Source organism: Motacilla alba, chromosome 2 (assembly GCF_015832195.1).
Source record: "Motacilla alba alba isolate MOTALB_02 chromosome 2, Motacilla_alba_V1.0_pri, whole genome shotgun sequence".
NCBI lineage: Eukaryota > Metazoa > Chordata > Aves > Passeriformes > Motacillidae > Motacilla > Motacilla alba.
Window position 1 is genome coordinate 42,079,236 of NC_052017.1, and position 67,622 is coordinate 42,146,857.

General features: G+C 44.0%; 2 protein-coding genes across 15 annotated transcripts; both read left to right on the plus strand.

Moving 5' to 3' along the window:
* Window positions 1–22,614: 22,614 nt before the first annotated feature.
* Window positions 22,615–32,762, plus strand: GGCT (gamma-glutamylcyclotransferase). The gene is made up of 4 exons (XM_038129503.1): window positions 22,615–22,863; window positions 25,975–26,120; window positions 29,249–29,384; window positions 31,259–32,762. The coding sequence occupies exons 1-4, from the start codon at window positions 22,741–22,743 to the stop codon at window positions 31,406–31,408; spliced, it is 555 nt and encodes a 184-aa protein (XP_037985431.1). The 5' UTR covers window positions 22,615–22,740; the 3' UTR covers window positions 31,409–32,762.
* Window positions 32,763–33,311: 549 nt separating this feature from the next.
* NOD1 (nucleotide binding oligomerization domain containing 1) lies at window positions 33,312–58,709 on the plus strand. 14 transcript variants are annotated; one of them, XR_005255923.1, is made up of 13 exons: window positions 33,381–36,465; window positions 39,940–40,278; window positions 42,114–42,288; window positions 43,476–45,279; window positions 47,315–47,398; window positions 48,393–48,476; window positions 50,035–50,118; window positions 51,746–51,829; window positions 53,890–53,973; window positions 54,427–54,675; window positions 56,049–56,196; window positions 56,747–56,830; window positions 58,252–58,309. XR_005255923.1 is itself a non-coding variant. In XM_038128947.1 (13 exons), exons 3-13 carry the CDS (start codon window positions 40,063–40,065, stop codon window positions 58,322–58,324), a joined length of 2,856 nt encoding a protein of 951 aa, XP_037984875.1. In that variant the 5' UTR covers window positions 33,381–33,656; window positions 33,867–36,465; window positions 39,940–40,062; the 3' UTR covers window positions 58,325–58,709. The 14 variants fall into 14 exon arrangements, 10 of the variants coding, with proteins under 10 accessions (XP_037984877.1, XP_037984875.1, XP_037984873.1 ...); XR_005255921.1 differs by having other exon boundaries at window positions 54,592–54,675; XM_038128947.1 differs by lacking the exon at window positions 56,049–56,196 and having other exon boundaries at window positions 33,381–33,656; window positions 33,867–36,465; window positions 54,592–54,675; window positions 58,252–58,709.
* The last annotated feature ends 8,913 nt before the right edge of the window (window positions 58,710–67,622 follow it).

The following is a 67,622-nucleotide window of genomic DNA, read 5'->3' on the forward strand; positions in this document are numbered from 1 at the left end:
GCTGCCCTACAGTTTTCTATCATCACTGACAAACACCACCACCACACCCCCATAAAGACCCCCACAAAGTAAATTCATAGCCATGGCATGAGAAATTCAGTTTGTGTAGTGCTCATATACTCTCATACATTGCTCATGAGATATTCTCATTGTTTTGAGTAATGGCTGTATGCAGATATTGCCTTGTCTCTTTCAGCATTCCGCTGATGGCTTCTTTGAAATGCCTTAGACAGCCATTTGTTGGTTTATGCTTTTATTCCTTTACTGGAGTACTAAAGCTAATGATGCATCTCAGATTTAGTTTCTGAATCTTCTGCCTCATGCATATGACTCTATTCTGTAGTAACACTTTCCTGGTCCACATCATCTTGGGAGGCCTTGAAACAAATAAAAATTTCATTCTGAGGCTGGAGCAAAATATTTTCTGATTTATTTATTTCCCTTCCTGAGGGCTTATAGCTTTATACCCTTGCCTCTCTTGTCCTGAGAATCAAGAGCTGCTTCAATCAATCAAAACCCCTCAGGAACAGCCTTCATCACATGGTTTTGAGCCAGCACAAGTTGTAGGCACGTAATTAGGGCAGCAGATTGCTGGGGCAGCAGAAAAGACAGCCCCTTTGTCTATTTTGCTATGCCCGAGTTTTAGCAAGCCAAACGAGCTGCCGCGGCAGGAGAGGGTGCGTGCCAGCCCCGCTGTGCTGTGCTGTGCTGTGCTGCTGAAAGGATTGGTGCTTTCCAGGAGTAACAGTGGCTGCTCCCATCCCTTTCCTCCCTGCCCTTCAGCTGCATGCCAAACTCCTCCTGGTTTTTTAGCCATGCCTGTGAATTTATATGTTATGTCCCGACTTATATATCCCATTGTCATAAAACCTGACACAGGAATCTGACAAAGAAACACCATTCTCTTGCAAGAAATTCACTATTGGACATGATGACATGCACCACCTCCAGTGAATGGGGATAAATTTACAGAAACTACTCCTTAGGATTTAATCCTTCAAAAATTGCTGCGTGAAAAACTGCTCAACATGGAAGATTTCTGTGCAGTTGACAACTCTGAATGTTTCACTTTCCATGGCCCAGAAGTAATTGCTGACAAATTGCTGGTTCAGGAGAAGAGATTCACACCCTGTGTTTTCAAAAAGTATGAAGTAGTCCTTGTAGCAACATTTCTGTCACATTTTTGTGATTTGAATGGATCAAATCACCTGAATAATTCTAAAATTCCTACATTAAATCCTTTCCATTGCAGCTCCATACAGGTCAGGTTATCTCTTTGAGTGGATATGTGGATGAAAAAAGTTCTATTCCAGCTCTTTCCAAGTTCACCTGCCAGTACTGTTATTCACTTGTTGCTTTGTTTCCCTAACTCTGAGCTAATATAACAAGTTCTTTTTTTGCTTTCCATTCACCAACATTAAACTGCAGTTCTTTGGGACCCTTCACAGGCTCAGGAATGCAACTGTAGCCATTAAAGTCAGTTGTACAGAACAAGAAGCCTGTAGGAGAAAACAGGCAGCACACAGAAGAGTAGAACGATCCCTATAATAGTGATTCTAACAACCATTCCTAATTTGCAGACTCACCCTTGTGTAGTTCCTGCTCGAAAATAGCCTGCACTAAGCAGCTTGTTTACTCACTAACTGAACAAATACAGAGACATTTAATTGAATGCCTGGTGTGATTCCAACAGATTGAAAAGCTTTTCCTTATCCAGTATGGGGGAAGAGAACTTCTTGCTATATGCAGTGCAAGGCTGGGTTTGGTGGAGGGCATGAAGTGCACATTGATTGGGATGCTCCTACAGCCTTGACTGTGTTTCATTATCTTCATTCACTTTTGCAGCCACAAGTACAATATCATCTCTCGAGTTCATTCATGGTAGTAATAGTAAATAATGCACCTGACATGAAAAATGCATCCAGTTTTTTGGTATATCTGTGAATTTTCCTTTTTTTTTCATTCCTTTTGTCTCCATTCTGGTGCCCTGAGTGTTTATGACCTGCAGAAGGGCACATCCCATACCATTTTAGCATTGGCTGATGGCTTTGTGAACCTTCCAGGGAGTGCCTCAGGCAGGTTTATGCCTTGATTCAGCCCTGGGTGAAAGTCAGTGCCAGAAACAATCTAACATCTACACGACAGAGGTCCTGCCTGCAACTCCACTCTCTTATGGTGGTCCTGAGCAGCCAGCTCTGCCTGGCAGGATTTGTTGTGCATGCACAGTAAAGATAGACACGTTAAAGGCAGCTGCTGCATTGGCCAGCCCCTCATGAGAGTCCTGTCTCTGTCAAACACCGAAGTTACTTGCTTGGCCATATCAGTCCTATAAGCACAAAATAAGAAGGGTGATAATTTCATATGGATGCTTTGAAAGTTGATGTCAGTTTGCTCAGGTGTTTTTTTTCCTTTGCCTCCCCCAGTGAGGTTTCCTCATGGTATCCTGTCCCACAATCCTTCCTCCAAAGCCAAATGCACTGTTTGTACCCTCAGTATGGCAGTCATCCTGCAAAATCTTACCTGTCTTGCTTTGCTCCTCACTCAGGCTTCTTCAGCTCTTCCCACCGGTTTTGCTGTTCTGGTTTTCCTTCTCAAATGACTCACACATGTGAGACCTCTCTCCAAAGTATTCCTACCTACCAGTGGTAGCAGATTGCCTTAAATAAATTCAGAACCAAAAAAATTCCTCTCCTTAAAAAAGCATATGCATACACTGAGTAATCTGTGCCAACAGACCTTCTCTGATCTTCCCCTAGTCATGGTCTGTCCAGAGAGGTCTCTGAGGGAGGGATTGTCTCTGAAGTGGCAGAGGCAAGGTGCCAAGAACGGTGGAGCTCTCATTTGGCCAGCGTACAGGATAGAACTGTGACAAAATGCATTAATCACCCTAAACCTGAAACGGGGCTCCATGAAACCACACATGCTCTTAGTCCAGCTGACTTCGATTAAGATCCACGAGCACAAAAGCTGACCTCACTGGGGTTGCTTCGCATCAGTGTAAACAACTATCACCCACAGGAAAACAAATCACTTCTCTATGGTTTCCAATCTATTTCATTTGCCAAGAACAGATTAGCTTCATTTTGCACTCTATATACACAGCTTTTTACATAAACCTGTATGTGCAAGGTTTTAGCATGGGAGAGGCTGCCGGACAGGCATTTTCATTTTGACTTCTATCTGCTGAGCAAGGTTAGCTGTATTTTGGGAGTGTGTCTCTGCATGCTTGAATACTGTATTTTTCAGTTTGCTTTTCTTTCTTCACACAGTAATTTAACCCCACTTTCCAAGACTAATACAAAAGAACCAACAGATGTTCGAGATCAGACAGAAGGTGGATGTGCCTTCTTTTTCAGCATCAGTAGGAGCAGATGTTGATGAGAAGGCTGTTGAGACAGGGCTACCACAAGTGGATAATTCCTCTGAAATACCCTCTCAATTGCTGCCATCTCAGGCCTTAGAGACTCCTTGAGCCAGATGTTATATCTGGTCTAATAGCACCTCATGGACCTCTCTGCCTCTGAATGTATTTGATGGCTTTTTGAGCAAATGCTTGTGCAGCAGGTGAATCCACAAGGTGCCTGTCTGTTTCTTAAAGGTTCAAATGGAGCTTGAATGCCAGAAAAGACCCGGTTTAAACAGTTTGGCTCTCTCAGCAAGCTCTAGACTTGCACATGGAGAAACATGTCCAAAAATTAATTTTTTTAGATTATCTGAGACTTGCTTAATTCTTGTATAAATGTAGATGCTTAAGCAGTTTTATTACTGTTGGGGCTTTTTTAGGGTATATTTATGTTTGCCTACTGCTTATGATAGGGTTATTAGTTTTAGTGTAGAGATGAAAAATGAAAACATGAATTGCTGTAATATCACTGCTTTAAATTCTTAAGTCTGTTGGTGAAAGCCCAAGTAAGACTAGAAAAGTCTGTCCACTAATAATTTGATAATGAACTTTAAACCTCCCTCATGGATTATCTAAAGGAGCCTGGTCAGAGAACACCAGACTCCAACAGCATCACAGAAAATCTCAGTGTGTGTGTATGTGGCCTTTGCTGTGTGTGAAATGTCTTTTCATGGGGTGTATACAGCAGCAAAAAGAGCTTCATTGGAGCGTGATGGGCTACAGAGGCTTTTTGCTGGCTCCCTGCACAAGCTGGATTTCATCAGTACTAAACTGTCTCATAATGAGCTTGATTACATGGATCACTTTTGCAGCCATACCTGAGCTTCCTGTCCCAAACATGAATTTCAAACTTCCCATCTTTTTAGGAGTCTGACTGTCAGCATTCGCCCTGGGCCTGATCTGTGACCCACATGACACCTCCTGCACATGACGCCACATGACACCTCAGGTCCCTCTGACCCCTCCTTCATGTTTCTAGCAGACTTTAATTCACACAAGGTATAACTTTACGAGACTTTCGGACAATAAAACACATGAGAAAACCATGTGAATTAGGGGCTCTCAGGGTCAGAATTTAACAACCAACAAGAGTTAAAGTCTCAGCCTATACACTCCGAGAAACAAAAGACTCACATTTGCATTAAATTATATACATTTGCATGACTCTGCACAGACTTTTAGAACAACCTGATCGTATGAGGAAATTGCATCTGTTCCCGAACATAGTTACAAGAAAAATCTAGCAAGAGAACTGGACTGTTAGTGCCACCTCATCCTAGTAACAAACCAAAAAAATAAAGTGAAAGAAAGTTCAAACATTCAAGAAAACCCCCAATGTTTCCAGTCTGGTCTCCTTCAGAAAAGAGGCTTGCTGCTGTCACCCGGCAAGGGTGAAATATTCAGAAATATGACTCCTACTGCTGTCATGTATGCTCGCAGTGATCATCCACATTTATGCCACTGTTCACCACAGGTGACAGACTAGAGACTAAGGAACTGCTCAAATAAGAAGTGCTCTCCTGAATTGCCAGACTTTCAGTGAAATACATTGAGTCAGACTCAGAGGCAGCTTGCAGAAATGAGGCCGGTGGGAGCTCTCCATTGCTGACCCAATACGCATGTTTATTGAAGAAGCAAGTGGGAACAGAAGTAGCACAGCATGCCCAGGGCAAAGAAAAGCATATTTGTGCTCAGCACATCAGACAGATCACCAAATAATTGTTCTGTGAAGATCTAACCTCTGTACTGCTGCCAAGGGCATGGAAACATGGTATTATGAGAAGCAGCTCTCATTAAGCACCTCATATTTCTACAAGACGAAAATGACAGAAAATGCACAGCAAATGTGTGGCTCTCAGTTCTTTCAGCTGTTTTCACTCCACTTCCCAACACCTGTCTCATCTCTTTTACCTAGAGACATCCCAATACACTTTCCAAGTCACTAGCAATTTTGCCTCATTTAGATACGGGTACATGAAACAGAAAACCCAGACATGAAAGAATGAAATATTTTCTAAAACTTCTGTTAGAGTTGTTTACAGATACCCCTGTTTTCCAGAGCAAATGCAGTTGATTTCTAGGAACTGACAGCCCACTGACAAACTGGTCAGTTGAGACCATGGCAAATTCATTCTTTTAAAGTCGAATTCTCTATTGATTCAACTCTACTGATTTTATTGAATTCTGTAGTCATAAATTTTACAAAGCTAAACTTCACAGACAAAATTCCCCCATTCTTTGCAGATTTTTTTTCATACACAGAAGGTAACAGTGTGAACTAATTAGCCTATGCAAGAAATTAATATAACTCTTTTTCTTTACTGATAGTTGAAGTTGCTTCTGGATACATTCTCTCCCTAAGGCTGGAAATGAGACACAAAAGAAGAGTCTCATGTATTTGTCTTTTCACTCGTAATAAAAATTACATTGAGGTCTCTTTATAAAGTGAAAATTTCATTACTGACTACTGACTCTGCTTTCTGCAGAGACTTTTAAAATCCTCTTCACCTAAAAGTATTTTTAAAAATCAGTCTGCTGCTAGGTGGTGAAAATTTGTCAATAGGATTGGCATTCTTTCATCAAAATTTTCATTCCAAATCAAAAATATCCTTTACAGCAAAAACAACATTAAATCAGCCCACAGACACAACAATGGAAATGCAAGAAAGGCTTGAGCTCACCAGGAAAGACTGAAAGTGCTTTCCCAACCTGCCCCTCACAATGGTTAATTGCCTATTGGTCCCAACATTGTTGTGGGAAATGGAAAGTGTCCATGTCAGTCCTCACTGAAAGAGACAACTGGATCTGGGTGTCTCATGCCATGGAAGAGAGCTTTTAGCAGACATTATTTTTGGAAAAAAAAAAAAAGATAAAACACCTGCCACCTGCTTAGCTTCAAAGAGTGATTTTCCTTTGCCAGTTCCCAAAAAATACCTTGATACCCATTTGGGGGAAAGGAGGACAAGCTGCCCATCCTGAATGGAACAAGGTGGTTCTCAATGACACCAAGTTAGGCTCTTCCCTCCTGAAGACAAACAGGAACTAAGACTTACTCCTCTCTATTTTCCTCTCTGTTTTCTGTGGCTGCCATTTCTGAGGAGGATGCAGTGGAGCTGCCTCTTTGGAGGCACTTCTCTGTCTCCATGCACAATCTAGAGAGCCACAGGGATTAACTGATGGCTGTGCTCTCCATCAGGAGATAAATGTGTGGGAGATACCTATTTCCTCTGCTAGGTCTGGCCTTCTACCCTTAACCACCAACTGAGTAAGGACAGCAAAGGTTCAACCACAGTATCTTGTCTCTGGATACAGGCAGCAAGGAAATAGCTGTGGCAAAACCTCATTTCCTTCCCAGGGTTTGTGGCCAAGACTCTTGGGTTAGACTGGTTTTGTCAGCTAATCCCACCCTGAAAGGCAATATAACGTGGTCTGAGCAAAGAGGAAAAAACACTTATTTTAAAAAAAGTGAACAAGATTTTGTCTCCTAAAAAATGCAAGCATTTCTTCCCAGGCTCTCTTTATGAATGCATTAGCTTTGTATCTAGACCTTCAGTACGAGAGTACATGCAGCCAGGACAGAGCTGTGCCTCTGTGAACACCTAGGGGACCAGTTATTTTGTGGCCTTCATGATTCAGAAGAAGAGTTTTAAAATGGTAGCTCCAGCTTGCTTCGAATACAGGCAAGCTATCCACAACACTGCCTGCATGGTGATCTGCCAGGCTGGGGATGGAAATGGGGAGAGAAAAAAGGTTAATGCACTCAAGGGGGGAAGAACAAACACAGGTAGGATGGTGACCCAAGCTAAGAAACACAAAGATTTTGGTTTTTTCCAGGTAGTTTCCTTGCTGGTTTTAGAATGTTATTGAGACTGAGATGTTTGAGTCAGTTTCAAAAAACCAAATTTATTTATTTATTCCCGACAGGTGAAAGATCTGCCACGTCTTGCATTGAACCACCGGTGGGCTCTAATTCACCTGGTGAAACCTGCTCTCAGATGCACAAATACTGAGAAACTCATGAGACCATATTCACATACAAAAAGGCTCTCAGAATATTTTCCCACAGCTCTTGGAAGCTTCTGTTAACTTCATGCCAGTGGCACTTTAAAATATAAAACCAACCTCTTCTAGGAAGAAAGAGAAGATTTAAATCAGAGCAGGGCCTGTTATGCAATACAACATTGCATTAGCACAGAGACAACTACTTAAGGTTTGGCAGCTCGTGATTAATATCAAGCTTAGTCCACCTCCCAAGAAAGATATTTTCCAATTGATTTCGATGGGTTTTGGCTAAGGCCCACACTGCACATGCTGTGGATTGTTCCTGTCATCCAGGGCTCTCAGAAGTAGTAAACAAATAGGAATGAACCCAGAAGGGGAAGAAGGGTCACAGTTCTTCCCTTTTTTTGCATGGACCAATTCTATGGGACCAGGTAACTTCCTGATATCCTTTAATTTGGTGTCTTTTTTACAGTTTTGAGAGTAGCACTGTGACACATTTGAAACATCCATTCTCTCATGCCCAACTGGCTTAGTAACCATAATAACCTCGTTCCACTAAGGTGTAGTAAAAATATATAAAAGCTGCAATTTCTCTGATTACATACCCCTACTGTGAAAATAGCAAAAAGACCAAAGTCTTCTGTAGGGAAAAAAAAAAAAGAAAAGCAGCTAAATTTTAAATTTTCTGTATTGCTGCTGCTCACTGAAATTTCCTTCTGACAGCAGTTCAATGGTAACAAAATTGAGCAATATGCTCCACAGGAAAAGATAACAAAGAATCGATGTCTAAACAATTTCAGGATCATCTCTGAATTTGATGTCCCGCAGATTAGTTTATATCATAATTGTTCCTCAGTCCTATTTTAAGCATCTTAGAGAAGGACACTTTGTAACCCAGCTAAAATGCTTCCTTATCGACAGAAATCAGTATCCAACAAGGCAGCAATCACCTCTCCCAAATTTTGTTAATGCTCACTACGGGAGCACTCAAAATATTAATCCCAGGGAACCCACTGCAAAATTTAGCAAGTTTTAAATAATCCAGCATGGTAAAAGAAGCTTCTAACAATTCATTGAGAGAAAATAAGATTACTTCCTCCTGGGAAGAGCCTGGGAAAAGGAGATTGCTGGTCCTTCCTTCCTTCCTTCCTTCCTTCCTTCCTTCCTTCCTTCCTTCCTTCCTTCCTGCCTCCCTCCCTCCCACAGGTTAACTACACAGGTCCTTCACACAGTTCTCGGTGGCTGTGCCTGTTTGACTTGGTCTTGAGACAAGGCAACTCTGAACACCTCTTAGAAATATAAGGGAATAGTTCATATATTTCTCACACATATATGCACACATACACACATTTAAATATATATATAGATATGTGTCTATTCTTCACAGACATATATATATATATATATTTCTGTGTGCATCGGGTATCCTCACCTGTGCTTTTGGAGTAGGGCTCCTAGGACAGTAGTGTGTTTGATTCCATGCATGACACATAAATCTTCATTGTAGTGGCTGGACATATTGACACATTACCAGTACAGCTACAGACACCTTAAATGATGGCAAATACTGAGAAGCAGACACTGACAAGCTGAGTATTGCACACAGCTCTCTTGGATTGAATCATCATTGACTTGATTTCATCCTTCATTACACTCATTCTTCTTAACATTTTGCTAAAGTCCACTTTGCTTCTACTTACAACTTTCTGTTCCTTACGTTAGTGACCCTCATCAGCTGGTGGATTTTTTTAATTCAGAGCAGCTCCAGGTACCTCTGTTACCTCTGCAGATCTGCATTCCAACTTACCTTTATTCTCATGTCCCTGGAGTTCACTCAATGCACTCCTCTTGCCCAGCTATCCATAAGGATAGCTGGACCTACAACACCCTACTGCAGTTGTGTTCCTACCTTCCAGGACCTTGTATCCCATACAGCAAAACACAATGTGTTTAGCTATTTGGAAAAATTCTTCCTCTCTTTTCCTAATGCACCTGAGTGGGGGACCAGCTGACTGTCAGACAGTTTCCCAGTCTCAGCAAAAGCCAATACAGGAAAGAAAAATTAAGGCAAACTGGAAGAGAAGGATCTGGTCTGAGCCAAGCATAAAGAAGCTCACAACAGCTTGAAGAAGAATGGAAGAAATTATCTGCTTTGTTGATGTAACAGACCAAAAACTATTCATCTTGCATGGCCTTTGCACAGCAAAGTGTTCACAAGGGGAATGTTTCTCATCCCTCTCCCTCTCTAAACCAGAATGGATAGGGCATTCTCCTGCAAACATTGCAGGAATAAAAATGGTATTCTCCTGTCCTGATCAGCCAAGCACATTTTTATCTGTGGTGGCAGAAAAAATTAAGTGCTGGAAAAGGTACTGCATGAACTGCAACTTAGGGGACTTCATAATCACTCTTGTTTATTGCAGATTGTTTTAAAGGATCCAGTGGATCACTGGAATCACTGATGGAATGGGGAATAAAAGGAATGATTGTGTCACATGCTTGAGAGATAAAAGGTACATAGATTTACCTACTTGATGTTCCAGGACAGGCACTGAGAAATTTTGTACTGCCTAATTTAGAAACAGACAGACTCTGGTCTTTTTTTCTCAATTGCAAGGGTGATTAAATTCTGAGCTAATTAAACTGCATAGTAATTACCTTGCTTGTTTTAATGTGTCCTCTAAAAATGGTACCGTTGTATTTGTCGCACTGGTGAGTGCTTATAAAATGCTTCTCTTTTTTGCTGGTGCTGCTGTTCAGAGGGAACTCCTGGGGGTTCCAACACTTGCAGCCTTTGCTGCTCAGACCCATTTCTGCTGGGAGCCAGGTGACCCTGAGCAGCAGAGAAGCCTCAAGCAGCACTCGGGAATGGAGAAACTCCCAGAAAACCTGAAGAGAAGGAAGTTAGTGACCAAATAAAATTCTCCTGTTCAGTTGGTGAATCTGGAAACAGCAAGAGAAGAGTATTGTCTCCATGAGGAGGCAACTGTGCGTGTCCTGATGGAAGGTCATCCTGTGCCATTGGCTGCCTGGCCCATGCAGCTGCAGGGCTCATGTGGGGCTGTTTGGATGGCTCCACTGGCTGTCACACCCTGTGTCTGGAGCAGGGTGTCTGAGCAAGGAGAACCATGGCTTGTCCCTGTCCTCCTTCTTGCCATCTTTGACCCAGCTGATGACCACAGGGCTGGGAGGGCAGAGGGGAAGAATACCAGCCACTTCCAGTGGTCACCCCCTGTCTCCTCTCACAGGGAAGTGAGTAAGAGTGTTTTCACACTCTCCCCTGCTCATATCTTTGCTTGCATTTCCTCTGCAAGTCATCCCACACCAAACCAGCTCTTCCTCGGGCAACACCACCCTGCCTTCAGTGGGAGTTTGAGTGGAAATGGAGTAACAATCCACATTTGGGTTATAGTTGTGGGAAAACAACTTCATCCTCACAAGAGTTTGGTTATAACCACATTTTCATATTGACAAGCTATTTAAAGCATAAAAGAAAATGTCTCTCTTCTGCTCAGCTGTGGTATTTTAGGCTGTGTTCCAGCCAAGGAGTGCCTGATAAAGACTCTGTATTTTTCCATTAATTAAGATGCTTTAATTAACTGGGACAGCTAATTTGAATTAGCTCTAGGAATAGGTATAGCCCTCAAGAGAGATAAGAACAATGGCTGCAGTTAATTCACAATAGATGAGGGAAAGCTCTGCTTTAGGAGAGGCATTCAACCCTATATAGACCAAGGCATCACTAGATGCACAGCTGGTCATTTAAATGCACCAGTTTTTTGTTTGTTTTTGTTTGGGGGGGGGAGGGGTTGGTTGGGGTTTTTTTTTGTTTTGGTTGTTTGTTTTTTTTTACAGTCGGTGCTTTTTTGTCCTTTCAGGAGTTACACTCACTGGAGATTTTCCCCATGATGTGATCACAGCTAGGTTTATGCCTGGACAAAAGAGATACTTTTGACAACCCTATATTGCCTTCATAAGACACAAGAACTAGAAACAGCACCTGGGCTGGCACATTGCATTTCCCCAACCCTGAGGCATGAGCAGTTATTTCCATTACTGCCTTTCTTTCACCACACTGAGGGACCTCGTGTGAAAAACCAACACCCTCGTGGCACATACTGGGCTCCCCCAGCTTGCTAAAGCAGGGAGCGGGGGTGGAAGATGAGATCAGAAGCCTCTGATGGAGCAGGAGATCCAGGGCTAATTCCATAGATGATTCCTGATTCAGAATGGGCAAAGAGCCTTTCCAAAGAGGCAAGCTGGACTAGGCATACAGAAAACTATCAGAGGTATTTGCTTTCTTGCTTGCACAAGCACACTTCTTTTGGGAACAGAGGTGAGAGGGGAAAACAAAGTGGAAATTCTGATCAGCTATTGTGATTATTCAAGCAATAGCTTTGCATTTTAAACTCCCTGGCATGTTTATCACTGCAGGAAGAACTTGTTCTGCAGAACAGGTAGGACTGTCTGCAGGTGCAGACAAATCTATAGATGAATGTTCTCTACACTGAAACACACCAGTAGGCTGGCTGGTAGAAGGATTTTGATGCTAGATACTAAAAAGAAAGTGTTCAATCTAGAGTGAAATGTTCCAGCCATCCAAAAAACTGCCACAGCCAGGATAGAGTCCTTATCACTGGCACAGGTGTGCAGATAACAGTGGCTTCCAAGCCCGACACAAAAACACTTTTTTAGAAATAGCAGCAACTTATCCTCCTTGCACAAACAGCTGCAGTTGGACTTTGTTGAAAAGGCGACAGCACACTTGCTTTTTTCCCACCCTGACATAAATCCTTCACATCAGATATGATGCAGGATCTCAAGGCAATGACTTGAGACTATGGATTTCTTGAGACTATGATTCTTTTTTTCCTGACAAAATACCACTTGGAGCTCAAATACATCAACCCGTCCTAACAGAAGCTTAGGTTCTGCAGGACACACGTGTAAAACACAAGACAGCAGATTAAAATATTTTTAAATGTTTCTGCAGATCAGCTGATCCAGTTTTCTCCAGAGAGCACATCAGAACAAGAACACGAAAATATGCTTGCAAAAGTCTCCATGGGGATAACACCCTAGATTCAAATAAGGGCATTGCATTCCCCACTTTTCACCCTGTAACTTATTGTAAACTCCTATTAACCCTAAATGGGGTACCTCACTCACTACTGAAGGACCTAAAGAGCTGGCCAGCGTCAACATGAGACTGACAGTTTTCAACAGATTTTTCAGTTCATCATTTTCCCAGAAAACCTGGATTTGTTTGGATGTTTGTTTGCTGATGGGGGGTGGCATTTTTAGCTCTTTTGTTTAAAATAGTAATCTATTTTAAAAACCTGATTGCTACTAAATACACCAGGAAGGCTCCTTCAAGTAAACAATTAAACAATTACAATGGAAGATATTAAAATAAGGTTTCTGTGATATGATGGGATTGATTTAAGAGGGTTACAGGAAGCTGGAGCCTGCTGTTCTGTGACAAATGATTTCCCTGAGAAAATTCAGTAAGGGAAGCATAATCACATAATGGAATTGATCTTGAAATATCACTAGCTCCTGGGTTTGGAAATCAGCAGCCCCCAATGACCTTGTATTTAACATCTTTATTCATGAACTAGGAAGAGAAAAGGTAAACACATAAAGGATAAACCAGTAGACAAGAAGGGCAATGTCAGGCTTGTTTAGCCCATGGGGAGCTCAAATGGAAAGAGATCTGATTAGGGAAGTGAATTGGGATGTTACAGGCCACCTCAGAAAACAAGTCTAATGAGTCATTTAAGGGCAAGACAGAATGGAGACCTGCAGAAAGATAGAAGCAAGACAAGCAGAAGGCAAAACAGAACTTACTGAAGTGAACTGGGGTTACATCAGAAGTACACTTGGTGCCCATCTGACCCTAAGAGCTCCTGAAGCCCTTTGCTTCTCAAACACTGCTGCACTCAAACATCTGCCCTGATCACCAGAACAGAAAAATCAAGAGTGAAAGTGCAAACTGTGCTTTCCCACCCCCTTCATCTTGAAAAATGTTGTTGCTTATGACACACCATCACAGGCTGTCCCCTGAAGACACTGGTAACATCAGTGAGCCTTTGGGACAACTCTCATAGTGACAGGCAGGTCGGAAAATCTGCTTCTCTCCATAAAAACCAGTGTACTTGGGGCCCAAGAGACTGGCAGTGGCTGTGGCTCCAGGAGGGGTAGATTTCATTCAGGAGTGAACATGAGGACCAGGAAATGCTAGGACCCTGTTCCCTAGGACAGAGAAAACTGTGCCCACAAGATGAGCAAAACCAGGAAGTCTACATGGTGGAAACCTCAGGCTTGAAATCCATGGCCAAAGCTGAGGGGCAGCTCTTGCACTCCAAGCAACTTCAAAATCTTTGTTCAGTGCTAAATAAGAGGGTGTTCATCAGGATGTGGGCTGGAGGAAGCACCAACTTCTCCCATGTAAGGCAAAATGAGGAGATGTAAAAAGAGGCTGCAGCCTTCTCAAGCAGCAGCTTTTCAGCTTTCCATCTACACCCCTGCCTCCCTGTGCTAAAGCGCCGCTGACAAATGTAGACCAGGTTTAGCGGTACTCACGGTTTTCCAGCATCCTCCTTACTGGAGGATGGGGAGAAGCTGCTGTCCCAGCTACCTACAGCCGGTCGGAAAATCCAGAGACGGACACAATGAGTGATGGCTGCCCGATTTGGCTTTCCTGCCAACGGCAGCCAGCCTTACAGATTCCTCATATTCCCCGTGGAGCCAGAGTGGCACCTGGTGGTCACATCGGCCTCGCACTAGCCAGACGGATTTTTAATTACTATTTTTTTGAGTGCTTGGTATAGTGAAAATGACAGAGGAGCACTTGGTATAAAGCAGTAGTGATTAACTAGACCAGTGACAACCGCTGGCTGCAATTAGTCCTGAAACTCATTATTTTCCAACGTCCCTTGTCATTCAAGCAGTGCCAATTCACAACAGTTTTTGCAACACACCCACTGCACAAGCCTCCCTGCCCACTCATAATGCTCCCGTGAGTGGAAAGGAAGGAATGAAGACCTGTCCTAGCTTGCTGAAAACATATTTTTCTCCTTTTTTTTTTTTTTCTGGCTAAAAAAAAAAAAAAATCAGGGCTTTCTATGCAAGCAGAAATAAAATAAGTCTGTTTCAAATCAGCTACCAAATGCACATCCCTAGAGATGGTCAGGGCCACATGTGCCTTGGAAGAAAATATTGTTATTCTCCTTCTGTCTGTCATTGAGACATTCTGTGCCTCGGCAGGACATGACTTCTGTATATCCCTGCACTCTGCAATCCCTGTGAATAATAGATGTGCTCTGAGGCAGAACTTCTGCCAAGGCTGCTCCTGACATTGCTAACTTGTCTGGCAAGCTGAATTTTTGGTGCAGAAGAGATCTTTCTGGGAGATGAACAGAAAAACAAGCCCATACAAAGCACTGAACCTAAGACAACCTGTTTACATTGAATTCAGATCTTGTGGCTGAGTGATTTTTGTATGACTGAAGGCTGAGTGCTTCATTAGAAATCAGATTCTGATGGATTGTCTGTCTCTTTACTCTGACAAACAAACTCCTATTGGAAGTTTTTATGTAGCTGCGCCCCTCTCTCTCCTGGGCAGCATCTTTGCTGTCTGAGAGCAGCTTACTCAAACTGCTGCCTCTCCCTGCTTGAGACTTATTTTTTCCCCAGCTGCATCTTTCCTAGAATTCACAGGAACACATGGTCTCAGAGATCGGTACCTGTCTGCACACTTGGTAGGAGTTGCCCAATGTGTTCAGCAGTCACCAGGATGGGCAGTGAAGGATGCACACACTGGTGTGGGCACACAGTGTGACAGCATGAGCTGGACTTCCTTAGAAAAACAGACGACAAGGCCTGGGAGTGCATGAAACAAAATCCATCTCTCCATAGCTGTTGTTCTGCAAAGAAATTATAACAGCAAAGATGAGGCAATTATAAAGCAACTGCCACATCATGGAAGCTGCCAGGGCTGGCTTTTCTTTGTGCCAGGGTCACCTTCCCAAACACCATAGCTGCACTGAAAGAGGGATATCCACCTGTCTGGCACTGCTCCAGCACAGGCAGCAACCAGAGAAAAGGTGACTTTATGTGAACACTGCTATCCATTTCAAAGAAAAGTGGGACCTGCAGGTACAGCCTGAGGATGGTTTTTTTAACATGAAAGATGCTCAAGGTAACAGAAATGGTACATGATGTATCTCAGATGTATCCCAGAAGGTTTTTGTAGTGAAGAAAACAACAAAGTGCCAGCACCCTTCCCACCAGCAAGTTTTTTTCTCCTGTTCTAGTCCAGGGGTTGCATCCCTGATGCAAGGGCAGAGGCTGTAGAAGAAAGAGCAAAATTAGAGGAGAGAGGTGGTAGGCAAAGTGCTCCATCACTGGGGACAAGGGCTAAGAAGACAGTCATTAAAAGGCAACAATGTAGAAGTGCAAGATGAAAAGAAAAACAGCTTTGAGAGATGAAAGATTTACTCTTTCTTGTTTCTCCTTGAGATGTACCCGTAGATGGCAGAGGAGCATAGATACTCTTGCCCCACCATCTTCAGAGATACAGAGTTTCCTGCTCTCTTCCCCTCTTGGTTTTGCATTGTATCATCATCATTATCATTGAATCATAGAATGGTTTGGGGTGGACAAGACTGAAAAGATCCTCTAGTTCCAATCCCCTGCCATGAGCAGGGACACCTTCCTCTACACGAGGTTGCTCCAAGCCCCATCCAACTTGGCATTGAACAATCCCAAGGATGGGGCATCCACAGCTTCTCTAAGCGACCTGTTCCAGTGCTTCGCTACCCTGGCAGTAAAGAATTTCTTACAAATTTCTAATCTAAACCTAACTCTAACCCAAATCCCCCTCGTCCTGTCACTACATGCTCTTGGTTTAAAGTTTCTCTCCATCTTTTATATCAACTCTCCTCAGGTACTGGAAGACCACAATAAGGTCACCCCAGATTATTCTCATCTCCGGGCCGAACAATCCCAATTCTTTTAGTATTTCCTCATACAAGAGGTGCTCCATTCCTCTAATCATCTTGTTGGTCTTTCTCTGGACTTTCTCCAACAAGTGAGGAAGGGAGGAAAATACAGCCAATCCCCTAACCCCAATCAAGTTCTGTGCTACTGAGCTGGACCAGGTCTTGTCACTGGTTCAAAGATCTGTTTACACAGAGGAGCAGAGCAATGGCAAGCCACAGCGTGAGCTCAAACTGCTGTTGTCCCACCAATGCAATGCTCAGGGTCAACCTCTTTTCCTGACACACAGGGATTTTTCTGGTTTAGCTTATGTCATGCTAAAATGAGTTTAAAACAAATGAAAAAACAGTGCTGCCTTTATTCCACAACAAAAGCATCCAAACAGGCCACCAGCCCATCAGAAGGACTGAACTGGATTTACCGGTAATTGTTGCATTTCTGCCCAGAATCACTCACTGGGGATCTGTACTGTGTTTTGTGAGGTCTGTGAAGAACTAGGAGGAACAGTATAACCAGGGCCTTTTTTGACATCCACGTCACATGCTCCTGCAACTGTTCTAGCACTGCTCTTACAAACAGGGAAATACTACTGCCTTTCTCCATCCCAACATCTCATAGTTGCCCTCAGAGTTCGAGAAGTCCAGTGGTGCTGCTTCTGGGAAAGGGTGTGGCTATGAGACATTCCTGCATGGTGGCTGGAGCCATGTGATGTCTTCTGCAGGCTGAAGGTTTGCAGCACAGAAACGGTTACAGACATGGCTGTACAAAAGCAGAAGTATCAACTTTGTGTGAAATACACTGCAGGGTTCAACTGTAAAGCCATAGGGTTAATGCAGGACTGGAAAACACCATCTGGAACTGATTTTATTTGATAATTTTTCTGTGTTGGAAGAGAATAAAAGGAGAAAGAAACAAGAGTACCCTCAACCTGGAGAAGGTAAAAGGATGGGAATAAAGCAAGTGAACATTAACCTATAAATAATAGTAAGTATTAAAGATAATTAAAAAAAAAAACCAAAACCATAAGCACATTGTAAAAATAACACTAAATAGCAAAGCTGCCAAAAGACAGCAGGATACAGCCTTTTCATCTGCTGGTCTGAATTTGATAGTCAAAACTTTCATGGGAAAAAAGGCTCAAGTACTTGACAGACTTGAGAGAAAACCTGCTTGGTATTTGGTGAGAAACAAGTCCCTGCCAGAAGCAGATGGCAATGTGAACTGCTCCTCTGGAAGGAGCAATCACTTCTGTGGTGGGAGAAGATACTGCACCCTGAGACAACAGGCCACAGAAACATCACACTGACAAATCCTCTTGACATAGCAAACTAAGAGATTTCATTATCAAGAGATTGAGAAAATCTCCTGTAAACATTTGTGTTGTATCAGTAGAGAACTGCTACCATTGTGCTACAATGAGGGAAGTTAAACACTAGGTCCTAGGAAAAAAAGACAGATTTGGAATGTACTTCCACAAAGATGATCAGGGTCAGCCTCTTCTTCTGACACACAGGGATTTTTCTTGTTGTTCCCACTTTTAAGTTGTTCCCACTATACATTCATACACAAGATAAAAACACTGCATGCCAGGTACAGTCTCTGCAGTACAACACAGCATTTTTTTCTTTCAAACAAGATGTATTTGGCAAGATTTATTAACCAGTTGCAGAAGTCACACATGCAAGTACCTTTAGACCTCAGATGGCACTGACCACACGGTGACATCTTAGAACCACGCTGAGTGTGCAGCAGCCAAGGAGAGCTCAGGGCTGCCCCAGGATGGGCCCAAAACTCACATTGGCATCGAGCAGAACCAAAAAAAAAAAAAAAAAAAAAAGGTAGGTGGGTACATGCACAGACCCAGCCATTTCAATGGTTCCTCTCCTAAATGACTGCACTATTTGTGGAAACACGTGAGAACAGAATTGCAAGATGAATGATGGATATTCCTCCTGGTTGTCAGTGAGGCCAAGCCACAAGTGCCTTGGGTTAGTGGCTATTTTGTCAAGCAGGGAAGGGAAAGAGGCTGAGTTTCTGCAGGACAGCATGGTCCCCATATTGTAGGGAAGGAACAAGCACAGCAACATCATGACACCTTGTAAAATCATTTGCATTCATTTGCATGAACATGAAATCTCTGTAGACCCCCAGACCTTGCACACTATATTAAGAAGCTACCACCAGCTGTAACCATCTCGCAGCAAAAAGCTATCATTTTGATGAAATACTAATTGCAGAGCACATCCTACTAGGGCTCCTCAGAGAGGAGTGAAAAGCTGTGGGGAGGACTGCACACGCAGCTCATTTGCATCAGTTGTCCTTATTATTCCTCCAGGTTCTCTTTTCTTTCTTCAATATCAATTATAGCTCATGCTGTGACCACCATGGGGTGTAAAGGGAGGATGGGGAGGCATGTTGAGTGACTCGCAGACATTTCAGGAGGCTTAACTTACCCTACTGCATCTCATTTTTTCCCCTAATTCCTTATTATTTCCTAATTTCCTTTCTCTCCCCCCTATAACTCAGGATATGCTCAGGAATATATTGCATCTAGGCAAAAAAACTGATGGAAACAAATTCCTGCTTTCTTTGCATAAATAACCCCGCTGATCTCCTCCACAGACAATGCACAAATAGCTGTGGATATCCAGAGCTTTCGCCCATGTTTGGGAAGGTCCCGAATGGGAGGCGTACTCCTGACTGCTTACTCTGTGCAAGTTTTGTAGCAACATGCAAGGGGAAACAATGCTTCCAAATTGTTTGGGGCTTCAAACAGGTTAACACAGATCTCATGTCAGCTGCTCTAGAGATCACCTAGAACTGACTTAACTCAAAAAAGCCCCCAGGATTTAATTTAACACACTCCTCTCTCGGAGAGTTAATTTCCACCCGAAAAAGTCACGAAGCAGCAGAAGTGTGAAATCTGGTAGCACCACCAAAGCCTGTCAGGTTTGTATTCAAATTTCTACAGAAATATTTTTGCTCTTGTAAACTTGGTTTCCAAGCAAGGTCTGCACGTAGTGCCCAAGTATTTCCCTATTCACATACAGCCATTTGGTCACGATTTGGACATACATCAGCAGAAAGACTTGTAAAGCTTTCACTCCAGAGCAAATTCACTTCCCTCCCATGCTGCCTTGCCATCAGACTGGCCAGCTGGGAAGAAATGGATTTCAGAAGTGCAAACTGATTGAATCCATTGCAGAAAAATAATCACCATAGATCTAATGTTTACCTAGGTAGTTCAAATATCACCTGAGTTAGCATCATGTTGCGTCTAGACACCATGCATACCAAAACCACGCTCCTGGAAATATTGGCTCATGTTTCTTGGGAAGAGAATAGGCTTGGTATTCAGTACAGACTGCAGAAAATTGAAACTTCAGAAGATTTTAATTTGAAAAGACCTTTTTGAAGGACTGAATACTTGGAATTGCAAGTGGCAGTGTTTCACACTGATTATCTTTCCATAAATTTCGGGGTAATTTTTCTAGCTGCCTTTGCTAACAGAGGTTTTCCGGTGTACAGACCCAGCCATGAGATCAGGGGCTCCATCTCCTCATTTGTCAATCATCTGACTTAGCTCATAACATTGAAGTCTTGATTTGAACAGCAGGGAAAAGAACAAAAGCTTTAGGAGAAAAGCTTCACCGTGTTCAAAATCTACATGCTTTTTGAATGAAAAATCATCACAATTGTTGTTGAAACTCTGAGTGTTGATAAAAATAATAACTTTTTTTGAGCAGACTGTCAAAAGTTTCAGTAACTTAAAAAGTGTTACGAAGGCTGGTTAGGTTTTTTTTAGAAAGTCATTTTGAGATTAAAGAGTAACAATTGTTACATGCTTCACTGCAACTCCTATGTAAGTTTTTTCTGTTTAGAAAGAAATGTCCACCTCAGCTCACAAGGGACAGCTCATATAAAGCCCAAATGTATAGTGCAGCAAGCACCCAAGCTGGAAAACCTGTTCACCAGCATGCTTAGTCCCTTGGGCTTTACAGGCCCTTCTGGATCCCTCATGGGATCCCTGCTGTCTCACAGCCATCCTCTTGACTCTTTCCTTGAGATCAGCAGAAACTTAGATATCTTTGAAACCCCTTGCTTTCTGGTTGAAATTAGGCAACAGTCCAGAAGCTGACGGAAGATGAGAGAGAGACACTTCTCACGGAGTTTGCATGTCCTTAGGGAAAAGGGACTAAAAACATCCATCAGAAGCAGGTTTTCAAAAGACAGGCTCGGCTACTGGTTGTTGTAAGGAGTGGGAGTGAGGGAGTTTTGCTTTATATTCCTGTGACCTGTGTAATCCCTCTCACTTTACAATACTTGGTTCCTACGTATGAAAAATAATCCCTAAAAATAGAAAGGCACTAGTCAGGAAGGATCAGAATCACTTTTATCACTTTATGTGCTTCATGATGAATCTGTCTTTCCCAATGCCTGTGCTGGGAAAACTAAAGCAGGGACTTGAATGGCATACTAAACACATCATTGAAGGAAGGAGCTGCTTTCCTTCTATATTGCAGGATGGGGATGTGCCCAGAAAGGCTGGGCACTGTGCTCCAGGGATCCTGAGCTAAATCCTGCAGCACCTGCCTCTGCTCAGGAAGCCAACTTGCGCTGAGGGCTACTTTACCTGCCTTAATGAGTGGTATCTCACCATTAATGGTTACACTATTGCTAATTACAGCTTTCCATGGCTGTGTTATACATATGTATATACTGCTTCAGCAGCCAGCAGTTAAGGGCTCCTCCTGTCCCATTCCAGCATTGCTTTTGTCAGGGAAGGAGAGGAGGTGCCTCCGTGCAGGGGCGTGCAGCTCTGCCTGCCCACACACCAGCATCTTCTTGCTTTATACCTTTGCACATTCCCATCTTGCTCTGCTCTGAGCGCTCCCAGCTTTGCTTCTTTGCTACTCATGGAATGTATTTACAAATTGTCACTGTTTATCTCAGAGGTGGCCAGGATGCTCTTTTCTGTACCAGGGGCTGCAGGCCCTGTTCACTGACTGCCTATTCCTCCCCACAGAGTATGCTGCTCAGGAAGCAGCTGAGATGCTGGAACAGGCAGGTTTTCCAGGCATTAGTGCACGCTGTGCCACCTGATCGGCTTTCTCTGAGCTGCTCCTTGCCAGCTGAGGTGGACATTTCCTTCTAAACAGAAAAATCTTACGTAGGGATTATAATGAAGCACGTAGCAATTTAGCGATACTCTTTTGTATCGAAGTGACATTCTTCTAAAAGAGAGCCAACCAGCTTTTCATAATACTTTTTAAATTACTGGAACCTTCGATATTCTACAGAAAAAAGCCCCAAAAATAAAACAGCAGAAAACAAACAAACAAACAAACAAACAAAAAACACAAAAAAAAAGAAGGGAAGGGAAGGGAAGGGAAGGGAAGGGAAGGGAAGGGAAGGGAAGGGAAGGGAAGGGAAGGGAAGGGAAGGGAAGGGAAGGGAAGGGAAGGGAAGGGAAGGGAAGGGAAGGGAAGGGAAGGGAAGGGAAGGGAAGGGAAGGGAAGGGAAGGGAAGGGAAGGGAAGGGAAGGGAAGGGAAGGGAAGGGAAGGGAAGGGAAGGGAAGGGAAGGGAAGGGAAGGGAAGGGAAGGGAAGGGAAGAAAGAAAAGAAAAGAAAAGAAAAGAAAAGAAAAGAAAAGAAAAGAAAAGAAAAGAAAAGAAAAGAAAAGAAAAGAAAAAGAAAAGAAAAGAAAAGAAAAGAAAAGAAAAGAAAAGAAAAAAAAAAGAAAAGAAAAGAAAAGAAAAGAAAAGAAAAGAAAAGAAAAGAAAAGAAAAGAAAAGAAAAGAAAAGAAAAGAAAAGAAAAGAAAAGAAAAGAAAAGAAAAGAAAAGAAAAAAAAAGAAAAGAAAAGAAAAGAAAAGAAAAGAAAAGAAAAGAAAAGAATTTTCTCCTAAAACTTGGGTTCTTTTCCATGCTGCTCAAACCGAGACTTCAGTGTTACGAGCTAAGCCAGATGAACGAGGAGACTGAACCCGCGAGCTCACGGCTTGTGCCCCTCAGCCCCGCAGCCCTGACAGCCGCGGGGGGCTCCGGGCCAGCGCCGCTCCCAGCTGGATGGCTGGCTGGCTGGATGGATGGCTGGATGGATGGCTAGATGGATGGCTGGATGGATGGCTGGATGGATGGCTGGCTGGAAGGGCGGAGCGCTGCTGTTCGCGTCACGGCCCCGCCGGGAGCCCGCCTGAGGCCTGCCCCGGGCGCTGCCGCCGCTCTGCGTCACGGCCCCGCTCCGCGCCGGCTCCCGGGCGGCGGCGGAAGCGGCGGGGAAGGCGAGGCGGGAGGGCGGCGTTGAAGCAGCGGCGGGGCCGGGCCGGGCCGATGGAGCCGGGCGGCGAGAGCGGCTGCTGGTTCCTGTACTACGCGTACGGCAGCAACCTGCTGCGGGAGCGGCTGCTGCTGCGCAACCCCTCGGCCGCGCTCTGCGCCCTGGCGCGCCTGCAGGTGCGTGAGGGGGCGGCTGGCGGGGCCGCGGGGGGGCTGAGGGAGCCCGGCGCTCCTGCAAGGAGCCCGCGGGTCCCCGAGGAGCCGCACGTCCCCGCGGCTGCCTGCGGTCCGGTGCTGCAGGCCGTCCGTCCCTCCCACTGAGGCGGCCCCAGCACGGATCAGGCGGGGGGTCTCGTCAAGATGAGCGTGCCGGGTTCTGTACCGTGGTGCCCAGTGGCAGGACACGGAGCGATGGACGTAAACTAAAAGGGAAGCTTCACCGCAGCATGAGGAGTAACTTCTTTACGTGGAGGGAGGCAGAGCACTGAACACGCTGCCCAGGGAGGTTCTGGAGTCTCCCTCTCTGGAGACATTCCAAATCCTCCTGGGCGCGTTCCTGTGCCACCTGCTTGAGGTGACCCTGCCTTGGCAGGAGGGGTTGGACAGATGATCTCGGGAGGTCCCTTCCAACCCTGGCTATCCTGTGCTTCTTGACCCAGGACCTGCCACCGGGGCTGCCCGCAGCTGAAGGAATGTTTGTGGTAGTCCCACTGCTGCGGGGTTATGTGACAGGACTTAACCTTCCAGGCTGCCCGCCATGACCCACGGCCCGTGTGTAAAGCACTACGGACTTTGAAATGTAAAGTAGCAGGAAGCGATTCTTTACTGTGAGGGTGGTGAGGCATTGGAGCAGGTTGCCCAGAGAAGTTGCGGATGCCCCATCCCAGGAAATGTTCAATGTCAGGTTGGATGGGGCTTTGAGCAAACCAGTCTAGTGGGAGATGTCCCCGGTACAGGCGAGGAGCTCTGCCTGCTCTGTGTGACAGGCAGATGGGAGCTTTCACCCGGCTCTGCACATCTGCAGCTGACATCTTCATACACCCCACAGGGCAGTTCTCTCCTTGCCAGGGTTGTTAAATACCATTGTATCAGCTTGGCTTTAGTGTAGGCTTGAAACACCAGCTTGTGGTCATTAAAGCTGTTGATGTACAGATCTGTGCAGCTGGAAGGATGCTTGGAGAAGCAGAGCATCAATTGACACTACTTAAAGATGACTTGAAGGTTCTCTTGGGGTAACTGGCAGGGAATTATCTATGTTAGAGTGTATGAAGAGGCCTGCTCCTGTAAAGTGTGAGGAGCTTACAGCTAGCCCTCTACATGCTGAGATCCCCTCCTGCTGAACCTTGCAGGATCAGCAGGGAGAAAGGCACAAGTAGTGTGTGCTTATCTTTGACTAAAAGCAAGCTTCTTCAGCTCTCCCGGCTCTCAGGTCAATATCCAGGTTAGCCAGTAAGCACCTCTTGCCCCACTGCAGGTTGGCTGCCTTCTCTAGCTGGCCTTTGACCGATTGCTATGTTCCCTGCTGACACCGCGTGGCTTCACTCCTTTGCTTCCAGCTGGAAAATCGTCAATGCTAGGGAGTGAGGGGCTGCAGGAAGGTTGGAGCCGATTTCCTATTAATTGCTTTGTGATAGTGCCACTTGGGCTTAAAAAAGGAGAAACAGCCTGCAAACAGAGTGCTTTGGATCCTAAACTAAAGTAAAAACTTCAGTGAAACTTAAGCTAAACTTCCCTCTAATTTTACTTTTTGAAGCTTTGTTAATCTTCAGCCAAAAGCTGTTAAGAAATGGGATGTGTAATAAGCACAGAAAGAATCTTATTACACTGATACTTAGAAGGACCAAAGACCAATTTCTTGACCCAAAAAAGTATCTACTGTGTTTTTTCCCATCTTCCCAGCAGTGCCTGATGCAGCTGCACACACGGTGTAACTTAGAGTTTCCTGCTCCCAGAACCAGAGCGATCTGTGCTGTTTCTGTGTGATCTCTGTTGCTGTTTTTGGGTGGTTCCTGATCATTTTATGCAGCCCCTTGCAGCTATTCAGTGCAGGTCACGTCCATGAAAATATAGCTGGAGGAATAAAGTAAAAATTGGTGGGGTTTTTTTCCCCTTTTTCTTTTTTTTTTCTTTTTCTTCTTTCAAATGAGACTGCAGTGAGAGTAGTTGATTCTATACAGGATTTCCTTGGGGCTGTCCTGCAATTACTTGTCCTCATCTGTAACTTCAGTCTGCGACTCAGGTGGACTTTTGTGCAAGTAACTTGGTGCACCCAAGTAAACATTTTCCTAGTGAAATTGCTTAAATCGGGGACATTTTATGGGGCAGGGAGATGACTCTGTTGATGGAGTAAACAGTGTGGCTTTGCCAGGCTGCTGTCACTTATGCACACGCACACACAAATTGATAGGTGTTCTGTGTGTATGCCTCCAACTGCTTCATTTTATTTTTTTTGCAACCTTTTTCCTATATCTATTAGGACATATTACAAGAGAATGATGTGTCTCAGAGGGAATATTAATGTGTACGTGTGTATGTTTCAAAACAAAATCATCAAAATTTAGATTCTAGAAGGTGGTTGTAAGACATACACATAGCTGTGGGGCTGCATAGGTTTGGGTTTTATTTTTGTTGTTGTTAAGCAGGTAGTCTTCCTTAAAGCTTGGTTTGGATTATGGGGGGCAGGAGGGGGTGGTTCCCTTCTGTACTGCTAGGGAAGGATCCACAAATTGGTTAATAAGTAGGATACTGAGTGTATTGAGTCAGGCGAGAAATTACACTGATACCATTCAACAACCCATTATTCTCTTTTTCCTATATACTGATATTTGATATTGTTTGTAAGACAAAGTGGTATTTGTTTCCTAAAAGAATGTTTTGACTTGCAAAAACCTGAATAAGCCCACTGAAGGAGACATATGCCTTGACTTAAAAATACCCAAGAATGTTCCAGATGAGTGATGAGATGGCACAAAACGTTGTAGAATACAAGGGATGGTATTTTATAAGTGAGTAGTCTTATTAGTGCATGAGGACAGGACCCAAAGCTCACCATCTTGTAGACTTCTTTGCCTTTACTGTTTTCCTGGATCCTGCCATAGTAGCATTTAAGTCTTATCACAAAAACCTGCAAAGGATTTGGCACCAGGTAGGTGGCACCTGTCTGTTCTTCCTCCTGTGTCTCTGACTGTACGTGCGCTACTGTCCTTTGGCTGCCCCTTTCACGTCAAGAATAGCCAAAGGCCCTAATTGCAAGGGGAAATTGATTCTCTGCCTTGCTTTCATTTGCAGGATTTTAAGCTGGAGTTTGGCCATCATCAAGGCAGGACAAGTTCTGTCTGGCATGGAGGTACAGCTACCATTGCTCAGAGCCCTGGAGACGAGGTGTGGGGAATAGTGTGGAAAATGAACACTAGCAATCTGAGTTCACTGGATAAGTAGGTGACTTAACTTCTGCTGTCTTCTACTACTTTAGAGAACTACTGAAAATTAGCTAATTTTTGGTAAAGAACTGTGTGGAAGCTGTGTGGTGGAATCAAGAAGATGCTTTTGATTTTAATATGTGAATTCTATTTCACAGTATGTGTATTGACTTCTGACACTTCTGTGATTAAAATAGCTCTGTTTTCAAGCTAAAGCTACTTTAGGAGTATTTTAACAATCTGTGAACCTTGATTTGAAGTCAATAGGTCATGCTGCTTTTTTTTTTTTTTTTAACCTGTCTTCCCAATTTTCTGTCTCTCTTAAGATTCTAATATCTGAGGCAGATATTAGAATAGCCTATGGTGTTTTTCCCATTACTTTAGGAAGAATTTCCTTTGAGACTGACAACAATGTCTGCCTGTATACATCTGTAGACTCCAGTTGTAGCAGAAAAGGAAGGGATAAGGACAAGACTGCACAAGAGAGATCTTTAATTCAGACAAAGGGACCTTCTGAGGAAGTTATTTGACATCTCTTCTCTTCCAAGGATGTAAATTTTTGTGAGCTTGAGGAACATCCAAGCAGAGAGCTGGGGTGTTATAGTTTCTCCCTTTGAATGGGAGAGCCTGACTACACCTTTACAGTGTATGGTGTGGAATGTTCTACCCGTGCCTGGTAATTAAGAGACATTCAAGGAACCCTGAGCAAGTTGCTCCTAGGCTGAAGTCTAAAAGACCACCTGGTTAAACAAAGCAATGAATAGCATGACTTCTTGCAGGGCCTACGACAGGGCTTAGAATGTAATCTCCAAAACTTTGCCTGCTGCCATGTGCTTGTCGGAGCTTTTGAGATGTGCCTGCACAGCGTGGTGCTTCTGGTACACATGGATTGTTTGTTCAGAGCAGTTCATCACAGACAATTCCAGTAGAAATCTGGGCTAGTAAAAACAAGGGAGCAGGGCATAATAAACCCAGTGAAAGCACTACCTCAATACTGTTCTCCTGCCTCTGGTACTGCTGCAATTCAGTGTGTAAACATGTCCTTGAAATCCTGGCAGTGAAACTTGGTTCTAATATGGTTTCTTTTGCCTATGGTGAAGATGAAATACAACAGAAACTGTTGCCCAAGTTCTGTTAGCACCTTACGGTAATGGCCACTCTTGAGCACTCTTGTCCTGGCTGGGAGTGTTAGCCTCAAGCAAGAGGGCATGGGCATCTGGTTGGCATGCTTGTGCTTGGGGACAGCTTCACACGTCCCTGCTTTATTATCTCCTGAGTTCCTCTGCTCTTGCTTACAGTAGCACTTAAACATCCTAACCCCCTTCTGCTGACCTTTACTTAAAACTCCTGATTGACCATGCTTTCCTGAAGCATAAACTTCCTAAATATGATGATCCTGTCTGACAGCATCTGCTTTTGTGTTTCCCCTCCATGGGGACCGTATTTTGTACTTTGACTTTCATAAGTGTTTACACACTGTTTACAGTTGACATAGTGTAGGATTGCAGATCCCTGGTATTTGTTTGATAGGGGATAAATTTCAATGCTTGCTAAGGTACTAGAGACTTGGGTGCTGTAACACCGCCAAAATCTGCAGCATGGACACCAGCACCACAGATTATTTTTCCCAGTTGCCTCATTGATGCCACGAAGGTGAACTGGAAGTGGGATGTGTTCTTGGCTTTTATAATCATAGTCAACACTGCTCTTCTAAGAATCACTCCTAACCCACTCAAATGAGCTTACAGGTGTTCCTGCTGAAGGTCTTGGGATCCTTTGGCTGTGTGCAAGATGATATATTTGTAGGTTCTCCACCGAGTTATTTCCTGAAATTACCATGTATCCAAAAAGAAAATGCTCACCTTTTTTTTTTTTATCCCTCCTAATCTGGGTAAAGTAGTCTGTGCTTTGTTATCCAGAAGCAGAGGAGGGAATGTGTAATTGGGGCTGCATGTGACTAGTTGAAACACTAACAAAACAATGTAATATATAGAAAACCAATACAGGTGGGAACCTTTTGCTTAGATGGCAGAACTCTTTGGCTTCAAATTCATTTTCTTTGCTCTCTCAGCCACCTCTATGAGTTTTTTTTTGTCCTCTGTACTTCCCAAATCTGTAAGTTACAGACTAAATAATGAATTTGTCTCACAGAGTCTAGCAATGGATGTTACTAAACAGTTTTCTTGCTCTCATACAACCACATAACCTATTTTTAGTCTGCTGGCCTTAAATCTGCAATTAGCTTCCAGTCTGTACTTGCACTTAACCTAGTTACTCACCCGGCATGGCCCACATTCTGTACGTTAAATAACTTGAAATGGTAGCAAGCCTTTGAGAAAAAGATGAGTTGTCAAATTTATATTGGACAAGCAGTGTTCAAATCATGTTATGACTTGTAGCTAAAGTACATCTAAAGTTAATTGTGCTATACAGTCTCTTGTGTTGCTTAAGCTTCTCATTTACTTCTTACTGTTTCCTCAGATTTTTATTGGTGGCTAAATGCCAGAGGTTGAGGACAATAAGTAGCCTTGGTTTTGAGTCTTTGTTTTTTGAAGCATAATTTTGCTAGTTAAAAAAAAAAAAATAGTTTTTTTTTGCCCCGACCTAGCTCATTACTGCTCTGTATGTCTTGTGCAAGTTAAAAGGTGCCTTGAATTATTCATTGGAAAGTGCATTGCACAAGTTGTGAAAGTTTCCCCTTACTAAAAGGTAACACAATGGACAAGATAAGACTTTGCAATTGCTTCTTTATCTGAGTGGCAGCTAAGGAACATGTGTCTGGCTCATTAATTCTGATAATCTTGCTTGTGTTTCTCTTTCAGACTACCTGTCTTCCACAGTAATTAGTTTAGGAATGTTCTCTTTCTGACTTTGCAGGTTAATCACAAGTCATCATTTCTTACAGAGCTGAAATGATAAAAGTGAATGCTGCTTCTGTAAAAACATATTTTCTTATATGAAACAAGTTTGCACAAAAAGCACTGGAGTATGTTTTGCTTCATTTGCTTTTCTTTAAGTATTTTAAAGCACAGACCAGTGTCCTGCCTTGAGTTCTGTTGTAATAAATCCATATGTTTAATTGCATGGTTGGTTTCAAAGATGGATTGGATAATTGACATGAAAGGAATATATGTCTTTTACAGGCAAGAGGGAGTTGAGGATGGCATTTATGTCCCAATAGAAGTCAATGTCCACACGCAAGCAGGAAAGGTACTGACCTGTCGAAGCTACCAGATGAAGGACTATGTCTCTGGTCCCCCTTCTCCACAGTATAAAAAGGTAGGTGTTGCAGCACTTTAATTTTGGAAGAGTGTACAGAAGTTTATAATGCAGTACTTCTGTGCTATTTAATAAGTACTTTAATTACAGTGCATGGAAGGCATGACTGCTGTAATGATGCTCACAGGAGATTGCTAACTCTTACAGGCCTGTTAAATCAGCTTGGGGTTTTTGGTGTAGTTATACGTTACAGGAAGCCCCTGTTTAATTTGGGAATTAGCTGTGATTGGCACAAGGTTTTCTGGAGGATGTTGTTCACATATATGCGGCAAATCTCTGTTTGAAAAATTAATGTACTCCACTGAAAGAACAGAGGGAAGCTTCTGTGGGGAAAATACAGCACCTGGCTTGTAGTTTCCAGGACTATGTGGATTATCCTTACTGTCTTGGGAAGTTCTTGCTATCAGGACAGCATGCAGCTGTCACCTTTTACCAGACACATCACCAGTACATCACAGGGCTCCAGCAGCATTGCAGAGCTCTGCAGGGTTCCCCCTTGATGGCTGGTGAGGCAGAAGTGTTTCAACACTGTTCTGCAACACTGACTCTGCAGAGACACATGATCCAGTCATGCAGCAGGCCTGACCTGCTTAGCCTGTGAGGTCTGGGCAGGCCCAGGCTGGGTGGTGTGGCTGTGTGTCTGAGCGCTGCAGCTCTAGTGCTGCTACGCAGACATCACTGCAGCTGGCTTTTCCTACCTGAAGTGCAGAAACCAGGAGTGAGCCTGTTAAATCCCAAGTGTGCCGCCTTCTCCAAACTGAGGAACTCGCTCCTGTGAGTTGACTTCCAGGAGCACAGCTAAGGCCAGCTGCTGTGGGACTGCTGAAGAGAGAGCTTGTTTAGAAAGTAGGCTTTGCTTTTCCACAAACCTCTTCCCTGCCAACCCACCTCGTGGCAAGGCAGATCTTTAGGGCTTTTCAGGGAGCTAATACATAGTCTGCTGCTGTGTGTCAGCTCTCATTGGTATGCTGAAAGTGCAGGCAACTTTATCATTCCCTCCTGGTCCTGTCAGGAGCAGTTGTTAGTTCTGTTCTTCTCCTGTGCCCCTAGGTTGTTTGGGTTTTTTTGTTTGGTTTTTTGGGGTTTTTTTAGTTAATTTAACCGGGCAGGAGAGCTAAAAATCTAAAAGATGACTGCATTAGCACACAGTGATTGAACTACATCCATCTACTGTTATGTACTTTTTGTGACAAAATTCATTCTTCCTAGACACCTTATCCTTGAAATGCATGTCGTTAAATGCATGAAAGCATATTTAGATGTTAATTTCTATATGCAACCTTGCTGGTGTCTCCTTCAAGCTGTGTTCCTACAACTTCCTCTTCTCCTCTCAATGTCACATCTTTTCTTCTGCACCAATACTTCAGTTTATTTTATGTATGGAAGGAAAGCTGCAGTAACAAACTAAGGAATCTGTGCTTTTTCACTGAGTTAAGTGTCTGTTTCTGTTATTCCTGTACTCTGTCTAGGTACTCATTGTTGTCCTTTGGACAGCTTAGTTTTAAAAATAACCACTTTTTAAATTTTCAGCCAACTTTAGTGTCACACCTGAGTGAGAAGCAGCATTTATTATTGAAGTTATCATCCTGTCTGGAAAAAAGAATGGAATAACTGAATAACAGCTTAATTAGAGAGTCTTGTGCACTTCAGTAACACATCAGAATCTCAGGGGTAGTTAAAAGCCTTTTCAGAGTAATTTTGTTCACGCTGTTCTGGTCTCCCAGAAGCCTTTGGCTAACCTTAGGTACAAATAGCGCTATTTGAAATAAATTCTCTGGGTAACGTAAATGGTTCCTCCTACTCAAATGATTGTTTGGAGGAGTCTGTCCTTTCTATTACTGAAGGCTTTTTTTTTCCTTCCATTTTAATTATAGGTTATCTGCATGGGTGCGAAACAGAATGGCTTGCCAACTGATTATCAGGAGAAATTAGAAGCTATTGAAACTAATAACTATGCAGGACCGGTGCCAATCATGGAAGAGATTGAAGCTGCTATTAAAGCAGAGAAAATAAATTCTGCATAGAATGCCTCTTCATTTTCTTGGCCTCTCACCTTGATTTAGATACCTCTCCTCACTGTACTGATCAGCAGTTTCTTTATTTATCAAGAGAAGTTTGCTGTGCACCTACAGTAAACCATTAGACATAACTTGCAGTCTGAAGACACACTGACGTTGGTAACTTCTTTTTGTGTGTATAGTTTGACTAAATGCTGAAGTACATGCTGCAAGTACATTGCAGATTTAGAAATTATCTTTCTGTAATTGTCATGCAGTGCTACATGTAAATTTGTACTTCATCTCCAGTTTATTGACCTTTTTAAAAGAAGAAGGCCATCTTCATGAATTTTGGCACCTGTTGCCTTCTGAGGAATAAGGGCTGCAGGATCAGGTCATGTGTTTGTAAAAGTTATGTGTATACATGATTACATTTCTTAGATGCAAAGTAAACTCAAACCTCTAAGGCTAAACCTTTTTCTCTGCTACTTCTCTTCATGATTTAAAGCCCAACCTATCTGATGCTATAGAGTTCCTGTTCCTGTTTTATAGTTAATAAAAAGTAGCACTTTTTAAACTCCTTCCATGTTTTAAAGCGTAAGTCCAAAAGGCTGCCTGGACCTGAAAACAACATTCAGCAAAGCATCTCATTCAAACCATGATAGCTTCCTTCCTTTCAATGTCTAGGGAAAGTCATAGGTGAACTGGTTAGCTATAACCAAGAGATTTTTAAAGAATTCATTTTTGTTTGGTATTTCCAAGGGGGTTTTTAAATTACCTTTTTGACTGGCTTGTTTGCCTATCTAGGCCTTGGTCCAGTGAAATCAGAAAGTTTACTTTGATTCCTAGCACATTTATTGTGTGGGTTTTTTTGCCTGTTAAACCCTAAATGAACAGACTTGGCCTCTTGGTTTTTGTGGGGTTTTTTTGTTTTGTTTTTTTTTTCTCCCCACAGTTTGGCAATCCAATGCAAAACTGGAAGCTTTTGTAACATATAGAGTATTTATTTTCGTGGTACTTTGCAACCCCTGCAGTTTGTCTATGGGGGATGAGGAAAAATTGACAACCTGGAAGATGTCAAATCGCTGAGATTTGGCTTATCTTCTCTACAGTGTATTTTTTTCTCTTGATGTACAGAGAGGTGTAAGATATAATTGATGTCACTGTGTGACTGCTTAGATAAATGACAAAATAACAGACTGCCCATGTCGTCTTCTCTGTATAAAATCTTTTATGTAAACTTCTGCCAAGTACGTGTAGCTGCTGTCCTGATGTAATATGCCTGTTTCCAGAGTTGGGCACGGTGACTGCTGTAAAACATGGTACTTTCCGTATTAGCACTGTCTAGTTTGAGTAAATAAAATTGTGATTACCAAACCTCTGCCATGCCTGTTCAGTGTGCACTCCTCAAGAATATCACAGAGTCACAGATTGTTAAGGTTGGAAGGGACCTCTGGGTCACCTCGAGCAGATGACACAGGAACACATCCAGGTTGGTTTGGAATTTTTCTGCAGAGGGAGATTCCACGACCTCCCTGTGCAGAGTGCGTTGCTGATGTAAATAAAAGTTGGTGATGTGGGAATGCAGCTGATGCCTCCCTTGGCTGTTTGTGGGTTTTTTTTAATGGATGTAAAGTCAGTAGGGAGCACAAAACTATGCGTGAAGCACTCCTCTGCATCAGCACCACTTCTTTTGACCTACCCTTAACTTGCACCTTTGGGCTTTTCAGCCTTTAAATGGGTGAAGAAAACAGAAGTAATATCCTGGCAGTATCCTTGCGCGGGGGTAGCTTGACCGAGGGAAAAAGTCGCTGTCGGGGGACCCCTGGCACCCCTCTGGGCAGGAGGGCTGGGCGAAGGGGGAGGCTCGGGCCATTCCTGCGCGGGGAGGAGCCGCTTCCCGCTGGGGAGGAGAGTCCGTGTGTGGGGCGGGAGGGGGTGAGGGAAGCGCCCGTGGGCTCCTCCCCTGGCCTCCGTCCCTTCGCCGCCGCGGTGAGTGCCGGGGAAGGGCCGGGGCGCAGGCGGGCTGGCGGGGGGAGCGCTGGCGGCTTCCAGTGTCTGCTTTCCGAGAAGCAGAGTTTCTGTGGTACCGCGTGAAAAGCTTGCAAGGTGGGAGGGGAATGGCTGCGCCGTTCCCGAGCTGGAAACTTCGGGGCTCCTCGGTGTTTCCTCAGGAGGGTCCCTCCCGCCCGGCGGCCGGCGCTGTCTGACGGGGAGCGGGGAGCGGGGACGGGCAGCAGCGCCCGCAGCTCCGCGGCGTGGGGACGGCGCCTTCGTACGAAACACGGAGCGCTGCCCGGCGTAAATGGTGCTCCACATGCTGGCGAGGATGCGGTGTTCCTGAGGGTTGCTGGGGAAGGGTGGCGAGGTCCCAGGGACGGAGGAGGTGGGAGGGATGCATCGCTCCCCTCCCGCCCTGGCGGCCGCCTGGCTGCCCCGTGAGCGGCCGTGGCGGGGTGCAGTGAGCCTTTTCCTTCCCCGAAAGCCGCAGCGGAGATCCCAAGCCAGGCGCGGAGTCAAGCGGCTCTCGCTTAGGCCCCGGAGCTTTGCCCACCTAACGCGAAAGAAGCTGGAAGAGAAGGAGGCGGGAGCGGTTCGCAGGGCAGGATGGTGTCCCGTGGCCTGGCCGTGATTCCATCAGTTCCGTGATTCCATCAGCTGCAGCTTTCCGTGTAGGATTCACTGCTGGTTGAATGTGAAAATAGTAAATGACAGTAAAATAGCAGTTCCATGTTTATAGACAACAGTAAAGTGCCCCTCCTCCTCTGTCTCTTAACAAAAAAAAAAAAATCCCCCAAGATTTCTCTGGTTGGAGAAAGTTTCTTTGCTTTCTAGTAGTGGCTCCTTATTATTTATTGATCTTTTCCCACCGGGAAGGAGTTACAAGGAAGTCACATAAAGTCTTCCTGACAGGGGCTTCTTAATGCATCCAAACACTATATATAAAGTTATACTTCTATATAGAGGAATCTGCTAAGATATATAGGAACAAAACCTGTGAGGGATGTGAATATTTCTGTCAAAGCCTGTGCCTTTTAAAGAAAAGCTTGTCATTTTACCAGATGGAGGCAGAAATAATCTCTTCTGTGTTCTTTTATATCTGTTGCTCTTCAAATAACTAGGGATGCTTACAAAAGCTTATGATACAGTCAAAAGAGAGGGAGAGAGTGGAAGGAGGAAAAAGCACTGAAAGATGCTGATCTGTGGGACCCCAGAGCAATGCAAGAGCATGGGTTGTAATGGATCTACAGGAACATGATGTTAACAAATGGCTCCCTGGGCATTTATTGACATGTGTAGCATCACTGATGATAGTTAGACATTGTGAAGTGGGGCGTGATGAATATGCTTTAATGCACACAAACAGAATAATTTAAGATCTGCACAGGGAGTCGGTACAAGCTCTACCAATGCACCATTTTTGCTATAATAATAAAAGGCTATTTTTTAGTACCTTTGGGAATACATTGCATGGCTTCTCATCAAACATGCAGACTTTTTGTGTAGCATATGTGCCCACTTGCCTCTGATCTCTGCATGTTTTTACTGTTCTTGAACTAAGTAAAATAGCTGAAGTTCTTTTAAATGTGAGAGCTGCTGTGTGGAAATAGGTGTTTTATTCACTTATTATAGTCAAAGACTGACCGCTGTTGCATGCATGACATAAGATGTGGAAAATCAATCCCTTTTCTGTCTCGCACAATGATAGCAAAAAATTGAATCTATGCTGGCCTGACAGAGTCCAGATTACCAAGCCTACCAAAATTTCCAGTTCTCCTCTTGCTGTAATGACTCTGTAGTGAGTAACTGGCACTGTACAATAGCTTTTCTCAGGAAACAAATCTGACTTGGAGACACAAAGGGCATAGGGCTCCATTTCAGGTGAAATGGAGCATCCTTTTCACACAGCCACCTCTGGAACAGTGATCGTCTTTTGAATGCTACAGACAGAAGGCTGTGCTAGTGGGGACTCTGCTAGCTCTGGGCTGGCACTCAGGTTTGTGTGTTTCACTCTTGTCCTGCCACAGCTGGCTACTAGGTGCTGTGTAAATCCTGAAGATAATCCAGCTGCTGGCTGCAGATAACGAGGTAATAGCAGAGGACTTTATTTCACAGGCAATTTAGAGGAACAGTTCTTGTCAGAATAGCAAGACTGCAGAAGAAGTAGTATTGACTGAATTTTCAGCTCTTCATAAATGTTCTAGATTGGTCTCAAATTAGTTACTTTAAGGGACAGTTGTTAATTAATTTGCTCCTTGGATTGTCTTTACTGTGTCAGTCTGCACAGTCTCCTTTGGAGCAGTCAGCTCAATAAGGACTCAATTCCTTAGCTGACCCAAAAGTAGAAATGTTTTTAGCTGTTCTGTAAGACCCTTCAACTCCTTTATCTACAGCATTTACCTTTGACAAGACCTTGCAATGAATTTTGCAAGACTTTGCAATAAACCAGCGTATTCTTTGCTGCCAGGGGTCTTGCAGCACTGGAAGTGGAACAGGCATCACAGTTTTGTTAGAAGAAAGAGCTAGGAGATCTTGGTAAAAAGAGGATGTGAGCAGGGCAGGGCCAGGGAAAGTAGAAATGTATATATGCTTGCACAATGCTGAGAGTAGAGGGAACTCAAAGGAAACACGAGATAGAAGTGCCAGTGCCTTCGTGCAGAAGGCATCGGCGCCACTGCAGCTTATTGACATGGATTGTACAAAACCTTGCTGGAAGTACTGATGCTTTTACTGTACCTCTTAGTATGACAAATTTCATTTCCCTTTTTCATTTCCCTCCTTATTCCTGGCCTGATCCCCATCTTGCTTCCTCTTTTTATTCTCAGTTGCACAGGTTTATGATAGCATTGATTGCCACACTTGCTGTTGCTTCTCGCATTGCTTCCATCCCCACCAGCATTTCATTTGGCCAAGACCCTGTCTTCCATTTCTTCTTGGCTTTTACAGCTGGTGGGTAGGTATTCTGCTCTCGGGTTCTTTTTAATTCCTTCTAGTCTGTTTCCTGCCTTCTTCACCTGATGGACTTTGCTGTCCTCAAAATGGCTAACTGCATTTCCTCTCCAACATCACTGGCAGCCTCTTCAGTAAGTAATTGGGTTTTTTTAGTATTTTCCTCTTAGGAATGAGAAGTCCGTTCTGTTCCCAGATAGGAAGCTTTGCCCCATGAGTCTTTCTCCTGTTGTCTCCCCATACCAGACTTCTGCTTCATTCAGGTATCATCTGTCTGTCTTATCTGTCTCCATTCCTCCTTAGGTGTTCTGCTGTTTCAGCTACTCTGTCAAGCCTGCAAGTCTTTCCCTCTTTCTTGCTCATTTTTCCAAATAGATGTGTTCACAACCTGTTGCTGTTAGAACAGGTGATCTGTTTTGACCGTAACTTGTAAGAGCCTTAAGGTGTCTCTCAGAAAAAGCATTTTATTCACTTTTTCAGAAATGGAAGGCAGTACACTGAGGTGTCTCACATTAATGTGTGTCTCAGTCTTCTCTAACAGAATCCCCATGACTGATGCAACATCAGTCACATGAATTGCAGAGGAATTGAATCCAGCATCTGGAGGGCCCAAGATAAGGCAAAGAACACTGTATGCACTCTAGTAAGGAAGTGCTTTCAATGCCTGTTTATAAGCTGCATAAGCATTTACCTTTAAACATACCCAGATGTGTAACTTAGCATTGTAAAACTGGCAGATCCTTCCACAAGAGACTTAGCAACCTTGTGTTCCCTCACTGAAAAACTCATACTGAAGCACTGTGGAAGCCAGGACTCTTTGCAGAAAGAGAAGTGATGGGCTTGCAGATAAGCTGGAGACCTCCTGTTGTCACACACTGGCCTCATGTTTTTAAAAACAACACCAAAAAAAAAGCCCCAACAACACAAAGAAAGCCCTAGTGAAACAGAATCATATATGTCAAGTTTCTTCATACAGCTGACACACTTTGCTATGAATACATGTAGCAGGAAGTCTTTCTGTTCCAGCACCATTTAAAGTGTTCAGCTCTTCATCTGGTATGGATTTTCTTAGTCTGTGAATGGTGTGAATTTCCATTTTTTTCTTACTAAAAACGACTGATGAAAAGTACTAAGTACTCCAGTACTGGATGGTGTGGGGTTTTGCATTAAATTCCATATTTTCATTGAAAATATCACTGAGTACGTCATCATGCACAGAATTCATATTGCCAGCCCTGCCAATCCCTGCTTGGCATTTTTATTTTTTTCTCCTTTTCTCCCTGATGTTTATCCTCACTTTATATTCCTTTTTGCTTGGTTTCTTGTTTCTCCATTCTCCTGCAGATCACCCTGTGTGAAAGGGAACCTGCTCTGTCCTGCAGCATTTGTATGCACACCCCCTCCAGTAGCAGCCATGGTTTGTACTGACTTGGACGTAGTCAGATGCAGGGCAGACATCTTTGAGACCTTCTGGTCATTCCATATTTTTCATGTTCTGTCCTCCTGCTGTATTTCTTCTTTCTTTTCTTCTGCTCTTTGTAGATGGAACTGAAATAGTGAAGAAAATACTTCTATTTGCTTTGTGCACTTGACAGCATGTTGGTTTGTTCTTACTGTTTTCTGAATATTTGTCTCAGTTCTTATTAAAAAGTAGGAAGAAAGAAAATGCACTAGAATAATGTGGTCCTGGAATAACCAAAGCAAGCAAGGAATGTTGGGTGGATGCAGTAACTTGAAAGAATAGGATTAGTATTTTAATTGCATGTTTTAAGATGATGCTATCTCTTTAACTAAAGCCTACAAAAGTTTAAGGCTAAATTATGTTTTCAACATGCTTGGTCTTCATTCAAGGAATGAGCTTTCTTGAACAAAGAGATGTGCCAGTGTGGCTTCTGGAAAGCTGAGTGACTCAGAAATCAGCCACTTCCTCGGGTGGGTCATCTGAATGGGGTAATGAAAGCTTGATTTGTCTGAGTAGATGCAGTCTCTTACTGGTGTGGTAAGAAGTTCAGATCACTTGGTTACGTTCCGTTTGTTGGAAACAGTTTTGCCATTTTGGGAGTTGGCTGTGACCCAGAACAGTTGTGCTGGGGATTTGCCAGGTTTCAGCCCTTGGAGAGCCCAGTTCTCAATGCAGTTATCTGCATCCATGCAGGGCAGCAACCGTAAGCTGGGACCTACTGGGAAATCTAAGGGGCTAAGCTGGTTTGCCCTGCTGGTTTGAGTGTACATAGTATCACTAAAATGCAATACCATAAACTGTGTCTTTCTCCAGCATCAAGCAGGAGAAGCTTCACTGATGCAGACAGCAGCTTCTGATATAGAAAACCCATAGAAGTGAGATTGTTCCAGTAGCAGGTCACTTAAAATAATCTGTGAGCTGGCAGGGCTCAGTTATAGCTTGACAGGGGAGTGCTGGGAAGCATTTGAAAAAGTTTGCCATCACTGCAAATGTCTTGGGAAATTGTGAGAATTTTGTTGCAGCAGAGTTGGCACATTTACAGACCTGTTGAAGGGTTTTGTCTTTTGGTTTTGTTAATATAACTGTAATCAGAATCTTAGAACGTTCTCCAGATATCCCTTGCCCTGCTGAAACAACAGAATGTTTTAACTGTTACTGGGCGTTGTCAGTCATTTGTGTTGATCGTGCAGATTCTCACTGCCTGTGTAGAGATGATTCAGTTGTGATCTTGGCAAAAAATTATCTTCCTGCATAGGAAATACTATTTGCAAGTTTGTACCTAAGTAGTACCTAAATGAACTTACTGTTGAATTGTAATTACAATATAACTTCATGCCTATGATATGGTGGCTACGTTAACTAAAATTACAAGAAGCCCTGCTTTAGTTATACAATAGAGAGCAGTCTGATCCTGATTCCTCTTGCTTGTAGAGAAAAATAGGAATAAATGGGCATCTAAAAACAGCTTCCAAGAGGTGGTTTGGAGAACAAGGTCATACACTGTGTATATATTTGCAGACAAGGAGAGAGCATTCATACTAAAGGGTATGGTTTCAAAATAACATCCCTACTGGTGCTGGTGAACCTTGTATCCTTAGAAGCTAAACTCTTTTTCCTAGTTTAGCTGAAACTGCCTCAGAGTTCACAAGGCCTTGCTTTCAGGAACAGGTATTATATTTGCAGCACTTCTTACAGTCTTGTTGTAACAACGAAAAAGCAGAGTGAATTGCTACTATAAATTAATTCCTCCTACAAAATTAATTGCTATGAAGTATAATTGTATTCCGTTTATTTCCTTATCCAGATTATGTTTGGACAGATGCCCTGCTTTGTCTACTGAAACATGAAAAACCAATAAAAATATTAAATTGTGCATTAGGAACAGGCAATTAATAAAGCAGATGCCAGTGGTGGTGTTTGAGGCAAGCTAGAGTAAAATACTGGTACAGGAGGGAGACTGCCTGTTGTAGGTATTTTATTTTTCAGAACCTGGTCAAGTAAATGAAAGTACCAAAGGAAGAAATGTTATTAAGAAGTTGGCCTTTCTACTACGCAGACTTTGGGAGTATTCTGTGGTGTCTAATTGAAGGATGTATGTGCACAGAATCAGGTTTAAACTGAGTTTCTGTACAATTACTTTTTGCAGGCTTGGTGATGTGAACGACAGATCTCCTGTTTGCTTGAAGTTAAATCCGAGCTAACCTGTCACTGCAAATGGACAGTTTGTCAAAGATGAAGCTTGGTGGAGCAGCTTCTTGGTGTCTCAACAATGGAAGGCCAACTTTGTGCTAATGTGGACATTTCTGTGAAAAACCCTCCAGGAGCAAGCCCTCAGTCCTTCATTGCTTTGCTGAAGGTTCACCGAGAGCTTCTGGTCGGTAGGATCCGAAACACGCAGTGCTTGATTGATAACTTGATGAAGAATGACTACTTCTCCACTGAGGATGCAGAGATCGTTGTCCAGTTTCCTACTCAAGCAGATAAGGTATAATTGTTTTTTCTCTAGCCAGTGAAGCTTTTGCTTACTTTCAGTTTATCACCAGATTTTAAGGGTTCATCTGACAATTTTACATCTAGTGTATTTTCTAATCTTTGTTGTTTTGGAGTTTTCCCGCCCCGTTCTTCCTGGATGAGTGTCTCTAGCACATCCCTTTCCAGCTAGGCTGGCACTGCTGGTTATGCCTGTTGGCAGCTGTAAGAATTTAGCAGAGTGATAATTGCTGTTCTGTCCCTCCCAGCTGCAGCTTTGTCCTCTGATAAAGAGGTGGCCATATCGTTGTTAGAATATAGCAGGGAAAATCTGCTTTAGGATGCTGTGGGATAGATCATCCTACTTTAGGAGAGATAGAAATGAAATGTTGTTTTAGAAGTCAATGATTGTTTGTTGTCTGTGTGAACACCTTCCTTTATCTTTAAAGGCCTACGTACGTTGTAAATGTTTCTTTGGCAAATTGATGTATCCTGGCGTATTTGGGGTTTTAATTCATCTTTGGATATGAGTAGCAAGAATTATTTCCTTTCATTAGGAGAAAATTACAGTTTTCACAGTTGGTCTTTGCATCTTAGCTTGAAACAGCTGAGGAGATTGTTTCCCAGACCAACCAATCAGGCAGTTTCAGAGCCCTGTCACAGTTAGGGGCAGGCAAACCATAAAAATTCAAAGACCTTGGACTTCACCAACAGTGCAGATTTTCATAAAATAATCATTCTTGCTGGCATGTTGAAATGGTAACACAGTGCTCACACTGTGTGTAGGGTCAAAGCTGAATAAATGCACACTGTATGATTATCTCAATTTCTTATTGTTCAGCATAATATGCATGGTTGTTGTACCAAGGCTGAGGGGGAGGCCATGCATCAGGAGTCTAAGCAGAGACAGAGAGCAGGCCACAGTAGTGTAAGTGAAGTGGACTCTGTGGGAGCTTCTCTGGATGCATAAAACTGCTTTTTAGAGCATACAAATTGTCAGAAAATGCTCCATATGTTTGCTGTGCTGCATGTACATCACCCTGATTTAAGCTCACAAGAGACCACGGTCTCTGGAAACCCTCTGTCTGGTTTAGAACTGCATTCTTCATTCATTTCTAGCGAGGGGATCCTGACATTCAGAATGTGCAGATGACTGCTCTGTCTCGCAGGGGGTTTTGTACTAGCACTGCCTTGTACTGGTGCACAGAGATCACCCTCTGCCCAGGTGACACTTTGTGCTGAACTGCTCCAGCCACTGCCTGGTAGCCATTAGTTTTGGTAATAACTGCAGGCAGAGGGGTCATTGTACAGAGAGCCTGGAGAATTGAGTTGCTGTGTTGGAAAGAAAAGTTGTAGGGTTTTGGCTCAGCATTAAGATCTAGGGAGGGATTCAGCCTATCCTGCTCTGGACCTGGCTGGATCCTGAGGTAAATCCAGATGTGACTAGAGTATTTACAAAACAGAGGGTGAGTTTAGGGCACTGAGCAACCACCTCTATTTTCATTTTAAACAGCACAGGATTTAAAATACGCTGTCTAGCCAAGCTGTGGAAATCCTTTGGGTTCCCTGTTGAGGAGTGGTATTTATCCATTTTGTTTCTGATTAGTGTGATTGAGCTACAAGTTCAGACTTCAACTTGCAGAACCAACTCTCTCGCAGCATTCAAACACAAACAGCACTTGGGTTTTGTGGTGACTCCAATTCAGAGCTGGATTTTGATTTCACCTTTTTGAAGCACCAGTTTTGATTCTGGCCCCCTGCTCCAGTCCAGAAAGCAGTTGACAGGTATTGCTGTGATAAAATGCTGTGATAAAATGCTGTGTATCAATGACCTTTCCTGTGTTTCTTCAGGTTCGCAAAATTCTAGACTTGGTTCAAAGCAAGGGAGAAGAAGTTTCGGAATATTTCGTCTATGTCCTGCAGAAAGTCACTGATGCTTACTACGAGCTTCAGCCTTGGCTGGATGAAATAGGTTATGAGCCTTCAGAGAATATTTGTAGTAAACCTGTGGTAAATACAGATCCAGGTAAGGTCATGCATCCCTTAGAACTGCCCTGCTATGTAGGGAAGCTCCAATCAAGTGACAGGAGAGTAAGAGTTTAGGCAGGCACAGCCAGGGAAAATTAAAAGGCAAAATTAATTAGCCAAATTATAAGGCACACTGTATAACACAAGGGTAATGTTGATAAATTACATCCTGTTTTGTTAAACTCAGGCTCTTTCTGCATTTGGTTGTGGGTATGTAACACAATGGCAGAATCCCCTTATGCCAGCTATTTTCTAGGCCTCTACTACAATTTATTAGCAACACTGTGATGTTTTGGCCATGGACTAGCCAGTATTTCATTATGAGAACAGTAAAGCAATGAGGCAGGTTGCCTAGGGAGGCTGTGCAGTCTCCATGGGGGTTTTCAAGATCCAACTAGACAAAGCCCTGAGTAACCTCACCTGATGTCAGAAATTATCCCGTTCTCAGCAGGAGGTAGGACTAGACCTTCTGAAGTCCCTTCCAACCAGAATTATTGTCATCCTAAATGATGATTTTTAGCAACCCTAAAAAAATCAGAGTTTAAGTATTGCAGAAATTATTTCCTCTGGAGAGGTTTTTCCATACTACATAAATATAAGAATTACTTTGTCCCCATCTGAAGCAAAGTTTCTGTTGAAAACCACAGGCCAACATTCTGCAATAACTGAGATTCTCTTGTGGGATTTTTGTCATCTTAAAAAAATCTTTTGAGATGCCTGGTACTAGATTTCCAAAATGCATGGCCTCTACTTGCAATAATATAAATGACTAAAGAAGTTAGGAAAGAACAACCACCTACCTGATAGAACTGCTGTTAGAATATAAGTTCAGTGAAATCAGTGACCAGCAACTCCAACAAGCCTTTGCAGAGAGTCAAGCAGCCTTTATCAAAGGGTCAGGGGCTTGGCTTTGAGTCTCAGCTGAAGAATAGTAACCCCCTGAACCAATGCAACATCAGTACTGGCTTTCAGGAAGTGGTGGCTCACATGTGACCTTTCTTTAGCACCTGAATTTCCCAAGTGGGCGATGATGGCAGCACAAATGGAAATAATCTGCCAAAGAACCATTTCTGCATTAGAATTACTTTAGTTTGTTACCCGCTCTGAGTTCCCAAAGAGGTGGGTCATTGTATACATAGGTTTTTAAATAATAGTCTCTTTAATAATAGTCCACTGTCCTTTTAGTTAGCAGGTATTGCCAGAAACTCAGACATGAACTGGGACGGGATTCCAAGTTTTTCGTGTTGTACGCTCAGAAGGAGGAGATGCTGCTTGAAGAAATCTACTCCAACAGTATTATGGAGCTGGTCAGTTTTACCAATGAGAGTCTTGGCCAGGTGGGTCAATTAGAAGCCCTTTTTGATGATGCAGCTGGGCTAATTAATGAAGATGGAGAGACCGTCTATGTCTACGGTGATGCAGGAATTGGAAAATCCATCTTACTGCAAAAGATACAAAGCCTTTGGGCCAGGAAGGAATTGGACATAGGGGCCAAGTTTTTCTTCCATTTTCGGTGTAGGATGTTTAGCTGCTTCAAGGAAGACGAAGCCATATGTTTGAAAGACCTGCTCTTCAAATATAATTGCTACCCAGACCAGGACCCCGCAGAAGTGTTCCATCACATCTTGCAGTTCCCTCATACAGTTCTTTTCACTTTTGATGGCTTTGATGAGATCTATTCCAACTTTGATCTCAGCAGCGTACCTGAGGTATGCTCACCCAATGAACCCATCCACCCCCTGGCACTGCTCGTAAGCCTTCTCAGAGGAAAGCTTCTTAAGGGATCCAAGAAAATTCTTACCGCCAGGACAGGAACTGAGATCCAAAAAAACATCATTAGGAAGAAAGTGCTGCTCCGCGGTTTCTCCAGGAACAACCTGAAGGAATACACAGCTATGTTTTTCAAAGATGAGCGGCAGCGAGCACTGGTGTCAAACCAGTTGGAAGCTAACCCGAATCTCTGCAGTTTGTGTTCAGTGCCTTTATTTTGCTGGATTATCTTTAAATGCTTTGAGCACTTCCACTCCATGTTTGACAGCCACGAGCTTCCAGACAGTTCTGTTACATTAACAGATGTATTTTTGCTCATGATTGAAGTCCACCTGAACCGATCTGTGAAAACAAGTTTGCTGAAGAGCAATATCAGGAGCCAAGCAGAGGTGTTCAAATCAAGAAAGGAAAGTCTTCTAGCTTTGGGTAAAATGGCATACAAAGGGATGGAGAACTCTTCCTTCATCTTTGAGCAGGAGGAAGTCTCATCGGCAAACATCTCTGAAGAAGATTTGCAGTTGGGCTTTCTCAGGACAGTTAAAGGTTACAGTGGCTGTGACAGTCAGGCCACTTATGAGTTCTTGCACTTAACCCTTCAGTCTTTTTTCACAGCTTTGTTTTTGGTTATGGAGGAGAAGGTGGGTACCAAGGAGTTACTTGAGTTTTTCAATGAATGTTCTTCCATGGAGACTGCCCAGCCTACTTGCCTTCGTATCCCGTGGTTGAAGAAACAGCTAGCAGGGGAGGATCCCTTCCAAAATAAGGAACACTTTAATTTTACCAACATGTTTCTTTGTGGCCTGCTTTCTGGATCCAGGCAGAAGCTCTTCAGGCATTTAGTTTCGCCTGCGGTCATTAAGAGGAAGAGAAAAACACTCATCACGTACCTTGGGGAGAGCATGAAATCCCGCCTGAAAGGCTACACTCGGTCCAGGCTGAAAAGCTACAATCAGGTGCAGATGCAGCCCAACTTTGTGTGGATGCTGAGGTGCCTGTACGAGATGCAGAGTGAGAAGGTGGGGAGGATGGCAGCCCGCCGCATGCACGCCAACTACATCAAGCTGGCCTACTGCAACGCCTGCTCTGCCGACTGCAGCGCCATTTCCTTTGTGCTGCACCACTTCCAAAAGCACCTGGCTCTGGATTTGGACAACAACAACATCAATGACTATGGAATAAAACAGCTGCAACCTTGTTTCAGCAAGCTTGCAGTGATCAGGTAGGAGTCTCTGTATGTAAGCAGGTCTTTGCGTATTCTTCATTTATTCCACAAACTGGTGGGCTGAAGGAATTGATCTCGCAAGGGGAGAATGATGAGGATTAGTGCTGCTGGCAATTAATGTTTCAGATCTTCTGAAATCTTTGTTCATTTAGTCACAGGAGCAGAGGTAAGCTGTGAATTTGGAAACCAAAATGGAAAGGGTGGAAAGAAGTCCTTAGAAGCACAGGCTGTTTAAACCTGTAGGTTTAGTTAGCTCCATCTCAAATTGTTTTGTCTCAGAAGAGAATTTTTATGAGAGAAGGTGCTTAAGGGAAAAAGGAAACAAAAGGGCATCCTCCATTATCTGAAGATTGCCTGAATCCATCTCTGCCCTTGGTCATATGGGGTAAGGGAGGATCTCCTAATCACAATAACCCTTGATCAGAAGCCGTGAATTTCTTGCTTTTGCTTCCTGTCAAAATGTCTGGCTTTCATAAGACAAAAGCTATCATGTACATCCATGGAAGAATGTAGTTGACACCTTGAGATGTGGTGTTTCCCTGAGGTGCTGTGAAGGGAGGACATGACTTGGTGTGAAAAGAGAGAACTAACTCCACCTCTAACATCACAGGCCAGATTGCCTCACCTCCAGCCCTTTGAGCTTGTGCAATGTAGCTGTATCTTATTTGTGCAAACATTTAGGTGCAGAAAATCAGGAACTTCATATATATCTTCTTTAAAACTCCTTCATCCTCATGAGAATTTTTTTTTTAACAACTGAATTTATTCCTCCTATTTGGCTGTGCCTTGCCTTGTTTTCCTCTAGGAATAAATCAAAACTCTTGGTTTTTTTCCCCAGTTATTTGCAAATTGACTGACCTCCCAGGAGAAAGCAATAAGGAAACTCCTGGGGGAAATGCCTAAGTACGTAAGATAAAACAAAGAAGAAAAGGCCAGCTTTTCATTCTTTGTGCCCATCATGTGATCATGCCATACACAGTGTGACCCTAACACGATCCCCAGCACCAAAACAGTCTTTTAGGTTGCCCTTTTAGGATCCCCTTATGGATCTTCAGACGTTGGAACTTTTATTTCTAATGAGCAATTTCTGCAGGTCAGGAAATATTGTTTCCAAGAGCTGAACTATCCCTTTCAAAGAAGCAGGCTGTCCTGATCTGTAGGATTGGCTGATCTCTCCTGGGTGCATTCCAAAGGGACCAGGTTGCTAACTAGCAAAGGCTAGGGAGGCTGTTGGTGATAAGGGACTCTCAGCAGGAAATCTTTAGCTACTGAGTTTGTGTGCAAACTAAATGTGGTCAAAATGTTTTCATAGGGACAGCTTTACCCAGAAAATGTGATTCATGGCAATTGGAATGCTTCCCTTGAACCTGTCCATAAGGGGAAAAAACTTGAGAAGTTACAAAAAAAAAAAACCCAAAACAACAACAACAAAAGCCCTCCCCCCAAACAGCTGTGAGAAGAAGCATTTTATTCTATGAATGACTGACATTGATTTGTTTCGTGTCTGGCTGGGACAATAAAATTAGAAACATCTAGCACACCCATGGGAGCGCAGTTCTGTTTTCTGGCCAGGGCTTTTCACGACTTTTATTTGGTGAAGCCTGAATGTGTTGTGACTTTCAAGATGCTTGGCTTTCACTGTGTACTCAGAGAGAAGACTGCAAGACTAGTAGTTTGGACAGCTTGCTTTTGCTAGGGTGTTAAACAGACTTTCTTCCTGGAATCACAGTAAGCACAGGAGGAGGGCGAGATGTTTATCTGGAGTCTGACTTCCTACATTTTATTGTTCTCAGTTCTGTGGACAGCTTCCAGAGCATTACCTAGGAGACCTGGGGCTTTCTGATTTTTATCAGTTTTGGAGTGAGCCACATGAATGTGAGCTCACATTTCCCTTAACAGCTTTTAATATGTGGCATAAGGACCTGTTAAAATATCAGAGGAAAATGCATAGGCCTCCAGTCATTTGTTAACTCACAGTTTATGAACATTTCTAATACATATTGATTCAGACTTTTCATTCCCTTCTTTCCAGGCTCAGTGTAAATCAGGTCACAGATCACGGAGTAAGGATCTTGTATGAAGAACTCTCCAAGTACCAAATTGTGTCTTTCTTGGGGTATGTACCCAGCTGGGAGCAAAACACTCAGTAGTGATACTAGAAAATAAAACTCTAATGCTGTCGGTACTGACACAGCAGAGGGGGGTGGAAACTACAGTTTAAGCAAAGCAGCTTTTTGTGTCAGAAATGATTCTGTGGCAGTTCACTGGGACAAGGACCACAGCTTCCTCTCCCATCACACTCCCTCACAGCCTCCTGCTGCAAACCCTTCTGTGGCACAGTGTGGAACACCAATTAACCTGCTTGCTAATTTTTATGCTGAAAGCCTTCTGCTGTGGAAGGGATAGACTGCAAGCAAGAGAGCATGTGTAGTTATAGCTTGCTGTTTTCTCCACTGTAAACTGATTTATTTCAACTATGCAAAGCAGATACAGCTTGGTAGAGACTGCTGTCAGGAACATGCAGTTTCAAGTGTCATGTTCATGATACCAATTTCTTTCAAGAGCTTAATTAGTTCTTAATGAAGCTGAAGCTGGAAGGCACGTTAGCTCTGACTTCCTGCTCTTGGTTAAGTAGCTACATAAAAATGACTTTTTGAAAGGTGAACATGAATACCAAGAATAGCTTTTTTCCTCCAGTGCCCTAATGTAAGTACATCTGCTCAGGTATCTGCTCTTCAGTAATATTTGCAAGGGGATTTTATGACTTTTAAAAGACCAAAAGTACATTATGGTGTTTTGTCTTTTGACTTATCTTCTGGCAATATTATTTCTGTACTAGCGCAGGAATAAAGGGAAGCTTTGTTTGCTTGTGGAGACCATTTATTTTAAAAATTATATAAATATTCATGATTTGCAGTCTGGTCTCCTTATACTTTATATCTAGCCCATCACAATATGAATTATATATCAAAATAGAAATACAAGTGACTGTGAATATGTAGAAAGCTGCACAGAAAAGATGTATGCTGTGTGTGCCTCATAAAACATTCAGGTTGTAAATATTTAGCAGCAGTAATAACCTATTTTTACCAATGTGATTTTTCTTTAAGCTTATACAACAACCAAATCACTGATGTTGGAGCCAAATATGTTGCAAAATTAATTGAAGAGTGTTCAAGCCTGGAATATGTTAAGTATGTTGGATTGTTTTTCCCTTCTACACTAGCCTAATTAAGATTAAGCAACTTGAAAGGGGAGGAAGAGTAGAAGAAAAAAGACAAAAATTGTATTTGAAATAAAATATAATTTAGGTTGCGGTTGTATATTTGTGTTGCAGTAGTCTAGCAGTGGATGGCAGCAGGTGAAACTCTTGAATCCATAGTCTTTTCTGGAATACAGTAGTGAGTTAAAAAAGTTCATGAGACCTGTTCTTTACCTAAATCCAGTCTGAACACCTGAGCAAGGCTTAAGCTGTGCATGGACCTTGCTGCTGCTTCCAGCAGGCAAATTCCCTTGGATTTAGTACCAAGCTTTTTAGTGTCTGATCTTTTATGGGCCACTGGGGTCAGGCTGTGCTGGTGTCATACCTCAACTCTGGAATTCCCCAAATTCACTTGGTGAGTTGTTCCCTTTAATTCCTGGAACTTCCCCAGATAAGAGTGTCTGGCCATGCACGTTGGTTGGACATAAAGGTAGATCATTAACCAATGGTTTAATTGTGACCGTAGCAGAAGCCAGAGGTAACTGCAGCAATGTCAGCTTTTGCAGGGAATGTAGGAACAGGCAGCCAGGGACTCTTGGGTTCTAGTCCTTGTTCTACCAGTGACTTGGTCTGAAACCCCACTCTGGCCATATCCTTCCTACTTGAAATTTTTGCAGAATTTTGAAACCCAGGAGCACTTAGTTTTTTCAGTGCTTTGACAGTGCTTTGCTTATTTAATGCAGCTTTCACAAAAAAAAAGCCTGTTGAAAGATGGTTGCTTTCAGGCTACATAGTAACCCTAGAGATTATTTTGAGATAGAGTGCACATTCATGTGCCCAAAGCCAGCCAAACAAGACAGTTTTATGTAAATATAGTGGCTTGGGAGCTGGGGGGGAGGGTTGGGGGTTTGGTCTGTTCTTTAAATCAATCTATATGCAATTATCTCTCCCTTGAACTCCAGCCATTTGATATCCATGTAGGCCAAAAATAGAAGAGGCCTTGTGTAAAATGCCAGCCAGAGACTGACTGCTGCACTGACCTGTGCCACTGCCTAGAGCCTGTGCTTACAACAGAAAGACTTGAAATTATTGCAGTCTGTGCCTATCAGCTGCAGTCTCTTCTGGAAACACACAGCCAAGAAATATTGTGTTCCCTGTGGCATCATGAAACTCGCTGCATGTAATTCATGAGCTCTGTAGCAATTGCTGGTAGTCTGAATTATATTAAAAACAAGGCCAGGGTCCTTGCCCTGAGGATCAGTTCCTAAAGCTCATTTCTAACATACTGAGCACCAAACCCAAGACTCTGCTGCAATACTTCTGATTTGGAGGGCTGACATGCAAAATATGCAAAAGACAACATAAAATTATGCCTTTTAGTCAAAGGTCAAGTGCCTGCAGTGTTTTTTCACTCTGAGTTAATCTTTGATAACTGCAGGTAACCTGCAGAGTTAATTAGCCTTAAATACTTGTGTGGCTTTCTGAACTGGTGTTCTGATAGCTGCACAGTTGTAAGTGATGCACCTCATCAACTTCTGTACTTTGTGCAGAATAGGAGCAAACAAAATAACGAGCGAAGGAGGGAAGTGCCTTGCCCAGGCCATCCAGAAGAGCAAGACAATGTTTGAAATTGGGTAAGTTCAGTGCTGAAGAGCAGAAGTTAGGGCTTGATCTTGGCCAGGCACCTGTGAATCCCTTAGGATTCCCTTTTTTCATGCTTACCTTCTCTCCTCCTTCTATTCCTTCCCTCCTCAACAACAGCACTAGAACAAACGAATGTAGAGGCATAGCCACATTTTCCATGGAAGAGGAGGGCTGCTTTGTTGTTCTTCAGTTCACACAACGTTTGATTTGGGTTTTGGCATCTGTTTTTTTCTTTTTCACTGTTCTGAAAGAATCTTAAAGGAGAAACAAACAAACAAGAGGACAGTATATAGAGCTAGCCACTTTCTTTAGGGCAGCACAACTCCTCTAGAGATACTTGGCTATTTTTAAGTCTGTGTGGTTTTATGACAATTGGCACTGCATCTAGTTACTGAGGGTCATTGTTACACCTGTCAAACCTTCAGCATCACATGCTGATACAGTTGTGAGCTGCGAGAATAAAAGGGTATTTATTCACACTATCCTTTTCTCTTAGGCCATCCCTAACTGCAAAGTGCTGTTATTGGAGAGAGGTCTGAAGGTACTCCAAACCTTTAGTTCCTGCTCTGTTTCTCAGGAAAGGTGCTAGGTTTGATTTATTTATTTTTCCCCCCCTTCTGGCAAATCCCAGTTTCTCTTTTCACTCTACAGGAGAACACATCTTTTAAAATTTAGTACTTGAATACCTGGATTTAAAACCTCTGCTTGGCCATTGTGAAAATCACAGTAGCCGTGAAACGTGGAAATCAGATTTGTGCAATCAGATTTTTGGCCTTTAATTTTGTTGTTCTACAACATTTCACAAATACAGTGAGCAACCTGCACACTTCCATATAGCTGGGTCTGCTGTGCTGTACTTGCTGTAATTTCAGTGAAGGACTCCTATTTTCTCCTGTGGAGAAAATGATCACTCCAAATGGACTTAGGATAGCTTGGACAGAAATGTTGAAATAGCAAACTGCACTGGCTCTGAAGGACAAGGAAATTCTGGGGAACTTACTGGAAGTCCACATGTTTAGATACCACCGAGCTCAATTGATTTTAAAAGAGCTGCCAACTAATTACCCATAAGCTGAGTGTGGCTCTGAGTCATCAAGCCAGGATCCCTGTAAAAAACCCAACAACGTAGACCTCAGCAGAGGTGTTTTCAAACCTCATAATACAGGGTGAATTTTCAAAATGGTTACTCTGCATAGAAAGGATTTGACCAGGTATTCCTAGTTTCTGATCAAATCTCTCCAGCTTGTACCACGTTACCTTCTCTCACAAAATAACCCTTTGTGTAATCAAGGATTGTTTTGCCTTTGGAAATACTATTTCTTACCAGTGTGCTGCAAGGTGATCCCTAAAGCATTCCTGCTGCAGCAGGCTGTCTCCTAGAGCTGCCTCTGTGCTGTGGCCTGAGGGTGCCGGTGAGTCAGCAGAGGTTACTGGTGCCATGTGCAGGCAGTGGAACATACCTGCCTCACTGGGGAGGGTACCTGCCAGGTTCCTCACAAGCCTGAAAGACTGTGAAGTAATCAGGAAGGAGGGGAGCGGGGAGAAACAGGGAGAATGCATTGCCAAGAGTCAGTAGGGCAGCACAACTGCCACCTCATGTTCTCCTCTCTTCACTAGGATGTGGGGTAATCAAGTTGGAGACGAAGGAGCAAAGGCGTTTGCAGAGGCCCTGAGGAACCACCCCAGGCTAACAAACGTGAGGTAAAACACTGGCAGAGCCAGGCAACTCGGTGCAGTGCTGGCTTTCCCATCCTGCTGTGAAGCAATGACTCTTCCCACCAAGGGCTGGCTTGGAATGCCATCTGGTATTGCAGCCTTTGCTGTGCAGCCAAGAGGTCCCTGCAACAAGTGAGAGGCCTGACTCTGTCAAAAAGCCCTGTGCAGCCTTTAGGCAAGTTAAAAATACCACATGACTGGCATCCTTTCCTCCGTGTGCACCTTCTCCCCTCATGCTGCAGAGAGTTCTGGCATTTGTGAAGGCACGTGGTCAGTGGGTGCCATTTTGATCTGGGAGCACTAGCAGGAGGAGGCACCAGCTGTCACAGAGTCAGGTTCCCAGTGAGCTCAGTATTAACAGCATCTATTGAGAAAGTGCAGCAGCTCTTACCAAAGTACTTCGTAGGCCACAATATGAGGGGCTGGGACATTCTTACATTTGGGCTCATCCTATGCTCCAGTGGAAATACACCACCACACATTCAGTGCTGGTGGGATGTTGTCCTCGCTGGAGTTCAGGGATGGATCTCAAACCAGCCTTCTGGAAGCCATAACACAGGTGAGGTTGGAAGCACAGCAGAAACCAGCGTGTTAAACAGCCCATTCCCTGCTAAGCTTTCAAATGCTGGCTGGGGATTTAAAGATTTAAAGATGTTTTGGAGTCCCTCCACACAGCTGGAGCACTGGGTTCTTGGTGACCCTTTCTATTTGTGTCCCAGTTCCACTGGCCTCCACGGTGAGGGAGCAGGCAAGGCTCCTTAGTTTCCCCACAAGGTGGCACATGGCACTAGTTTCTTCAGAAATACTCTGGGAGTTTGGGGATCTCTGGAGAGTTTATTGCTGCCACTTCAGATCCAGGGATTTCAGAGCCGGTGCCTTGTCCTCTTTTCTGCAAGCGGGTAGTCAAGCTTAAAAATTAAAAGCTGAACAGGTGCAGTGACCTAGATATATTTAAACTTAAAAGCCATCTGAAATAGCCATCTTCCCATAATTGCACAATCCATCCAGATGCATCAGACTTGAAAGAAAACATTTTGAACTTGAATCAGAGCTCAGGGATTCTCAGACAAGAGCAAATATGCTGATGAATGTGTTTGCAGAAATAAAGAGGGGTAACTGTGCTGTGTCTAGCTTGGGTTTGCTGGCACTTGTGCAAGGTGAATCCTCTGCTCTGCAGTGTACTTGCTTTTGGCTTCATTTCTTATCTCCCACTGGCTAATCTTGCTCCATGATTAGAATTCATAGTAAGCACCTGTGGTAGCTTTATGTGAAGACCAGGGGAAGATAATCCCTACTACATCAGTTTACCTTATTTGCCATTTTTAGGCCCAGTCATGATGGACTGAGAACATCCAGTTTAAGCTGAGGCTAGAAGGGATTCATGCCAATACATACTTGTGCTATTGCTCTACTTGGTTGCCCTTTCTACATTTTTTGAGGCCTTGCATTATTTTAAGGGGGGAAATGCTTTTTGAACTCCTAAAGCCCAGAGCATAACTTTGACAGGATGATTTTGCCAATGTCTATTCAAAGAACGAAGGGCAGACTAAGAAATGTTTGTGGTTTGTAATGGAAAGCATTTACAAGCTCGTCTCTCTGTACACAACAGAAGGTGTTGTATTTGGAAGAAGAATTAAGTATTTGGATGCCTGAAGGACTTAAAGGACAAAGTGCCCAGTTCATACAGGGATGACAAACACATGTCAAAACCTGTGTACTGCTAAGCACAACTCTTTGTCCTTGTTAAGAACCTCAACTCTCAAAATTAGTGGGTGCAACTCTGCTGTCTGTCCCAAGAGCACAATTCACTGACAGCAAACCTTGTGGACTGTTTGATAGACCTGCACTCAGGCTGCAGACTATGAACTGCTCTCACTTGTAAAAGTTGTAAGGGCTCAGTGGTTTGTGAAGTATGTGAGCCTTTGAAACACACAAATGCTGAGCTGTACATCTGGGAAGCAGATCATCCAGGATATTTCATTGTATTTAGCAGTGGGAGAGCCAAGTGGTGCTGCTTCTTAGACATTTGTTTCTTTACTTCACAGTCTTGCATTCAATGGCATCACCACAGAGGGAGGCAAAAGTATTGCTGAAGCCATGCAGCACAACAACTCCGTGAGGATATTCTGGTAATTGACAGTGTGGTTCTTTCTCCTCTGCTGCCTTTTCCAAAGCAAAATGCTGGTTTATGTCCTCCAATCCCATTGCCCTTCCTACTCTCCCTCCTCCTTCTCTCCCTGCCCTCATCCCCTATGATTTCCTTATCAGCAAGCTATAAGATATCCCTTTGGAAGAATGTGGGCATGAGTAATGGACCAGCGGCACGTGTTCTTTGGGATACATTCCAGTGACCAGTGTCATGCCTCGCTCTGCCCCTCCATCTTGCTTTCCTCATCTTCTCTCCTTTCCATCATCTGAAGTCAAGTTCTTTGTCCTCAGTTTTTGCACCTCTTCAGTGTTGTCTGTACCTTTTCCCACTACACCTCATTCACCTTTTAGACACTAAAGCATCATGAGAAAGTATCGCTAGAACATTGCTCAGAGAAATAAAGATCTGATACTCTTGTCTCTTTTACCTCCAGGGCTTCTCTTCAATATCTCTTTGTGTCCAGCCTTTACAAATTGCTCAGGGCAGGAACAGCACATCCCCCTTTGGCTGTTTAAAGCTAAGTCACAGGCAAGCAGAAAAAACAGGGGGCTGAAAAACAATGTCAACATCCTAAGTGAACATTTTCTCTCCCACTTAGGTTGACTAAAAATGAGCTGGATGATGAGGCAGCAATGAGTTTTGCAGAGATGCTGAAGGTCAACAAGAAACTGGTGCATTTATGGTGAGTTACATTCCACAGTGGCCCAGGCTCTTTGGCAGTCACTACATTAAAGCTTCACCTTCCAAGTCTATGTAGGTCACAGTAACAGCTTCTGTGCATGGTCTGGATGCAGCTGACTGCTTGTAGACAGTTCTAAGGGGAAGTTAATAAAGCTGCTGTCTAGTATTTGGAACCTGCTTCCATACAGGGAAAAGTTCAAGCTGTTTCTGGTAACTTTCAAACTAATGATTGATTTCATCTCTCCTTGGGGGAACAGTACCGGCCTCAAAATCAAAAGTTTCAAAAAAAATAAAAACCCAAACCCCCAAGCAGACAGCTAGAATAGAATAAGGTTATTACAATTCTTTCTGTTTATCATCATGCTATGAAAGTAACTCTTCAACCAAGAACCTAGGTGACAGACACTTAGATACATGTCACATTTGCCTGATGCTTTCTTTTGGGCTAGCAATAAACTGATGCAAGACACTCATCTCCAAGGCATCAATCCCCAGGAAACCAGGGATTATTTCTAGCAATCACAATAAGACTTTTTACACTTCTAAGAAAACGCAGTGTTGGCTTTTCTAATCCGGAGCTTGCCAATGGATGGGGTTGGGCAGATGTGAGCTGTAAAGAAAATAGCCATCCATTCATCTTAAGTGATCAAGGGAACATCAGACATGGAGTCCCTTTGTATGCGTTACAAAGACTTGGCTGAGCACACTCTAGCACACTCCCTGTATTAAATCTAGTTCCAGCCCCTTAGGAAGCATGCTGGCTGTCATGGGTGCCAAGTACTCCTAGCCTCGTTTGAAAGCAGCAGAAGCTCTGGTGCCCATCACCCTGAAAATGAAAAGACAGTGGGGGAAGTGCTTGATGTCTTTGTGCACAGCTGCAGATATAATTCACCGAGCAGTTTGGGTTGAATTCATAATAAAACTTAGCCCAGCCAAAGCAGGCATAGTAATCGAGATATGTCTCGAGCCATGTCTTTGTCATGGCTCAGTGTTGTCCAAGGGTGTCTGCCAGTGGACAAATTGATATCCTGCTTTGTTGGTTGCACCAGTGGATACCTCCAAAAGGTGGTGACCCATACAGATTGTTGAACTTGAGGCCAAGTTAAAGTCTTCTTCCAGTAGCTGAAAAATTCTACTGGATCCCTTTGTATTTTGATTCATATACCAAGTGCAGAAACTCCTTTAATGGGAATGCCTCCTTCCCTCCCTCCCTCCGAGATTGTTAATACACTCAAATTTTCAGCCTCATCCTGAATCCTGTGGGATTCATGCAACCAGTCACATGGAATAGTGCAGCTATAGGGCTCACCATGGTAGACTGAAAAGTGAATATTGAATTAAGCTAGGCTGATGAGTATTTTTATACTCATGCAGATGAGTGGCCTCTGTTCATCTTTAGCCAGTGGGATGGTCTACAGTGGAAAATAAGAGTTACCTACTGCTTCATCAGTTTCACTGCCTGAGGATCTTATGTGTGTTTTTTTTCCTTCCCTAAGCTCAGATGAGACATAATTTATAGCTGGTAAGTTGGCTTCACTGGGACTTGCACCTGCTCATACCAGAGTCAAAATCAGTGCTTCATTTTTCAAAGATCTTGTTGGTCTGATAAACAAGACTGGAGGATTTGGCAGCTTCTAGATCATAGCTGCTAAAACACTAGGCCTACACAGGGTCTGTACTCAGAATTTTCTGTACATCACTTAAAAATGTCTCACAGTCTTCTTAGTAAGAAAGCAGAGCTGAGAGGCTTGTCTGTCTCAGTCTAAATACCACAATCCCACACCACTAGTGAACATAGCGGAAATTTGTCAGCTGTGTAATTAAAATTGCTCAGTATCTCCAGAATGGAATCACATGCAAGATTAAAAGGAAAAGATTAATACTCTGAGCTCTGTTTCCGAAAGTGCATGTGGGCATTTGACCAATACTGTGTACCATTCTCACAGATAAAATCACAGTCATTTTCTTGTGGCAGACAGCTTTGCTCCTTAATGTCAAGCTGAGCATAGGTTGTGCGTGTGCTGCAAATTAGTTTGCATGTTAGATTGACATTAAATGCTTTTTTTTTTTAGGCTTATCCAGAATCAAATTACAGCCAAAGGGGTGAAGTGTCTCAGCGAAGCTCTCAAGGAGAACACGACTATTCAAGAAATCTGGTAAAGGTTCCTTTCTCAAAGGATCACTTTGTAAACTTCCTTTCCCTTTAAAACCCTACTGGCCTTACTGCTTCCCAGCCTAAAAAATTCAGAGCAAGTTTATATGAGGCAGGGGTTGTAGTTCCAGCTGTGGATTTCAGACAGGTAAAAAGCCACTGCCACTGAAACATTTCCATGTGTGTGTGTGTGTGTGTGTGTTATGAATGTCAGGCAGTTTTCTTGGTTCACATCTGTCTGTACCACTGATTTGCAGAATCAGGGCCTGAATTTATAGACACAGCTTTGCTTGTTGTTTTTATTTTTAAACTTCTGAACATGTTCATGCTTTTCAGGACCTAAATGACAAATAAGCAGGAGATGGTTACCTTTAATCAGAATTACTAGTCTGGTATGCAGCATTTGTGCTTGGATTTTTTGGGCGGTGCTCCAAACATACTGAAAGTGCTAAGCTACAAGGAGATTAACTTTTTGCAGGATTTGTTTGGTTTAGATTAGGTGGGCATCACATAGTCACACGTGTACATTTAAGGCAGAAAGCCAAATACCACATTCCTTCCCTCACCTCAGGGAGCTCAGGAGTCAACTGAGCTGGTTTTAGCACTGCTGCTTTATTATTAAACATGAAATTTATTTTTAAATATATGTATTTGTTTTAGTGAAAGGACACTGAATTCTTGCTTAGAAAGACAATGACTCACTGTCTGACTAGTGTGTTCCCTGGAGATGTGGAAGAGGTACTTTTTCCAAAAGCCACTGTCAGCTTTCGTCTACGGAAGAGGCATCAACTTCCCCTCAGATCATTCTGAATCTTCAGACTGAAATCTGTCTTTTGATTCTGGTCTGAATGTTCAGAGGCATTCATTAACCCAAGTAATTTCATAAATCTGCATGGTTTAATGGATTTCAACATTTCTGAGAGCAGCACTTAACCAGGCTCCTCATTTTCAGGAGTGTAAGTATCAATGTAGATTATCTTTACGTAGCCAGAATTGAAAATTTTGCTATCAGTCATTTCACATTAATAATGCCTGAGTACTTCACAGAATTTTCTTCCCATGTTGTCATGGAAGACGCAAAGTGCTCTGGGGACTTTAAATATCTTTAAACCAGCCCACTGCACAGTAAGAACCTTTGTCAACTCTGTGCTGCTTGCTGAAATGCAAACAGCTGGGTTTCCAATGGCAAGTTCAGTTACTGAAGCTTAGGTGTGTGTTCAGGTTTTATTTCTGAGGGAGAAGCCTTGTTCCTTGGATGTGCAGTGGGAACAGCAGTGCTGTATCTGGCCTAACACCCATTCCCAGTTGAGAAGCATGCAGCCCATGTGACATTGCAAACCTCTGCACCAGAGATGGTGCACGTAGATGATGGGAAACGGTCACTGCCTTACTTTCACTCACATCCCTTTTGTTGTACTCCTCCAGCTTGAATGGGAACCTGATAAGCCAAGAGGAGGCCAAAGCTTTTGAAAATGAAGAGCGGATCATTTGCTTTTGAATGAGGACTTTCCCATTTTGCCAAGTTGGTGTTAACAAAGGCTACTCCTACACTTGGACTGCAGAGTTTATAAAGGCATCAATCTACAGTGCTCGTGGCAGGAGTGTGATACACAATAAGCTGCCTTTTTATGAACACACTGCACTCCCTCAGCTCCATCCCTTACCCTGCCTGTTATTTTTAATCCTTTTGGTGAGTAGGAAGTTGCCTGGGTAAATAATTAATGTTTGTTTGGTGCTTTGAAGATGAAATGCACAGTGTTAACAGACTAAGTTCACTGGCAGGTGTATGCATTTTGATAACTGAGTTTAGATGTATTCTGTACAGTGATGTAAATAATCTCTTAACTTATTTATATACGTAAATAAAGACACACAAGTATACATGTACAAGAAAGGGTGCAAGATGCCCAAACTCCACCAGCTCTGAGTATTACCTGCCTCAGAATTGAAAATAAATATATACACAGCTTTACCAGAAACAGTATCTATAGTAGTTGCTTGGTGTGCGTGTTTTGAACAGGAATTCCTTCTTCCTGCCTAGAAATTAGGTCCCTCTTACTCCACTGACTACAGACAGCATCATAGACACTGCTATTTTTTTGTTGTTGGGGTTTTTTGGTTGGGTAGGAACAGATGCATCAGGCTCAGATTACTTTCAGTAATCTTTTTTTCCCATATCAAAGCAAACCCATTTTCTTTCATGCAACCAGAAGCCCTTACTGCCATCACTGTAAAACCATAACACGAGCAGTAAACCACTTCTGCTTCAGATTTCCAGAGGGCTGCATAGAAACGGCTGCCTCCTGTTTCCACAGTGTTTGTTCTGGGGAGGGGGTCTGGAGAGAAATGTGAACAATTAATTAGCAGGCTGTTCATTGCCTTGGCTCCTGGCCTAGGCTCTGTGCTGGTGGCACTACACCAATATCACGTTGCCCAGCATCAGTGGGGAGAAAGGACGATTGAAAATCAACTGCATCAAGCAGAAATCCCTTCTCCCAGCAACAGGCAGGCACACAGGAGGATTGAGATTGGCCTGGAAAGCTTTTAGTCTATGCTTGAATCAGTGGACAGAGCAAGGCAAGGGGCAGTAGTAATAACAAGGACCAGCAAGAAAACATTATCCTCCCCCAAATGATTATTATTTGGGAGTGCAACCTTAGAGGCTTTAAAAGAAACTAGTTAGCAAAGGAGTGGGGTATTTGATTACTTTTTGTGGGAGCTTTATAAACTCAAACTCTACCCCACAGTGTAGAGTTTATAAACCTAAAATGGAAAAGTGTGAGCTATCTTCCTTCTCCCATGTTATCATCCCCCTCCCCAAACTCTGAGAAACAATTCTCCAGTTGCTGACTAACCCACAAAATCTTGGTAGGTTGGAAGAAGAGTCTCCAGTTAAAAGGCCAGACCAATGAACCCTCACCTCCCCATCTCCCAAATCTGCCCCATGAAGCAAAGAAAGTACTTGCTTTGTAGGTCAGAGCTTCTCCATTTCCTGTGTGGTAGCAAACCTTTCCCAACCCTCAATTCTCCCTTCAGCTCCCTAAGACATTTTCAAATACTCACTGGGTTTCTCACAAAACATGCAGTTATAAAGAAAAAAAGGGGAAGAAAACCAACTTAGTTATTTTTCAGTAGCTTTTCCTCCATGCCTGTGGTATCAACACTGATTTTTCACAGGGAGACAGATGAGGTTTTTCAACCATGCCAGAGGGAACTCAGCTAGCCTGAATGATTTCTGCACCTGAGCCATTTGTTTACTGAAGCAAAAGAGTACACAGTTACAGATGAGCTGGATTTCAATTGCCAAAACATCTGCCAAAGCAAAGCCTTTAAAGACTTCTCAATGACTTTAACAAATCAGAGACTCATGCACCTTGTCAAAGAGTGTTTTGCCATCCTACTCTGATGGAAGGGAGAAGATACTGGTGCAAGGAACGGCCTTCACCAGAGGTGTAATTTGCCTGTGTTTGAGGAAGTGTGCTCCTACTTTGCTCTAATCACCTAATTCTAATCAGAATTATTTGCTCATTTACCAGGTAGCAAATGCATTGAAAACTACAGTTCCTGTCTTTGTTTCACTAATTGACTAAAATAGCTTCCCTCAAACTTTCCAGTGTGGTCACATCTGCCCCTTTTTTGGGCTAGAGCAGCCTTTGGCATTTTTTGTGGTGAGAAGCTCAGCCCTTCTTGCAAATTTTGTTCCATACCTGGCTGTCACAAGCTGGGCATCCAGGGGGTGTTTTCAGGGCCAGCAGCATTTACAGGGCTGCAGCAGCTAAATGCAGCCTCAGGATAAGGGGTGGCAGGATCAAGCCCAGCTCCATGTAGGACCGAGTTTGGCACTGAACAAGATTATAGTGCCAGAGACAGAGTAAGTCACAGCCACTCCTTCCAGAGGTGATTTTGGGCAGCAAACGTTTGTTTGAACTGAGCTGAAGGTCTGAGCACAGCTCACTGTGGGTTTAACAAAACCAAGGGGTTTCATAGCATCCTGCTCCCAGCTCACCTAGAGCAGGGGGTGTGCTTCACAGGGCACATCCCAGCTCTGGGAGTCAGGCTGGGCAAACTGGTTGCTGCTCTGGGAGCAGCCGGACATCCCTTGTTTATCTGTACAGCATTTCTGGCTGGAGCTCTTCCTAGTCTTATGGGCCTGTTTGTAAGGGGCATTGGAGCAACACTTCTGCAGCTTGCAGGGAGAGCCTTGTTTACTCAGAGACAACTGTAACTTTTTTCAGACTTGTTTGTAATTTGCTGAAGCCTTCTCTGTACACTGTGTCATGTTTTTCCACTCGTCCGCTGTGATAATAAACAGCTTTTTAAAGAACAAGCTGCCTGCAAGTGCTCGGGCTTTGCTGAAGCCCTGTTGAGCAGACGCTTGGCTGCATCAAGACGGGACAGTGACACCCCAACTAATTCTGGCTGCAGACAAGAGAGAGGAGCTGCCACAGCTGGAGAAGGCCTTTCACAGCTGCCACTGCCCACGAGGGGCCCTTCCAGCAGCAGGTGCCAATCCAGTTAGGGGCAGCAAGGGAAAGCACAATGGTGCCTCAGGGATGTGCTGCAGCCATGCTGCACCCCCGGAGTCCTCCTGCCACACTGACTGCAGGTGCTCTTCTCATTTCCACCTCCTGCTGCTGGGGGCAAAGACTTGAGGTGTCACCACTTGTATTAGGCCGGTGCAAGCTGTGTGTGTTTTCTGGTGCCAGATGACACTGCAGCCCTCAAGGAAGCCCTGCTGTGACACAGTGCAGTCCTGCTCCAGTTGAACACTGTCAGGTCCTCAGGAAAGGGTGTTTGTCTGAGCCTGGTGGGGCTCACTTGGCGTCACACGTGTCTCCAGGTGCCAGAGCGCAGTTTATGACTTGCAGGGTAGTGCAAGGCCATGCAGCCTTTGCTCTTCAACCACAGCCAGGGCAGGATCCCAATCCCACCGTTCCATGCTGACGGGAGTGGTACTGATGCCGAAAATCCAGCAAGATACCTGTCGCTGTTGACCTTGTTTCAGAGGGACAAGACACACTCTTTCCAGGAGTGAAAAAAGCTTATTTTTTACAACCCTTTATATAAAGTTTTATAAACCCTCCTGTGTCTATCTCCAATTGGTCAGTAACAAGCTGTTACCCCATGGTAATCAGTCAGTCTTGGACAAGGTGTCTACGTGCAAGAAAGAGTTGTTTGTGAGATATTATTTTCATTATTAAAGCTGAGATGGTTGGGATTGTTGAAACAGGAGCAGGAAAACAGACTGTAGAATTCATTTGCAGGGAAATAAGTTGTTTTTCACTGCTGCAGGCTTCTGTTTTCATGAAGAGATGTTTGCTTTCTCACAGTTATGTAGGACCAAGTCAGGATCCAGTCTGCGAGGCCTTATACATGCCTGCTGTATGCCACCACAGACACCCATGCCTGTTTTTCTGGAGCTTCATTCTGCTCCCTTACCTTGTGTCAGCAGACAAAACCAGGAGCCCACTGCAGAGCTGTACAAACGGCTGCAGTCAGGCTGCATCAGAGCCAGGTGAACAGCAGCGAGGGCTGGGTTTGCTGTGAGGAAGGAGAGGTCACTGCAGAAACCACTCGGTTTTCAACTGATGGAACGAGTGATCTCGGCACAACAAAGCTCCAGCTGTACACAAAGGCCTCAACTGCTGCTTTAGTAGGTGGAAACAAACCAGGAGGATTGTGCTAAATGAAAATGGAGGCCAGGCTGGGAGCTGCCAGCTGCACTCAGGGACTCCAAATTTACTCACAGGAGGTTTCTCTTTACTTGCTGGAGGCTCTCAGTTGCTCTGTGGGATAGGTCAGCCTTCTGAAAACACAGCAGAGCCACTGGGGCAAGTCCTTCCTCACTTGCCAGAGCGGGAAGAAAAGGTGAGAGGATGCAGGGAGTGCTACAGGACAGGTGTTGGGTGAGTCACTCATCAATCCTGGGAAATTGCTGATGGAATCCCCTGTGGATCTCGACAGGGCTGGGGTCAGCCAGTATTCATTCTCCAATCCCAGAGGTAAATGAGAGCTGATGGCACAAGCTGCAGAGTTTGAAATAGCTACCCTCAGGTACACAGGGGGACATGAAAACAGGGATGATGTTTCAGAGAAAACAGCAGCTTCAGCTTCAGGAGCATCAAGGCATGAGAAGTCACAGCAGGTGGTTGTAAGGAATAAAAACTGGCCTTACTCAGCCAGGGGCAAAAACTACAGCCACCGCTTTATACTGGGAAAGCAGGAAATGTCCCGGGCCTTTTGCAGACAGGCAGTCTCTGGGTGATGCACTGGAAAACAGCAGGTTTCGGGCAGTGCTGATGCCACGTCACCCACTTGAGGTCAGCACCTGCAGGGCTCAAGCAACCCTTTAGGGTGGCAGTACATAAACTCCTGCCACACACAAGGCCTGCAGCTGCCGCTGGCACCAGGATTGCTGGCAGGGAGGCTCCCAACATTGTGCAGTGCTGGTCTGAGAAAGGTGCCACGCTTGCCCATGCCAGCCCCCACGCAGGCAGCTGGCTCGGGAGGTGGCTGCTGGTGACACGGCTGAGGGGACACCTCCATCGCTGCAGTCCTGGTGCAGAAGTGTCCCCCTTGCTCCCGTGGGGCGGGGAGCCAGAGCTCCAGCTGCAGCAATCCCCTTGCAAACAACTGAATTATGGCCGGCCTCTCCCGTCTGGGGATTCCCCTTGTACACTGAAAGCAGCAATTTAACTAGCTGCTAAACCTCGCGAGCAGGGAGACTCGGACCTCACGGACTGGAGCGAAGGAAGCCGTCAAGCTTTCATGCTCCCAGTACCTGCCAGACACTTTAACCCTGAGGTTAGCAGATGTTAATCCCGGCCCGGGTGACTTGTGAGGAGGAAAGCTGCTCCCTTGAGAAGTCACCCGGGTCCGCAGGGGAGGGCAGAGGCAGCGAGGAGCCAGGCGGGGCGGGAGCAGCCCCGCGGTGCTCGCTGCCCTCGGTGACAGGGCGCGATGCGGCTCGGTGAGGGAGAGGCCTGGCAGCTTCCTCTTCCTTCTGTTTGAAGCCGGCTTAAAGAAACAACTAGGAGGGAAGGGAGGGGGGAGGCTTTGTTAAAATGTAAACGCGCGTTCAAACAAAGCAATCTGTAAACAGGAAGAAAGGAAAGTAGGGCAGAAGCTCGACACAAAACATGACTCCGAAGACAACGGGCCAAGTGCGGAGGCACGAAGCACCTGCCATTTCCAGCGGGCTCAGCTGAGGCCGTGTCCCTGCGCCTCAGATCTGCCTCCTCTACGCTCCTGCCTTTACGAGGAGTGAGTCATCTTGCGTCAGCTGAGGATGGGCTTTATGCAATTATTTATTTATGTCAAAGCCTCCTCCCTGCCACCATGCATCCCTGATCTCATCCCCCCTCAGAAAACAGATGCTTTATTACATGAGGGCTGGAAAACTCCATCTCGCTTGGCTTTTGCCGAGGCTCCTTGTTTCCCGGTGGCTGGCAAGGGGACAGCAGGAACGAGCTGCACAGCACCTCACAGGCAGTGTGCTCTGCTTGTTTTGCTTCTTGGACACCAGCACCCCTCTCCCTGCAGGGTGGGATGGAGCAGGGAGCCTCCTCTAGGGAACAAACGTGCCGGGGGATGTTTGCAGACACCAGCAGGCCCCAGCCTGCACCACCCCAGGCACAGACATTGCTCAGGTGTCATAGCCTCAGAAGGAGAATGAGACCTTACAGAACAAGGCACTCAAAAGCCAGGGGAGGAATTTCCCTGTTTAGCTCCTGCTGCTGCAGGGGACTCTTCCAGCCTTCCTGCTCTCTTTGGTGCCAGGTGTGTGTTGTTCCCCTCTTTCTGCTAAAAACAACATAGCATCCAGAAATGGACGTGGACCACTGGCTGTACCAAACAACAGCGTGTGGTAGCAGGGCCAGACATGCACACACGTGTACAACATCACCATCTATTGCTGACAGTTCCCAGGAGTACCCTGGGGCCAGCACAGCTTCCCAGTTCACCCTACAGGACAAGCAGCTCGGGGCAGAGGTGGCACGTCCCATGTCCCAGCCATAGGGAGGAAGGTAGGATGTGATAGCAACAGATGCCACTAATTTAAATTTCACACATGAAATGCTGTACCTACTGAACTGGAATGATTTCCAGCAGATTTTTCTGATGCAAAGCCAAACTCTTCTCTAACTAGTTATCAATTGCTTCCATAACACACCTCAGGACTGAGGAGGAAAACACAGAAATGACTGGCAGTTAGGGAATTCCAGCTTTCCAGAAGGCAAATGGGAGGAGCAACTGGGGAAGTGGGGAGGGGTGGTGGAAAGAAAGTTACTCTAACAAATGACAGGAACATGTTCCTCAGTTTTTGCATCCAACTGTTTCTGGGTGCAGACTTGAATAATTTATGCATTAGAACTATCATCTCCCACAGAGAGAATTGTGATGGTCCTGTTGTCACTGTGCTTTAGCAACGGGTTCAGCTACCCCCAGCCACACCAAAAAGCTTATCTCAAAAGTGGAGCAAGGATGTGCACACAGCCGCGGGGGAATCTGTGCCATAAATCCGTGGATCACATTCCATCAGCCTGCACAAGTCACCCTGGCTGGGAGCAGCACCCAAGAAGCATCTCCTGCCTGGAGAATGAACTCCTTTCATTTTCTCCCACATGCTCCACATAACCTTGGTGAAATGCACTTGGTTTTACTCAAAGCACCCACAGCTCCACTCCCAACTGGTGTAGGGGGAGAGGTGCAAAATCACACCTTCCCCGCAGCAGGCTTACCCCGTACACTATCCAAAACCACACGGCTCATCTGTGCTCCTGTCCTCATCTCACTTTACGTTCAGCACAAGGGCTACAGCTCCCCAGCTGCTGCCAGCCCAGGCAGGAAGGTTCGGAGTGGTAACACAGCCAGCCAGGTTTCTCACACGCACAGCTACCTGCTGCAGGTGGCCTGACTTGCAGAGCTGCAGCCACTGCCCCAGGAGAAAGTTTCCAGGCAGTCGGCATCACAACGCTCTGCCCTTGTCAGGATGCTCCACTGGAGAACAATATAACAACCACAGTGGCTCTGGGCAGAAATTCCCTCCTCCAGCAACATGCCTCTGCAGGAGCCTGTTATAGTAGCCTCCTTCCAGCTGTTTAGGGACAGACCAGAGTGCTGGTAACTATCCGGGACAAAGAAATCCATGCACTGCCCAGCCACAGGTATGCTGCCAGGGGATCAGTTTTAAAGAGGCAACCATGAAGTATTTTGGGAGGAAGCTAAATTGGTATTTGGCTTTGAGGAAACTGAAGGAAAGAGCAGCTATTAAGTTACCTCGATCCTCTGATGGGGGTTCCCAGACTCCAGGTGATGAGAAAGGACTGTTTGCTACCATCTTTGCCCCATATTCCTTTTTTCTTCTTTGGAAACCACCCCTGAGTTTCCCTACCTGCTGACCTGGCAGCTCTAACTTATGCTAACCTTGAAGGCCATTATGTCTGCTGAAGATCTACAGAGGATGCATTAACCAGAGACATCTCACCTCCAGCCTCCAGCCAGCCCCACAAAACAGCAGCTACATCAGCTCATCTGCTGAGACCTTCCCTGGCCAGAGGGATACAAGCCTGTCACATCACTGCTTGTGGGACAGGTGAAGACTGAGAGGGACTCAAAAGGGGCCAGAGGCTGGCCCGGAGGGTCGCACTGGCACCTGCAGGGCTGCAGAGAGGTGAGATACCAAGCTGATTTTCTGGCTGTGACTCTAAACCATGCACTGCTTTTCCTTCCTCTGCTCCCACTCAGACTGCAGCAGACATACAGAAGTTCTGTCCCACAGCAATGCCTCTTTCACCAATACTTAAAAAAACAAAAATCACCTGGAAGTGTGAGGAAAACTGTGCTTCAAAAGATTTATTACATATATTTGTACATATTTTACATGAATGGAATGTTAAACATACAACCTAAAAATCAATAAAAAAATATTTTCATTCGTGATTATGTACTGGCAAACCACTGAAAAGAGTACCTTAGAACAACTTAAGAGAACTTAAGCAATCATACTGCTCAATTCAAAAAAACCAAAACAAAACAACAAAACAAACAAATATATTTTACATTTACATTAGACATTGCAAATTACATTCCGATTTCTGCTCCGGGTAATGAAGGAAGGTATCTTGTCCATTACCACTGCACGTACAGGTGGCATTTTGAAGCTAGCGTGGACTTCCCTCTAACTCACTGTGGGCAAGGTTAGCTCTGTAGGAAGAGGCATATAAAAAAAGGGAGTAGACACTCTGCTCCCTTCCAGCAGGTATCTGCCAAAGGGTGGGAAGAGCCAGAATGAGATTTGTAATCAAGGGATAAAGGTTAACGCTGGATCTCCACTCATTCAGTGCCACACTGCAGCTCTTCAAATTTGTTACAAGTAGTTTTTACATAGTTCACTAAAGCATCCCCTCTACAGCTAAGCCACCTCCCTTCTTCCTTGAAAGTTATAGTGCTTTGGCAATATTAGCTAGGGGAGAATTCTTCCCTGTATGGTAACAAATATTCCAGCTTCATTTTAATACATACAAGAACACAGAATCAAGTTTTGATGTCTCTTCCTCTTAGAATTTCACACCTTAAGAGTTTGTGACCAGTCGTGTTGAGAAGTGTTTACTATGAAATATAACATATCAGCATTAAAAGGGACAGATTTGAGGGAAAACAAGAGGAACAGGATTCAGCAACAGATTATATTCTTGCAACGTCAGGTTACTTACACTTGAAACTCTGCCAAAATCAAGCAAATCCCATTTATCATTGCAAAATCTTTGCCAAAGCACACCCAAGGGCAAAAGTCT

Excerpts from the sequence above, each read along its gene's own strand:
- GGCT (XM_038129503.1), top strand. The coding sequence starts at position 22,741 with ATGGAGCCGGGCGGCGAGAGCGGCTGCTGGTTCCTGTACTACGCGTAC. Across the intron at positions 22,864-25,974 it reads GCGCCCTGGCGCGCCTGCAG|GATTTTAAGCTGGAGTTTGG; the intron begins GTGCGTGAGGGG and ends TTTCATTTGCAG. Across the intron at positions 26,121-29,248 it reads AATCTGAGTTCACTGGATAA|GCAAGAGGGAGTTGAGGATG; the intron begins GTAGGTGACTTA and ends TGTCTTTTACAG.
- NOD1 (XM_038128949.1), top strand. The coding sequence starts at position 40,063 with ATGGAAGGCCAACTTTGTGCTAATGTGGACATTTCTGTGAAAAACCCT. Across the intron at positions 47,399-48,392 it reads CAAATTGTGTCTTTCTTGGG|CTTATACAACAACCAAATCA; the intron begins GTATGTACCCAG and ends TTTTTCTTTAAG. Across the intron at positions 48,477-50,034 it reads TCAAGCCTGGAATATGTTAA|AATAGGAGCAAACAAAATAA; the intron begins GTATGTTGGATT and ends TACTTTGTGCAG.